Below are 72,089 nucleotides of genomic sequence, written 5' to 3' on the forward strand. Positions count from 1 at the left end.
ACCAGGCTTGGTACCAGCACATGAAGCTGAAGATTGGTAAGTAACTGTGTGGTAGAGAGAATAGTTTGAATGGGTTACATAAGTTATGAGTTAGTAAGGAAATAAACTAAAGCTTATAGCCTAGGAATTTATTAATAAATGATTAGTTTCAGAGTCGTCATTGTGGGAACAGGGACTGGGAGGAAAAATTGAATTTTTTTATCATTTCTGTATTATTGTTAAATTTCAAAACTGTTGGAGGAGCTGACAAGATGGTTCAGCTGGTAAATTAGGCACTTGTCACCAAGTCTGATGACCTGAATTTAATCCTGGCAGGGTTAAAGTAATCTAAATTTTTCTAACCTCCCCCAGAGAATAGATTGCATTGGATTTGAGGTATGCAGTCTCAGAATTGATCGGTGTTTATACCCTCATGGCTTTGGGCCCATCTCTATCACCCAAACCATTAAGAAGCCCCTTTTGTCTAACTAGTAGTTTAGCCTGCTTAGGACTAAGAAGCAAAGACGAGGGCCTCCTCTCTGCCTGTACCTGGCCAATCCCCACTCCTGGGCTAAATGCTCTCTTGAGGCCAGTGAAACCAAGAATTGGGGCACAGGAGTGGGGGGGAGTAACTTCAGAGAGTTCTCTATGCCAGAGTTAAAGTGGCTCTTGCAGTTTAGCACCACCTTAGACTCTTCTCTGATCCTCCTCTGACTCCATGATAATGATTGAGAAACCAAGTGGACTCAGGACAGGGCCCTGAGAACCATTATTGACTTCAGCTACCTCAATTCCTGAAAGATCACCCTGTGACAACTTTGCCTTGGGTACTGATCTCAGGGTCCAGGGACTTTGACCTCAGCCAAAAAGTGAAAGGGAGCTAAGAACAACCCGGGGGAGACCTGGGAACTTTCCTACCTCAGACAGGAAGGGCAGGAAGAAGAGCCTGGTGCACATGCTGAAACCTGCAAGGACCGGTCCTACCCAGTCTTTGTGCCCTGCTGCTTTCCAGCCTGGAGGTGGGGTTGCCAATGTCAATGTGACCTAGCCAGGTAGCTCTTAGGGCCTTTCTCTCCTCAGATTTACCCTTGGTCTGTGCCATCTCTGGGAGGTCCCAGCTCAGTTGTAGCTACTCTGGACTCTTCTACACATATTGAGATTAGTGTTCATTCCTTGTTAAGATGATATTTTTTTCTTTTTTCTTTGGGGGGGTTGTTTGTGTTTATGTGTGAGGAACTGTTGACTGGCTGTGCACGTGAATGGAAAGCTGGTGCCCATAGACTGCAGCCTGCTCCATCTTCCCTAGCTGTGCCTAAGGAAGCTTGCTGGGGATCCTGGCATCTGAGAGAAGCTTCCCCTCTGGCTTCCCCTCCCTTCGCTCTACACTTGTTCCTGTTCTTTGACATAATTTTAGTGAAGCTGAAAGCACAGTTCAGTAATAGATTCCTACCTAATTGTGTAGGAGTCTGCAGAGTTAGGACTTGTTTATTCTTGGCAGGAAGGCTACTCCTGTGGGCTGGGAAAAGAATACAATGAAACATTCTTTTGGTAGTCTTTCAAGGCCTGCTTAAGCACTGCAAAAGCATCCTAGAAAAACTACTGAGAATGTTTAAGTGTAAAATGGACCCAAAACATAATGAAATTTGCCTTAATTTTACCAGAGTTTGGGGTCAAAGGACAAAATAAAACTTAGGGAGAATCCACTTGAGTTCTGGGAGCTCTGTAGCAGCATTGGAGAGAGGGACCAGAGCAGGTGGGGTGGCTTGGGGTTCAGGTACAGGTGTGAGTACACATGGTTTCCCCATTGCTCACCCCTCATTGCTCACCCCAGTAAACTCACTGCTCTCCTCCCACAGACTTAAAAAGAAGAGCACTCCCACTTGTCCTGGAGCCTTTCAGGATGGGTAGCATGCCCACATTTGGTGCTTCAGGATACCACCACCAGCCACCAGCTTCACGGGAGTCCTTGCCTGCATGCTAACTCCCTGTATAGTGGTTGTGGCCAGAGCTGCCGCCAAACCTCCTAACATAGAACTGTGAATTGTGAGTAGGATGGTAAGTGAGGGCTGACTCAAGGAACCTGCCAGTGGGTTTGGGTGCGTGAGGCGATGGTGGCAGCCAACAGAACTTTGGGAACAGCAAATCCCATGGGTGAGGATGTCTATTAGGTTGAGCAGCACCGCTGATTTCCCCCTCTAATCCACAGATTGTTATGTGGCAGTTTATGAGGTGTTGGGAGCCTCAGAGCCACTACTCAAGTGGTTCACCGTGACAGTAGTCCCCAGGGCTCCTCAGCTGAAGGTTTCTATAAATTTTTTGATTATTCAATTCCCAGATAAGAGACATAAAATTTTCATATTAATAAAAAGGCTTAGTGAGCACTAGAGCTGGGAAGATATCTACCCTCTCTGCTGTTATGTCAATTTCCCTGCCAATAATCCCACAATATGATTTGTCATATTCATCTAGGCTACTCTTACTCCAACTGGTCAGCCCTCATGGCCATGTTTTCAAGATTCCTATCCTATGATCTCTTCTCTCTATCTTCTTCTCTTTCCCCTTATAGTATTGCCTCAGACCACAAAGATAACAGTATTGTTGTTCTTGCCTGAAGACAGACTCACTTATGGGGCATTGTGAATGAATGTATCTATACTATCACAGCTGTTTTCTAAATGTTCTTGAATTTTAGCAGAATGGTTATTGGCCAAGGTAACTTAATTCCACAGTGCATGTTTCATTTCCCTGTTGGTTGATAAAGTCAACATTTTCAGATGCCTCTATTGAAATATGAATTTCGGATTGAGTTACCCAGCTTCTAGTGTAGTGTTTTGTCACTTAGAGGGTAATTAGGTAGCTCAGGACAATTTTTTTTATTGACATCCTTCTGCATCTTTCTCATATGTAGTCCCCTTTACATATGAGAATTATGTATGCCTCTTAACAAAACCCTTTACAACTTGTGAATTTTCGCACATGTTTCAAATCAAGTGTGGAGAATTCCTAGAATTCGAAACATAAAGCAAAAAGAAAAGGGTAAAGATGACCTTTTAAAACCTCAACAGTGATCATAACTTTTTTAAAAAAAAGTCCCTTGCTTTTTTTTTTGTATGTATAGGAGGCATCACATCTCTCCTGAAACTGTCAGAAAGGGGTGCTAATCATATCCTTTAAGCCAAGACATTTTCCTCTACTACCAGATAGATATCTCACATACACTCATGTATTTTCATGTTTGGGATCATCCACTTCCAGAGTTCCTAGTTAAGAAACACTTAAGGAGTTAATAGCTGACACTTAAATGGGCTATATTAGTTTGCTAATTTTAGCCAAAGAGTTACTATAAGCAGAAGGGTTTAAAAGAGCACCCCTGTATCATCTTATGGTTTTGTGGGTCAGAAGTCCATGCAGATGAGTGGGTTCTCCACTTAAGATCTGAAACACAGCGCCAGTATGAGAGGGCTGGGGAGAAGGGCACTTCTAAATTGTTTCTGTTTGTAGATAGTGAGTGAACATTTTCATGCAGCTATAGGCCAGAAGCCTTGTTAACTGTTGATCAGAGGTCACACTCAGCATGAAAAGCCTTCTCTCAAGCCCTTCTTTGCAATTCATCATCTTCAAAGTCAGCTAGGGCACTCTAATTCAGTCCCATGCTTCAAATTTCTCTGACCTCTCTCCATCTCTCACCAGCCATAAAGAACGCTCTGCTTTTAGAGGAATGTAATGAGACTGAGCCCAATTGCATGGCCTCTCTTTTGATTATCTCATCGTCAAGTCATTATTATTTTTAATCACATCTTCAAAAAGTCCTTTGACAAGATGCTAAAGCAGACATGTGAGAGAATGTTTAGCTGAAGCTGGCACATGAGAGGATGTTTTGGTGAGGTAGATACTTGAGAGGAGGCATGTGTTTACAAAGAGTATAAGTAGTACCCAACAGACAGTGAATGACACTCTGTCATTGGTTCCCCTTGCAATGTTTTGCTGGTCTTTGCTGATCATTGCTTGCTGTGACTTCATAGAGAAAAATGCACCAGAGAACTTCTCATAGTATTCTAGATGCTTCTTGCTGTTTCTGTAGACTCATGCCTTGGGATTCCTTATGGATCAAGCTGCTGCTACTGATTTGAGTTTTGTGTTTCCTGATTGGCTGAACGACCATTATTGATTTGTATTTGATATTTTGCCTTGTATTGCTGATATCCTGACAAGAAAGATTGGAATCTCCCCCTCAAAGAACTGCTTCTAAACAGGTCCATGACTCTGCTTTCCTATAAACTTTTCATTTCCCCTACCTTCTGGTCAGTGTGCTAGAAGGAAGATTGAAGAGTTTAAGAACCCTTATTAAAGTAGATTTTGAAAAATCTAAACCTATACCCTGGTTCATGGCCTGCTGTGTTTCTAGGAGATGATTCAGGAGGCCTGAGGGGAAGCCAGGAGTGACTCAGGATGGCAATGTGTCTATATTTCCATGCTCAGGTAGACACACAGCTCTAAGAGGGACAGAGGATTCCCCACAGGGTTGAATGAAGTAAAGACTATTGAGCCATGATCTGAGTGATGGAATTTGTTCCTCTATTTGCTCCTCTTCTTAAGCTCCTGGGGAAAGTGCACAGCAGGACAGTCCTTCATCACCGAGGCTCAGTGTCTTCTTCTTTGTCCTTGCTTCTGACTATAGGTCAAGCTGGATAGCATAATATTATGAAATAAAGAACTACATTCTCCTACCCACACACACACAAAATTCCTTTGACAATAACATAATATGATCATGGATTGAAAATATGATAAAAATCCAAGACCTAAGTAAATGTGACTCTCATCAGATAAAAATTTGGGGCACTTCTAGCAGGCAAAGCCGGCTAACAGGCATAGCCCGAGGCTAACATAGTGGGGCTCTAGGCCCCAATAGGCCCTGGACTGACCCCAAGAACTGGGCTGCTCGGTGGGCCATCTGTGTGTCAACGCGGCCAGGAGGCTGGTAGCCCAGCAGACTCTCCCGGCACTTTCAGGGAGTGTGCACATGCCCACCATCCTGGCCACCTGACAGACCCAATTAACAGTCATAGCCCGAGGGGAACTTTGCTAGGATCTTGGCCTCCCAGGCTTTTGCCTAGACTCAGGGCCTGAGCAGCTAGGCTAGCCTTGTGTGCACCAACCCAGATGGGAGATGGGCTGCCCAGCAGAGTGATCAGCACATGGAAAAGCTCCCGGCAGGATACACCCTTCAGCACTCCCTGAAGGAGCAAACGGGCACCATCTGGTTCACAGACACAATCTGGGGCAAAGCACACTAGGGCTGCAAGGGCACCCAAGAGGAGGACAGCACATCAGCAATCTGCTACAGGGGAAACCCAGCCGTCCAGTGTTGCAGAAATAGCCCCAGAGCCCCTCAGGAGGCTCAAACACCAGCCAGAGACAAGACCAACTAACTCCAGAGAACAAGATGGCAAAGGGCAAATGCAGGAACACTACTAACAGAAATCTAGGCAATATGGCAGCATCTGAACCAAACTCTCCAACATCAGCAAGTCCTGGTTATGCCAACACACCAGAGAAACAAGATTTGGATTTAAAAATCACTGGTCATGATGCTGCTAGAAGAACACAAAAAGGACATAAATGAATCTCTTAAAGAAATACAGGGGAACATGAATAAGCTAGAAACCCGCATAATAGAAACACAAAAATCATTTAAAGAAATGCGGGAGAATAAGGCTCAAGAGATAGAAGCCAATAAAGAAGAAACGCAAAAAATAAATAAATAAATAAATAAATAAATAAAATAAAATAAAAAAAATAAAAACCTTAAAGAAATGCAAGAGAACTTGAGTCAAGGGGCAGAAGCCATGAAAGAGGAAACACAAAAATCTCTTAAAGAATTAAAGGAAAACACAAACAAGCAAATGATGGAACTGAGCAAAACCATCCTGGACCTAAAAACAGAAGTAGAAACAACTAAGAAATCACAAAGGGAGACAACTTTGGAGATAGAAAACCTTGAGAAGAAATCAGGGGCCATAGATGCAAATATCAACAACAGAATACAAGAGATGGAAGAAAGAATCTCAGATGCTGAAGATACCATAGAAACCATTGACTCAACAATCAAAGAAAATGCAAAATGCAAAAAGCTTGTATCCCGGAACATTCAGGAAATCCAGGATACAATGAGAAGACCAAACCTAAGGATTATAGGTATAGATGAGAGTGAAGATTTACAACTGAAAGGGCCAGCAAATATCTTCAACAAAATTATGGAAAAAAAACTGTCCCAATCTAAAGAGAAAGATGCCTATGAATATACAAGAAGCCTACAGAACTCCAAACAGACTGGACCTGAGCAGAAATACCTCTCGTCACATAACAATTAAAACCCCAAATGCACTGAAGAAAGAAAGAATATTAAAGGCAGTAAGAGAAAAAGGCCAAGTAACATATAAAGGAAGACCTATCAGAATCACACCAGACTTCTCACCAGAAACCATGAAAGCTAGAAGATCCTGGGCAGATCTCATGCAGACTCTAAGAGAACACAAATGTCAGCCAAGACTACTATACCCAGAAAAACTCTCAATCACCATAGATGGAGAAACTAAGACATTCCATGACAAAACCAAATTTACACAGTATCGTTCCACAAACCCAGCTCTGCAAAGAATAATAGGAGGAAAACTCCAATACAAGGAGGGAAACTTCACCCTGGAAAAAGCAAGATTGTAACCTTCCTTCATCAAATCCAAAAGAAGATAACCACTCAAATATAAAAATAACATCAAAAATGACAGGAAGTAATAATCACTATTGCTTGATTTCTCTTAACATCAATGGACTCAATTCCCTAATAAAAAGACATAGACTAACAGACTGGATAAGGAAACAGGACCCTACATTTTGCTGCATACAGGAAATACACCTAAATGTCAAAGACAAAAACTACCTTAGAGTAAAAGGCTGGAAGACAATTTTACAAGCCAATGGTCTCAGGAAACGAGCCGGAGTAGCCATTCTAATATCAGATAAAATTGACTTTCAACCTAAAGTCATCTAAAGAGACACTGAGGGACACTTCTTGCTGGTCAAAGGAAAAATCCACCAAGAAGAACTTTCAATTCTGAACATCTATGCTCCAAATGCAAGGGCACCCTCATTCGTAAAAGAATCTTTACTAAAGCTCAAAGCACACATTTCACCTAACACAATAATTGTGGGGTACTTCAACACTCCACTCTCCTCAATGGACCAATCAGGAAAACAGAAACTAAACAGGGACACAGTAAAACTAATTGAAGCTTTGGACCAATTGGATTTGACTGATATTTATAGAACATTTCACCCTAAAGCAAAAGAATATACCTTTTTCTCAGCACCTCATGGTACCTTCTCCAAAATCGACCATATAATTGGTCACAAGACAGACCTCAACAAATACAAGAAGATCGAACTAATCCCATGCCTCCTATCAGATCACTATGGTGTAAGAGTGGTTTTCAATAGCAACAAAAACAACGGAAAGCCCACATATTCATGGAGGCTGAACAATACTCTCCTCAATGACACCTTGGCTAAAGAAGAAATAAAGAAAGAAATCAGAGACTTTTTAGAATTTAATGAAAATGAAGGCACGACATACCCAGATCTTTGGGACACAATGAAAGCAGTGCTAAGAGGAAAACTCATAGCCCTGAGTGCCTCCAAAAAGAAAATGGAGAGAGCATACACTAGCAGCTTAACGACACACCTGAAAGCCCTGGAACAAAAAGAAGCCAATTCCCCGAGGAGGAGTAGAAGACAGGAAATCATCAAACTCAGGGCTGAAATCAATCAAGTGGAAACAAAGAGAACCATACAAAGAATCAACGAATCCAGGAGCTGGTTCTTTGAGAAAATCAACAAGATAAATAAACCCTTAGCCAGACTGACCAAAGGGCACAGAGAAAGTATCCAAATTAACAAAATTAGAAATGAAAAGGGGGATATAACAACAGAAACTGAGGAAATCCAAAAAATCATCAGATCCTACTATAAAAGCTTATACTCAACACAACTGGAGAATCTGGAGGAAATGGACAATTTCCTTGACAGATACCAAATACCAAATTAAATCAGAACCAAATAGATCATCTTAAACAGTCCCATAACCCCTAAAGAAATAGAAGGGGTCATAGAAAGTCTTCCAACCAAAAAAAGCACAGGACCAGATGGTTTCAGTGCAGAATTCTATCAGACCTTCAAAGAAGACCTAACACCAATACTCTTCAAACTATTCCACAAAATAGAAACAGAAGGAACACTACCCAATTCCTTCTACAAAGCCACAATTATGCTGATACCAAAACCACACAAAGACCCAACAAAGAAAGAGAACTTCAGACCAATTTCCCTTATGAACATCGATGCAAAAATACTCAATAAAATTCTTGCCAACCAAATCCAAGAACACATAAAAATGATCATCCACCATGATCAAGTAGGCTTTATTCCAGGGATGCAGGCATAGTTCAATATACGGAAATCCATCAATGCAATCCACTACATAAACAAACTCAAAGAAAAAAACCACATGGTCATTTCATTGGATGCTGAAAAAGCATTTGACAAAATTCAGCATCCTTTCATGCTTAAAGTCTTGGAAAGAACAGGAATTCAAGGCCCATACCTAAATATAGTAAAAGCAATATACAGCAAACCGGTAGCCAGCATCAAACTAAATGGAGAGAAACTTGAAGCAATCCCACTAAAATCAGGGACTAGACAGGGCTGCCCCCTTTCTCCTTATCTTTTCAATATTGTACTTGAGGTACTAGCTCGGGCAATTAGACAACATAAGGAGGTCAAAGGGATACAAATTGGAAAGGAAGAAGTCAAACTATCATTATTTGCAGATGACATGATAGTCTACCTAAGTGACCCAAAAAACTCCACTAGAAAACTCCTACAGCTGATAAACAACTTCAGCAAAGTGGCAGGTTATAAAATCAACTCAAGCAAATCAGTAGCCTTCGTATACTCAAAGGATAAGCAGGCTGAGAAAGAAATTAGGGAAATGACCCCCTTCACAATAGCCACAAACAGTATAAAGTACCTTGGGGTGACTCTTACCAAACATGTGAAAGATCTGTATGACAAGAACTTCAAGACTATGAAGAAGGAAATGGAAGAAGACCTCAAAAAATGGAAAACCCTCCCATGCTCATGGATTGGCAGGATTAAAATAGTTAAAATGGCCATTTTGCCAAAAGCAATATACAGATTCAACGCAATACCCATCAAATTCTTCACAGAGTTAGAAAGAGCAGTCCTCAAATTCATCTGGAATAACAAAAAACCCAGGATAGCTAAAACTATTCTCAACAATAAAAGAAATTCTGGGGGTATCAGTATCCCTGACCTTAAGCAATACTACAGAGCAATAGTGTTAAAAACTGCATGGTGTTGGTACAGTGACAGGCAGGAGGATCAGTGGAACAGTATTGAAGATCCAGAAATGAACCCACACACCTATGGCCACTTGATCCTCAACAAAGGGGCTGAAAACATCCAATGGAAAAAAGATAGCCTTTTCAACAAATGGTGCTGGTTCAACTGGAGGTCAGCATGCAGAAGAATGGGAATCGATCCATCTTTGTCTCCTTGTACTAAGCTCAACTCCAAATGGACCAAGGACCTCCACATAAAGCCAGACACTCTGAAGCTAATAGAAAAGAAACTGGGGAAGACCCTTGAGGACGTCGGTACAGGGGGAAAGTGCCTGAACAGAACACCAATAGCTTATGCTCTAAGATCAAGAATTGACTAATGGGACCTCATAAAATTACAAAGTTTCTGTAAGGCAAAGGACACCATCAAAAGGGCAAATCGGCAACCAACAAATTGGAAAAAGATCTTCACCAACCCTACATCAGATAGAGGGCTAATATCCAATATATATAAAGAACTCAAGAAGTTAGACTCCAGAAAACCAAATAACCCTATTAAAAAAAAATGGAGTACAGGGTTAAACAAAGAATTTTTACCCGAAGAACTTCGGATGGCGGAGAAGCATCTTAAAAAATGCTCAATTTCATTAGGGAAATGCAAACCAAAATAACCCTGAGATTTCACCTTACACCAGTCAGAATGGCTAAGATTAAAATTTCAGGAGACAGCAGATGTTGGCGAGGATGTGGAGAAAGAGGGACACTCCTCCACTGCTGGTAGGGTTGCAAATTGGTACAACCAGTCTGGAAATCAGTCTGGCGGTTCCTCTGAAACTGGGCACCTCACTTCCAGAAGATCCTGCTATACCACTCCTGGGCATATACCTAGAAGATTCCCCTGCATGTAATAAGGATACATGTTCCACTATGTTCATAGCAGCCCTATTTATAATTGCCAGAAGCTGGAAAGAACCCAGGTATCCCTCAACAGAAAAGTGGATGCAAAAAATGTGGTATATATACACAATGGAAACAATGAATTCATGAAATTCTTAGGCAAATGGATGGAGCTGGATAACATCATACTAAGTGAGGTAACCCAGACTCAAACGATGAATCATGGTATGCACTCACTAATAAGTGGATATTAACCTAGAAAAGTGGAATACCAAAAACATAATCCACACATCAAATGAGGTACAAGAAGAATGGAGGAGTGGCCCCTTGTTCTGGAAAGACTCAGTGAAGCAGTATAGGGCAAAAACAGAACAGGGAAGTGGGAAGGGTTGAGTGGGAAAACAGGGGGAGGGAAGGGGGCTTATGGGACTTTTGGGGAGTGGGGGTCTAGAAAAGGGGAAATCATTTGAAATGTAAATAAAAATATATCAAATATAAAAAAGAAAGAAAAAGAAGATCTAAGTTATAGTTAAAGTAAAAAAAAATTGGGGGCACTGATTACCAGCTGGACATGCACAAAACACAAACTAGAAGAGAGACAACTCAAGGAGCAGGACATTTCAGCCTCAGCACTTTTGGCATATGTGGCCAAATGCTCAGCTGGGTTCCTGACCCAGAGGATTCCTAACATTTGCTTATGGGCTCCATTATCATTATTTTGAAATTCTTTTTTAAAAATAATATTTATTTATTTATTTATTTATTTATTTATTTATCTAATGTGAGTACACTGTAGCTATCTTCAGACACACCAGAAGAGGGATCAGATTTCATTATAGATGTTTGTGAGCCACCATGTGGTTGTTGGGAATTGAACTCAGGACCTCTGGAAGAGCAGTCAGTGCTCTTAACCACTGAGTCATCTCTCCAGCCCCTATTTTGAAAATCTTTTTTAAAAAAAGATTTATTTATTTTATGTATGTGAGTACATACATAATTACAGATGGTTGTGAGTCACCATGTGGTTACTGGGAACTGAACTCAGGACCTTTGGAAGAGCAGTCAGTGCTCTTAACCACTGAGCCATCTCTCCAGCCCCATATTTTGAAATCAGGGTTAAATTTGTAAGTGAAATACAGGAGGACAAAAGAGTTATGGCTGTGAGCAGGACACATATGTGATAGTCATGGCCATGGTCCTCGCTGCCCTGTTTGAAAACTGGTGAGTGCTTCAGTTCTTATGAACACTATGAGAATTTACTAGAATTCTAGAGGACCCATGGGACATGAAAGTTCAGTGACAATCAGAGCAAGCAGAAAAGCAATGTGTTACACTTGTGACTGAGAAATACAATAATTCTCAACTTTTCTAATGCTTCAACATTTTAATATAGCTCCTCCTGTAATGATGACTCCCAACCATAAGATTATTTTCATTGCTACTTCATAAATGTGCATATGGTACAGTTATGAATTGTAAGGTAAATATCTGCATTTTTCGATAGTCTTAGACAACCCTGTTGAAAGAGTCATTCAACCACAAAGGGGTCTTGACCGACAAGTTAAGAGCTGCTCAACTTACTCAGTAAGGAGAGCCCTTTTTTTTTCCTGTTTTTTTTTTAATTCGATATACTTTATTTACATTTCAAATGATTTCCCCTTTTTTGCCTCCCCACTCCCCGAAAGTCCCATAAGACCTCTTCCCTCCCTCTATTCCCCCATCTACCCCTTCCCACTTCCCTGTTCTGGTATTCCCCTATACTGCTGCACTGAGTCTTTCCAGAACCAGGGGCCACTCTTCCATTCTTCTAGGACATCATTTAATATGTGGATTATGTCTTGGGTATTCAAAGTTTCTAGGCTAATATCCACTTATCAGTGAGTGCATACCATGATTGATCTTTTGAGACTGGGTTACTTCACTTTGTATGATGTTCTCCAGCTCCATCCATTTGTCTAAGAATTTCATGAATTCATTGTTTCTAATGGCTGAATAGTTCTCCATTGTGTAAATATACCACATTTTTTGTATCCATTCCTCCGTTGAGGGACACCTGGGTTCTTTCCAGCTTCTGGCTACTACAAATAGGGCTGCTATGAACATAGTGGAGCATGTGTCCTTATCGCATGCTGAAGAATCCTCTAGGTATATGCCCAGGAGTGGTATAGCAGGGCCCAAGGAGAACCCTTTATAGCTGTTGAGGTTTGGTCTTGCTGTGTATTGTAATGCTAAGTGTGGGTCTCCAAGACCTGGAGTCTGTACATAGACCCAAGTGGCGCTATGTGACCTTGTTCCCAAGTTATTTCTGATTGGTAAATAAAATGTCAACAACAAATTAATGCCAGTCCCTTGTAGAAACAATGCTTGTCAGTAATGTGGTGTCTTCACTGCTGAGAGCAGTGACCAAGCCTTGCTCGGAACTCCAAGCTGGGTTTCACCCTTTCTCTGGCGGTTACTGCTTACTTCTACTTGCTACACACTGTACTTTCCAAAACACCACTATGCACCTACTATGCTCCTAGCTGTGGTAGTTTGTTACTATGTAGGAACTCATTAGTGACTGACCACCACCAGTAGACCTCCCCCTCCCCTATCCTCTCTCCTGACACTCATAATGTAAATGGTTTTGGAGACAGAGGTTTGTCAAAGGGATCACAACTCCCAGGTTGAGAGCCACTACTACAGATAGATCCAGCATGTTATTTGTTTGTTTATGTATTTATAAAGATATCTAGCTGTTCCTCTTGTTGGAGTGTGAAACATGCCTCTTAGGCTTATGTGTTTGAACACTTGTTCCTAGCTGGTAGCACTGTTTGAAAAAGTCACCTTTAGGTGATGCCATACTGGAGAAAATTGGTCTTGAGGTTTCATACCTGTCTTAATTAGGATTCCTATTTCTATGATGAAAAATGATAGCCAAAAGTGTTTATTTCCCTCACAATTTCATATTAGAGTTCATCATCAGAAGCTGTGACAGCAGGAACTCACACAGGGTAGGAACCTTGAGGCCAGAGCTGCTGCAGATGCCATGAAGAGACTACTTACTGGCTTGCTCCTCATGGCTTACTCAGCTGCCTTCTTAAAGAACTCAGGGCCATCAGCCTAGGGGAGGCACTACCTACAATGGGCACTACCTACAGGACATCTGTGTCAATCCCAAATTAAGAAAAGGCCCTATAGCTGGATCTTATGGATACACTTTTTTTTTTATTTAGTTTTTTTCGAGACAAGGTTTCTCTGTATAGCCCTGGCTGTCCTGGAACTCACTCTGTAGACCAGGCTGACCTTGAACTCAGAAATCCTCCTGCCTCTGCCTCCCAGAGTGCTGGGCTTACAGGCGTGTGCCACCACTGCCCGGCCATGGATACTTTCTTAATAAAGGCTCCCTCCTCTCAGATGACTTCAGCTTGTATCAAGTTGATATAAAGCTATTCAGCATGGTACTCCTGCTTTACTTCCTGTCCATTTTCTGTTTCCTTACTGTGGATGCCATGTGCCCAGCTGCCCTTTCTCTTCTGGACAAAAATAAACCTGTCCTCTCTTATATTGCTTCTAGGGAAGGCAAAATTGTGAGAAAACTAAATAATACACTGTTTGCGTGCATTTTGGAGACCAGGCAAGAAGCTGATTTTATTTTATTTTTATTTTAGTGCTATAGTTTGGATGTGGTTTTCCTCAAGCTTCACATTCTAGTAAAGGCAGTAGATCTTCAAGAGAACAGCCCCAGTACTGGGTGAGTAGGTCCTGGAAATCTACCTGCAAACTAATCATTGCCTTCTACTGGAAGTGGCTCAGGTCTTGTGAGATGGGATTGATTCCTGTAGAATTTATTTATTTCTTAAGAAGTGAGATTGTCTGTCTGCCAGCTCTCTGATTTCCTTCTTGCCATATGATCTCTATGCCATGTGCCACACAACTCTCCCACTATGCACTCCGACCATGTTGCCTTCCTCTGGTTATGACACAGACTCACACTCTCTTTGGAGGCCACTTTACTCATGACCACCCAAACTTGTGAACTAAATCTCTACACTGTGAGCTAAGTAAACATCTTCTATTCATGGGTTACCCAGCTTCAGGCATTTTTTACAGCAACAGAAAATGAACTAAAATATTTACCATTATTATGATGGCATAATGGAAGACATTCATTTTCTGCTTGAGTAGATTCCAGTTATCATGGAAGCTCACATCTGGATGTGTCTATGAAAGTACTTTCAGAAAGATTTAAGAGGCTAGAAAACCCACCTTGAATTTGGGCACTCTCTTTCCATGTGATAGAATTCTCGGTTGAAAACAAAACAGAAAGTACATGGAACAGAATTTGTATCTCTTCCAGACAGAAAGAACCAGCTCTACACGGTGGCTGTCCTTTGGCCTCCACATGCACATTGTGGGATACATGTTCCCAAAAATTCATGCACATTTCCCTCACAATCCCCTTACCAATTAATTCACTTAAAAAGTAGATATATAACTTCTACATGATTCTACAATTGCACTCTATTTCATTCTTCTAGCTAAGTGAAAACAAGTCTACACGAGAATCTATGTATTATTGTTTATATCCGTTTATTATGATAACTAATAACTGGAAAGTACATAAATTAATACATGAATAATTAAACAAGAAAAGATATATACATATTAAGCTTTACCTTTATTGTTGCCTATGTGTTAAAAGTGCTTGAGACAAGAACATCTGAGCTTGGTGCTTTACTTAGCTGACTGCCTTCTGTCTGTTAGTAATTATTTCTCAGGCACTCTCCTTTAACTTTGCATCCTAATGTCAGCTGTTCTTCCCCACACCAGACTCTCACTTTACAAAGCCCACTTCCTTGGCAATGAAAATGTTTTCTCAAAACCTTCCTGTCCTTATGGCTTTTGTATTGGAACCCTTTTTTCCTCCTTTGATGTCTTGTGTATACGGTTAAAAAGCTCTTGATTATGGATGCTGCCTCCAACATTGAGTCTCTTGACTTTGCAATCTTCCCCTTCTTAAATTTATATAGCAAAGAATCCTTCATCACATGTGCTTTCACTTGCTTATGATAGCAGAACATCCTTTTACCTGTGTCTGGTTCAGCTTGACATTCCTTCCCGTGCTTGCTCCAGCAAAACACCATCCAGTGTAAACTTGAATAAGGACGAATTGAGCAATTGAAAGTAATCAATTGCCAATCAAAAAATGAATGTAGAAATGAATGAATGGAAGGATGTATGTACTCACATATGTACATATGTATATATGTATGTATGCATGTATGTGTATATGTACATACATATATATCTATTTATGTATGCATGTATCTAGTTGTGGTTTGGTTCCTTTGGGTGGGACAAAATTCCTGAAAAGAAATAAGTAAAAAGAAGAGAATTTCCTTTGGTGCCCTGAAGAGGGCTTAATATAATTACCTGGGTTTACTTCTTTGTTTTTGCTTTCTGTTGTTTCAATCCAGAATTTGCCCTACTTCTTTACATGACCTATCCATTTAGTTCCCTCTGTATTGTCAAGTGATTTGGTCACTTCCGGTCCTTACTTTGAGTTAATTGTAGCACATGACTCTCTTGGCCTTTCATCCTTGAAACATTACCTCCTTTTGTAGAACTGTGTTTCTTTTCCTGTTTTCTACTTCTCTAACAGTTCATCCTTCTAAGTCTACTTAGCTGGTCCTTCATCATCTTGACAGCATCTGAACAGAGTGCTTCAAATTTCAGTCATCAGGTCTATTATCTTTTTGACTATTAACTTCTACTAACCTCTACATGACTGTCTTAGTAAAGGCTTTTATTCCTGCATAAAACATCATGACCAAGAAGCAAGTTGGGGAGAAAAGGGTTTATTCAGCTTACACTTCCACACTGCTGTTCATCACTAAAGGAAGTCAGGACTGGAACTCAAGCAGCTCAGAAAGCAGGAGTTGATGCAGAGGCCATGGAGGGATGTTACTTTCTGGCTTGCTTCCCCTGGCATGCTCAGCTTGCTTTCTTATAGAACCCAAGACTATCAGCCCAGGGATGGTCCCACCCACATGGGCCCTCTCCCACCCTTCATCACTAATTGAGAAAATGCCTTACAGCTGGATCTCATGGATGTATTTCCTCAACTGAAGCTCTGTGGCAACTCCAGCCTGTGTCAAGTTGACACACAAAACCAGCCATCACAATGACTTTAAGAATAATGTGCTGTCTCTAGCCAGAACTCAGCTATACATAGCTTATAAATCTTGTTGGCTACAGATTCCTCAAAATTCATCTCTGCCATCCTTTGATATGGCATGACTGAAGATGTATTACCATTTAGTTATTGATCAAGCCAACTCATAAAAAAGACAGTTGTCTTTTACCTGCTCAAACAGGAAGCAAAATTAATCCTTAACTGATCTGTGTACCTTGCATATTCCATGCAAATATCTCTATAGAACTAAATATTGTTTGTCAGGTTTATATATTACAGAATGACATACCAAGAGGGCAGCTCTGATAAGTTCACCATAATGGATCCTGAATTGACCTGCTGTTATAGCTCCTTGCCTGATCTTGACTCAAACTGATGATGTTTCCAGAGATTTGCTTTGAGAACAACTTCAGGAAGGACTGCTAAAACAATTATCACCTGCTACTTTTATTAACCATTTTTCCAATTTCCTTCTTGGCCCCCCAAAAGAAATTCTTTACCCAAATCATCAGGAAGCAATCATAAGAAGACTGTTGTCCTAATTCTTTAAGTTTTAGACATTTAATGAATTATAGATATGTTGTCATTTTAAGGAATGATTTACAAATAATTATAGTTTTGGACAAGGATGAAACTAAATAGCATTTCTTTCCTTTTTTCTTCCTTCTTTATTAGGTAAAGGGAAGGGGGTTGAAAAGATAAAAGGGAGACAGTGTAATATTATAAGAAATTAAATATATTGTATGGATTACTAGATTTACATTTATATAAGGCATTTTATAGCTATAATCTGACACTGGTAGAAATCTTTATATTTTGATGCAGAATTGTTTTATATTTTCTTACATTGGTACAGAATTTATATATTGGTACAGGCTTAAGGTTTTCATTGGTATAAATCTTTGTATATTGATACAAACTTAAATTTTTTGTTACTCTTAGATAGGCAAGGTTTAATTCCAATCATTTTAATAACTGCTGTTACATACTGTTTAGGATAATTAAGCAATGCAAGCTAATAGATTGTTAAACTGATGATTATATTAAATTCTCATTTAGTTAATTACAATAACATGTTTTCAAGGTTATTCAAATAGTAAATAGTTAAAAATAATCAATGTTTAACAATTTGAAAGAGTTAACTCAGAAACTTAAAAAGGGTCAGGGGCTGGGTTGCATTGCTCAGACCACAAGGAGGAGGGAGAGACCGACCTACGGGTGAGGATGCATTCCAAAGGACTGACCTTACTGACCATTGGTCATTTACCTCATCCCCTAGTAGACCAATCTGTTTAAAGATATTACTGTTCTACCAATCACATTGTGCCTAATGGAGTCTGTCCTGGGGTCTGTATGAAAAGTCCTTGGCGTGGACGGTGGGGGTCACTCACTCTTCATATACAGAGTGACCCTAGCATGCTAGTATTTTTAATAAAGTTTCTCATGCGTTTTGCAGCGATTCCATCTCTGTGTGGTTCACTCAGGGGTCCCAGGTAAGTTAAGACTGTTCAGTTTTAACAAATTCAGCATGCTATATGTAGATAGATGGTTTTCAAAAGTGTCAGAGATCCACCAAATATGGCATTTAAAGTTATTTCATTATTAAAAGATCTCATGACTACGAGACCCGTCTGCTCCTGACAGTGCCTGTTGGGTGTTTCATAAAATAGAAAGAGAGAACCAGGAAGATGTTTGGTAAAAGGGGTGCCTCTGTGGGCCCGTGCCTCTGTGGGCCCGTGCTGAGACACCCCTTTCACCGAGGTACCAGTCATATGAAGGATATAGTATGGAGTAGAGTTTATTTAGTGTATGTGGAGGGGAGTTGAAAGCAGAGAAAGGCTGCAGAAAGGCAGAGAGAGAGAGAGAGAGAGAGAGAGAGAGAGAGAGAGAGAGAGAGAATGAGAATGAGAAACAGCGAAGAGAGAAAGAGAAGAGTAGAGTGGTAGAGGCTGGTCATGAATACATGGAGAGAGTAGGGGGAGTCGAATGTGGAGAGAGGGGACAGAGAGGGAAGTGGGTAAGGGAGTAATAGAGTGGAGGGGGGCAAAGGGCTCTTTTCATATCAGGCATACCTTGCTCTTGCCAGGTAACTTGAGTTGTGGAGCTTAGAAAGAATGTGAACAGTACCTACATTCCACTTCAGAGACGGGGATGAACATCACTGGCTACATGTGGAGTTGCTTTGATTCTGGTAAACTAACCACTGGAAATGCCATAATTTTATCTGCAGGTAGAATTGTGTCAAAAAAGAACAAGCAGAATTTGGGCTAGGATTTGTTTGGCTCTATGAGCATTCCAACAATGAAGACTATCCTAATAACAATGCAGTCTCAGATTAGATTTTAGAGGCCTCCTTTACCTGCCAGCAATGTGCCACCAAGGCGCTGTCCCCCACCCCCAACTCCAGAGGAAGACGACCCTCCCAGGTCCCCAGCAGGCCTTGTAGAACAGGGGCGGGGCGCGCTGGGGGGCGTGGCGGAGGCGAGGAGCGGGGCGGAGCCATCATGAAAGCACGAGGCTGGTACCCCGACCGAGGGAGCAAGGGGTGCGGCGTGGTGCCCCCGGAGGCCTGCTGACTAGCTACCTTCTTCGGCCTTCCTCCCGGCCTCGGCGAGGGCGCCGAGTGGCTGCAGTGCTGGCACAGGTGCGGCGCCAAAGGCGAGCGACCCCCGAGCCGGCGGGTTGGGGAATGGCACTGACCCTGGAGACCTCGGTCCGCCCCGCCGCACTTGCAGCTCAGGCTGCAGAATTGTATAACCTGTGACCTCCGGTTCCCCCTCTGTCGTGGCTGCACGGCCACCCTGGCCCTGCCACCCGCGCTGCGTGGTTCTCGGATCTGTGCGCCCACGGATCTGCCTCTGAGTCCCGCCGCCCGCGTCGTAAATCCTTCCTTCAGCGCTGGTGGGTCCTGGCCATTCATTTCCTTTCGAGTTGGAGCGTCTGCTCCTCCGGCTTTTATAGATCAAGGCAGGGACACCTGGGGCTCACACCAAGGTTCTTCAGTTTCCTCCCGCCGCTCATCCCCTAGTGCACCAGCTTCTCTCTCTATTTTGCTCTCAATATCAGGACACAATGTCTCCCATACTCCTTTTTTCTTGCTACTTATTTGTCCCCTTCATATGCAATGCACCTGTCCCTGTGTGTGACTCTACAGGTGCGCTGTTCACACTTGTGTCTGCTGTTAAAACAGCAGTTCGTGTAGAACGAGAAGGGGGCACTTGTCCCAGTTTGGAAGCACTTTGTCTTGTGGCTGGTTCAGAAAGCCCAGGCCATCAAGTAGGAAGTTCCTTAACTGTTTACAAAACAGTACAGGTGATATAAATCTAGGATTTCACTGTTTTTCTTGGGCCAGGTATAACGTAGAATTATGATTCTATGAGTCTGCTTTCTCACACTCACAGGGTTTTGCCCAGGGAAATGCTGCTAGAATTTGCCCCTTCTGCCCTTCCAGTGCTGCCTGTGCCGGATACAGCTTACCTGAAGCTCTCCACCCAGGAATTCAGTCTACTAGAGTGCACTCAGCTTACTGCTTAGTTTGCCATTTTCCTGAATTACTATGTTTTCTTATTTGTGTCTTTAGGTCACTATGTATTACTTTGTGTATATTGTCCTGAAAAATTTTACTCCTTTGTATGTTAACTAATGCATATTTGTTCATTTTTTAAAGGGTGGGGTTCACTTTGAAGATTAATTTCTATATTGTCTCAGGAAGAAAAATACAAATTTTCAGAGTTACTGTCTTTAAATATGTAACTCCATTCCTTTAACACCAATTGAAAACTAATAAACTACATAGGAAAAAAAATCTCTTCTCAACAACCAATCTAGTTTCAATGATTACTTATACCTATAAAGTCGAACATACAGTCTGCAATGGCTTTTGAAGTTGAAAGATCAAAACTTTAGATATGGGTTTGACTCTGACTGTATGACTTTGGCCAAGCTTTTCATTCATAGTTTGAATGGAAAATTTTCCATTAGTTCTTAAAAGGAAGGTATTGATGAAGACTGAATCTACAGGTACTAGGTAAGTGTTTTCTGTATAATACTCTAGTAGCTGTGTACTAAATAAGGACAGACATGCTGGAGAGGAGAAGACCATGAGAAGAGACTAGTCACAGGAGACCTTAGGACCTGCTGTCTACAAGTGAACAGATCCTGAAGGCTGGTATGGTCCTTAGTGTTTTATTAGAATGTAAGGGTTTGTAAATCATAGTATAAACTGGCCTTGGTTAATCTCAGCACTAGGTAGGTAAAGGTGGGGGGGGGGATCTCTGGTAGTTTGAAAACAACCTGATCTACATAGTGAGGTGTAGACCAGTTAGGGCTTGCATAGGTAGACCCTATCATAAATAAAGACCAAAATACATCAAAGGGTAAGTTAAACAGAATATTGAAACATAAACAACCAAAAATATTTTTTACTTCTATTCTAGTAACAATAATGCCAACTGAAACATTATTAATGTGAATATTAATAGATATTTAAAAATGTAATTTTCTCTGAACAGAATTTGAGGGTATGAGACACATAATAATTCAAATACAAGTTGTGGTTTCTTTTAGTATCTCAACTCCTTGTGAACCATGTGCAGATGCAAGGCTTAAGTTCTAGTGTTGTCTTCCTTAGATTGCTGGGTCAGTGCCCTCGCTGGTGTCCTTATTGGGCTTGCTGTTCCTCACATAACACTAAGAATGATGTTTTGAAAATGAACTTACATACAGAATAGAATCAAAGTTCCTTCTCCCTACCACCAAGGCAGCTTCCAACTTAACCTCAGCCTTACCCCATGACTCTCTCTATTGGACCTCAGGATGCTACCCAGACAGATAAACTGGACACCTCTTCTGGCTGGTGGCAGTTGTTCTTGTCTTCTATTGCTGTTCTTTACTTGAGAGAACTCCTGGTTTCTAAAAGAGAAGCAAGTCTCTTCCTGTTGTTTGACTCTTTTGTTTGGTATTAAATTAAATATTTTTTTCTTGTTCTTATTTATTATCAGATACACTTTTCACTTGTTAACTATGCCCATTACACTTGTTGGCTTTCTCTTCCTAACTACAGGGTAGAGATTACATTAATTCATAATTTTATCCCTACTTAGAATTTTGATTGGTACCTAATAGGCTCTTGGTAGAAATTGTTGACTAAATGAAGGCTGTAGTTGATTTGAACATTTGACATCTTCATTCCAGATCCTGTCTGCTCCCACTTACTGATTGCATGACCCTGGACCGATTAATGACTTCTGGGGCTTCATTTTATTCATTTTCTAAGGATCTGAGCTTAGATCCTCATGCTTGCAGAGCAGGGACTTTACTTATTGAGCATCTCCTAACCCTTAAAAGCAAACAGACAAACAAACAAACCAAACTCCTCCTCCTCTCTTCTTCCTCTCCTCCTCACCTCCTCCTCTCCTTTTCTCCTCTTCTTCTTCTCCCCTCCCCTCCTCCTCCTTCCCTTCTCTCTTCCTCCCTCCATCCTCCCCTCCTCCTTTTCTCCTCCTCTCCTCCTCCCCTCCTCTCCTGCTCCCCCTTCCTCCTCTTCCTCCTCTCCTCCTCCTCCTCCTCTTCTTCTCCTCCTTCTCCCCTTCTCCTCCTCCACTTCCTCCTCCTTCTCCTTCTTCTCCCTCTTCTCCTTCTTCTTTTAGAGGCAGGGCTTCTCTGTGTAGCCTTGGTTTTCCTGGAATAGTCTGTATATTAGGCTAGCCTCAAACACAAGAGATCTATCCACCTGTCTCCAGAGTGCTGGGATCACCATTGCCTGTCTTCTGACAACATTTTTTATTATAGTCATAAGATAAAACAGAATTAGCTTTTATTGTTTTTATTGTTTTAGAATTTATTTATTTATTTTAGGTATATGAGTATAGTATAGCTGTCTTCAGATACATGGGAAGAAGGTGTTGAATCCTATTACAGATGGCTGTGAGCTACCATGTGGTTTCTGGGAATTGAACTCAGAACCTCTGGAAGAGAATTCAGTGCTCTTAACCACTGAACCATCTATCCAGCCCAGAATTAGTTTTTGTATTTAGGTTTTTGAATGAAATTTTGTGGTCACCAGAATTTACTTGACTTCCTGTATAGTTTCTCATAAGCAAAGACTTTCCCTTATAGATGAGGGCGGAGGCACCAGTGAACTCACTTTGGTGTCACATCTCTCTGTCAGCTTCTTCCTTGAAATCCTCATTAGTCTGAGATCTTATTTCATGGACAATGATTGCATTTGAGAATTCTCATTCTTATAATGTAAAATATTTGTCATGTTTTCATTTTCATTTCAAGTTGTTCAACATGAAAATTGTACATGTGGTAAGCATCAATCTTTTATTAGGAACAAATATATTTGAAAGTCCCATATTTTGTCCTGCTTCATTTCAAATGAATTACTAAATAATTGCTGGAAACATGTTATGAATTTCCAACATCCCTACAAGCACTATTCTCAGTGTAGGGAAGTTTATGTCACATGGAAATAAGTTTATCATTTTAGGTAAAAGATTTTACTACAATAAACTTATAATACTTACATGTAACAGTAGCCACAGCTGCTATAATCATACCTCTGAAAATTAAGAATGACTTCAGTAAGGTTTTATGAAGTCCACAAGGATACAGAATAAACCAGTGACAATTGGATAGATTGCAGTTGCTGTAGGATTGTGACTCTGACAGCATCTTTCTACACTGAGAGCTATAAACACTTAAGAGTATAAAGAAATGAAAGAGTGAGTCAACAGATGTGTCATCAATAAAACCTTGAGAATACATATATAAGCTGCATTTTAAAAAGTGCAGACATACAGGAAGGCTGAATGGGGTCTTATGCAGTCAGTTAAATGAGAAGAAACTAAAGAGAACAGAATGACAGACTGTGGAAGGGTTTACCTATGAAAGAACAGCAAAACTGAAAGCAAAATTTCCAGGGGCTTAGAGGCAGAGAAGTCTGATTTAAGGTAGTCAGCTCATTGAAGATAAACCTGTGATCCAAACACATTTTTCTGTTTCCAGCGTGAAAATTTAGAGTTCTTTGAGGAGAAAATACTTGAGTTTTAACCCATTAGTAATAGCCTCAGAATCCCAAAACTGTGTTGGTGTTACATTAGGGAAAGCAATCAAATTATTTCTCCTTAAGGTAGTTTAAGCAAGAGCATATCCAGAATTGCATGTTCTACCTTGCTCTCTGTGTCTTCTGTCTATGTACTGTCTGTCTGTCTGTCTGTCTGTCTGTGGTATGTGTCTGAATATGTACCTGTTGAGTTCTCTCTTGCTTGTCTCTCCCTGTGGCTGAGATCCTAATAAAGAGCTTTGATATTTATTGAGCAGATCAGAAATCATCATGTTTGGAAAGAACAGGCGATACTTCACAGAAATCTTTAAGTTTTATAAAGGATGAATCTTACTGACTCTAAGTAGCCTCATTTGTTGGGAGCCATAATGGGACAAGTTTATATACTAGCAGGTGATCATCCTGAAATGGCCTACTTTGGATTATTATATAATCTGCGACAGGTGAGCCCTCATTCAACAATGCTGTGTGGGACTAATTTTAGGAAAGATTCCTGCTATTTTAATATGCTTTTGCTGTTATTATTAAACATATATAATAATCAATAAGTAATAGCACACCCTTTGGAGCAGACCTCTGCAGATCCATGAAGATGTACTGTCTTATAATGATGCTATGTAGACAAATGATGACTTAAGTTTTATTGATGATCCTATAAGAATTCCTAAAATTACATCTGTGATTATTAATCTCTTTAATAGTGGAACGTCTATTAGGTCCTTTTCTGATAGTCAAAACTGCAATGAAAACTCTGCCAGTCTCCCAAGTGTCACAAGTTAATTGCTCTTAGATGACAACCAGACTTTCTCTTACTCAGAGCACATTCCAAGAGGTTGTAAAACAGTTAACCAAAGGTCATAAAAAGGGAACTAGGATTTATTATAGTTGTTAGGACAGAAGATAAAATATTGACTGGGTTTATCTATACAAAATTTCACTTATAACTTATTTATGGTTTTAAACTTTCTATGAACCTGTAGAGAAGACAAAAGATAGATGTCTAGCTAGATAATTACTCCTAATGGATATGCTTGTAAACATTCTCTGTTGTAAACTTCTATTTCAATTTATGACTTGGTATTTTGTGTGAACTTGTGATGAACTTTGTAACATGTGATCATATATTCTGAAAGATGTTTCAGGGCTTAGGACAAAGAGAAGAGTCAGACCAGAAGAATTTAGGTAAGGGGAACAGAGCTGAGAGAAGAATTGAACTGAGAAGTTTTTACTCAGAAGAGAACAAGATTAGAAGGAGAATGCAGAGTGGAATGACTTAGAAACTATAGGTAACATAAAATAACTAAGAGAGCAATGTGCAGGATGCAGAGGGAAAGAGGAAAAAAGATGTTGCAGAGAGCACAAGGAGGAGGCAGGCTTCTCCTTACCATGGGACAGAACGGTCCCATGTTAAGGACAAGACAGGCTTAGTTTTATTAAAAGAAACAAAACTGTTTTTCTTACAAACATGGATTTAATTCATTTAGCATTAAAAGGGTGGAAGCTTTTTCTTTCTCTATGCAATAAATATTGGAGTCCATTTTTCATCCAGAATGAGTGAGTTCTTTCTGTACCAGTGCTTGGTCTTTTGCTCCATATGCATATGTAAGTATGGACGTGTGTGTAAGTATGTAATTGTGAGAATGTATGCATGTGTGTGTGTAAGTATGAAATTGTGAGAATGCATACAAGCTGGGACCAGGTCTGTATGTGGGTATGAATTTGTGTGAAAATGTGTAAATGAAATCTTTGTTATGTTTGAAGCTGTGTATGAATTTATGTGAGATTATACATATTCACTTATGTAAAAGTTTTTCTTTCTGCAAGTGCTATTCTCTTCTCCTGGTTCAACAGAAGTTTATTGCTCCTAACTTCCCCCTAGACTAACAAGCAAGAGGCATCTGGACATTGGGGAAAAGGCTCTAGCAACTAATCCTTTTCTTAATATCTTGCTGTTTTAGGATGAGGTGCTAAGTGCCTGAGACTGCAGAGACTTCAGAGAACACAGAAGGCAGGTCAGCTATATTAGCATAGTAACTTAGACTTAGATAAGCAAACCTTTTATTGTACAGCAATCCTAAATTTTCGTAAGACAAAATCTTACCCCAGAATTTCGTTAAGACAAAGTCTTACCCCCTGCCGCCCCCCAACCGCCGACACTCTTCCCCCTGCTGCTGCCTCAAGAACCAAGAAGAAACACCTCTGCTGGCTCCTGAGAGAAGACTTATCCACTGTGGTGGTTTGAATAAGAATAGCCATCATAGACTCATGGGTTTGAATGCTTGTCCCATAGGGAGTGGCACTATTAGGAGGTGTGATGTTATTGGAGTATGTGTGGCCATGTTGGATGAAGTGTGTCACTATGAAAGTGGACTTTGAGGTCTTAATTTATGTTCAAGCTACACCCCGTGTGGACACAGTCTCCTGCTGCTGCTGCTTACAGATCAAGATATAAAACTCTCAGCAACTTCTCTAGCCCCATGTCTGCCTGGATGCTGCCATGCTTTCCACCATGATAATAATGAACTATACCTCTGAAATTGTAAGTCAGCCCAATGCAATGTTTTCCTTATAAAAGTTTCCTTGGTCATGGTGACTATTTACAACAATAAAACTCTAAGATACCTACTCACCCACTTGTTTGCTCAGTGAGACTGTTCCATCAGTTTCTGTCCACCACCCAGATATTTATTTATTTATTTTTCTTTTCCTTTTTTTGATTCCAAATAACCTCTTTTTGAACTTTCATTTACCCAATCTAAATTTTTTCCTTTCTGATCATTTTAGCACTTGTCTTTGTTTATTGGGTACTACTCCCCAATTTTTTCTTAATTTTGAGTCTTCTTATGGTCACCTTTGTGTATGTTTGCCCCACAGCTAATTGTTCTCAGTATATATGTCAGTATTACTTTTCTTTTCTTTTAACCTGTGCAGCTGGCCGATACACATTTAGCATTTAAGATCTCTGTTCATACATCACTGCTCAGTTGCTCCATTGTCTTCATACTGGTTTAGATGTTTTCACATTGTTTCTCTGTGGCTGTGACTCTTAATGTGCTTATTAGCACTCTTTAGTCCTTAGTGTAGTTCCTTGTTACATAGACAAAAACTAGAGCTACATGTTCATTACTATAGTATTGTACTGTTGTCTCTGTGATGACTGAAACTATTAGGGACAGGTTTGTTGAGTTAAAACTATGTATTAATCAATCAAAATGTTTGCTTTGCTTAATGAGGGTAGATCATATTGTTTATAATTATAAGTTTTGCTGGTAAAGTGTTACTTCAGAGTCTATCCTGGTACAGTTCTTAGAGTTAGTCTCTAGAAAATGCAAAATTTTCTTCAATGCACCTTGGCAAATTTAATTTCTTAGACTTCAGTCACATATACTCTGAGAAGCAAATTAATCATGTGTGTGTATGTGTGTGTGTGTGTGTGTGTGTGTGTGTGTGTGTGTGTAAGAGAGAAATAATATTTAGTGTTGTTCATATGGGTGGGTGTTTAAGGATGAGCAGTTGAAACAGAATAACCTACTAGTTGGTTCATTGCTGGGAAAGATTGATTCTCACTCTGAGCAGCCATTGACGGTGTTTAGCTCTTCATCTAAGCATAGGATCTTGTGAAATTTACTCCATCTACATTGGCAGTTTAACTGGTGTGCCCACTTTTTTATTCTTTATTTGCTAATTGCATTGTTGTGATTTTATATGTGAAGCGTTCCTATCGTACTGAATACAGGATCTCTTAGAAAAGTTTCTGGTTCTCTGTCTTTACAAGTTTTCTTCTTTCTCTTTCAGGAAGTTGCTCTGGCAGAGGCCCATTCCTTTCTCAGTCAGGCCTTTGTTTGACTATGTGGAATGATGGTTACTACCACAGAGAGACCTTGCTGCTGCCAATCTAGGCTGGGCTGACCCCAGCCTACTCCATCCCAGTGTGCTCTGAGGCCAGAGGCAGCTGCTGTCTCTCCTGCTCATCATTCTGTGCTGTCCATGCCTCTGCATCACACTGACAACTGGCTGGAGCTGGGGTTAAGTTCTGTCTGGTTTTGCTTCAGTTTTGGGACACTGAAAAAGCACTCTATCTGTGGTTAGAGACCGGGTTCAGCAGAGAGCAGTGCACATTCATGTCCACCTGGGTACCAGGCAGGAATTAGGACCACACAGGGCATTTGAAGACAGGAGATAGCTTCAGGGTTAATTTACAAGCCCCAGCTACATCCAAGGGTCCTAGGACACTGTAAGGACTGTGTGCTCCAGGTCATGCTGTTTATTTCTCATACATCCTGTTTTTGATGCCAGCATCACGGTTTCATTTATTGACAGTTTGTTCAGTAAAGGGACTAAGGAGAGGACTCAGTCACCTTACTTACACTGTTTACAGCACCTAGGCTTTCCACAGTATCAGGGGCTCTGTAATTCCCTGCTGATGGTGAGCTGACAGTATTCATGGGCCTCAGGACCCTGTGAGATTGGAGGCTGCACATGAAGGCAATCCAGCCTCTTCTTGTCTCCTAACCCCACTTGCTCACTGACCTGGAACCAACAGGCTGTTGTGGTTGGATTTTCTAAGACAGGAAGTAGCATCACTCTTTGGCAGAGGTCCCTTGCGAGGGAGGTATCTTGGAGAGCTAGACCCTTTAAAACAAAGCAAGTTACAGTTAACCATGTTGCCTTTTGCCACTCTAATTGACCAGGCAACTAAGTCAAAGTAACAGGGAGGCCCCTTCTGGGTTGGTCAGAATGAAGAGAAGGAGCCAGACCAAAGTACCAAGATCTGACGGGCTCCAGCCTTGCTCTCAGAAGTAGTCCAAGGGTCTTTGTACTTGGTATGAAGCTAGGGTGATCCTGTCTTCATCAGCACCCTCACCAGTGATTCCAAGTCTCACCTCAGTTCCATATTCCACACAGTTTTCTTTCTCTACCATCTTATGGCCCTGCTAGATGTAAAGTGAAGCTGGTGTGTGTGGAATCAATGTGGCACCCCATGGACTGCAGTGCGCTTAACCAGCTCACCTCTCTTAGCCCAAGCTTGTCCCTTGCACAGCTTTGCAAAGCCGCATTGCCTTGTGGGGCCCATTGTACTTAAATAAAGTTGTTTCGATAGATTAAAAAAAAAGGACTCAAATGAACTGGAGTCTTGGAGACAGGAGCTGATGCAGAGGTCATGTAGGATTGCTGTTTACTGCCTTGGTCTGCATTGTTTTGCTCTGTCCTAGATCATGGTACCACCTATATTGGCTGGGCCCTCTGTCATCAGTCACTGTGTGGTGCAGAGGAATCACTAAATGTGGGAAGTCCTGAGTGAATGTGCATTTTGACAAGGTCATGACCATGCTAGGAATTTCAAAAACTTGGGCAAATAGAATACTTAGCAAGACTGTCTCCTTATATGGACCAGGCCCAAGAAATGGCATAGCTTTCCTTGGGAGTCTGAGTCTGGGTGTTTATAAAAGATTGATCAGGGTGTGCAAGATAGCAACTGCAGCTTCCTCCTCCAGGATGTTTACAGCTTGAAAGTAGTCACCTTAGAAACACCCCCAACCCCCAGAGAGACTAATCCCCTCCTCTGAGCCATAGCTAATAAAGTTCTTAGTTGGGGGAGGGGGCATTAGAACATTTCCTAATTTTACTGAATGCCTGTCTCTGTTTCAGTCGTCCCTTCGTTCCTCAGAGCCCCTGCTGAGATTTGAGGACCCAAGCTATGTAAGTCACAGAAAATCACTATTAAGAAATTGAACTACAGATTTGCCTTCAGACCAGTCTTATGAAGGTATTTTGTCAATTGAGAATCTTTCTTCCCAAACGACTCTAGCTTGTGTGAAGTTCACATAACACTAACCACCAGAGGCTTATTTCTGAATGCAAACAAACACAATTTGTTAGTTGAAAGGTTTCTGGACAGATCACACCAGGCCAGCACAATCCCATGGGAGGGTTTTTAGTTTTTATTTTATTTATTTTTATTAGATGGGGGGAAGAATCGAAGAAAAGAAGAAAAAGAGGACGAGAGGACAGGGTCTTTGCCTTTTATTCCAGTTGTGAAGTAGATGCCAGATACTGAATGATGTGCATTACTGTGATAATGTGTGGCAATTGCCATGGCAACAGATGCAAGAGGGTCCTTGTCACCTAAGGATGATGTCATTGCTGGATTCAGAGGCTAGTTGTAAACCAAGCCTGGTGCTAACATACCTCCCTTTTTCTTATCATAACGAGAGAACAAAGGGGGGCATGGAGAGGGGGAAACCAATGGTGGAAAGGGAACAGGGGCATCAGAACTCTTAAACTGCTTCCTGATGTCTAGGGGCATTATCAATTTTGGGGTATAGCTGACATCGGGATCCACTTGATAGTCATTTGTATCAGGCTCCTCTGTGGACAACAGCTGGTAATCCTGTAAAAGGAACTGATTAATTGTTTGATTGGTAATTTTGAATTTGTCAAAGGAATGTGGAAACAAGATTAATGAGGCAGGGAGGTGACAATATACCTGAGTGCCACAGAGAATTGATGGGTTTTGGACTGCAGGGCACTGTGGCAGAGATGAGGTTGTGGTTCTATTGCAGTCTAAGGAGCTTAGTGTTCCTGCAGAAAGTATCCTGGGTGTCTTAAAACAGTTTGCCATGCCAAAAGAAGGCTAGAAAAGAAGTATGGGGTCATGGCAACATGGGAGTCAGGGCAGCTGATAAAAGATGAGGTAAGGTTATTTGGTAGTATCCCTGGAGAGGCTGTAAATGGGAATTATGAGTTAGTTCCAGGGGATACATTTAGCCAGGTTGCTAGACATGCTAAATTCCTGTATAAATACTAAGCTTCCTGAAATAAGCTTGGGAATTTAGAGATCTCCAGAGTTGAATACAATTTTAAATCACAAACAGGTCACTCTGTTATGATAATTTTTATATTTGTAAAAATCCATAAAGAGGTTGTTCTATTTCTGAAAGCCACAAATGAACTAGATTATACTGCTAGAGAGTAGGACTGTTATACAACAGTCTCAGAGTTTCTATTCCACAGAAACATTTAAAAAACATATCTTGAACCATATATGAAATACATAAATCATTCTCTTTAAAATGTTTTATTTGAAATTTCTTTTATGTATCAAATATCTTAATTATATTAAGCATTTTAAGAATTAAATAATGCATCAAGATATTTCATTCATCTTCTCTATTTATATCCTTTAGTACCCAAAAAGTGTTATTAACACATTTTAAATAATATTCACAACTCAGGATCCCACTTCTAATGATTGAGTACTAAATTATGTTTCATAACATACAAAATAATCTTTAGAAATTAAATGTAGTAAAAGAACATAAAATATTAAAGAGAGAATCATTAAGAAATATATTCAAAAGTCATTGAATGATACCACATGACATAAAGTGAGAGTATTCAAAATGCATCATATGTCTGTATAAATTGTCTAATAATCAGTTTACTTAAAGAGATTACCCATCTTTCTATGAGAGAATTTATTTAATCGTTAAGAAAATTTTACAAAAATCAAAGTAGGAGAAACTTTTTGAAACATTAATAAAATGCTAATTTTGTTATTATTGACTGACAGCTTTAGCACTAAGAGCATACATGGTCTGGTCTATGACCTCTGGCATATATGTAACATGGGACTATATTTTCTGGTCTCAGTGTAGCGAGGATGCACCTAATCCTGTTGAAACTTGGTGTCCCAGGAAAGAAGGATACTGGGGGCCTAGGAGATGGGAGGTTTGGGGGGATCTGGAGTGGTGGGGTTGAAGTGATGGTGAGGCAGTACAGGTGTGGGGGTGGGAGTACCACACTTTTAGAGGGTAAAAGGAAAGGGAATGGGTTGAAGAACTCTGGAAGGAGGGACTAGGAGGGGAGTAACATTTGGAATGTAAATAATAAGATAATTAATTTTTAAAATGCTAATTATATACCAAATGAGAAATTATTAATAATGGTAGTTCTATAATATTTGTAAAATGTTCTAATATTTTAAAGTGTTAATATTTATCAAACACAATAATAATTTTAAGATATATCTCATTTAAATTTATATATCCATTTGAAATATATAAAATATTATATCACATAACCAGGTTATGATATTTTGGTCTCATTTACACATCAATTTGATGGTACCTTTTAGTGTGAATATTACTATGTCAATTTACTAAAAGAGTTATCAGAGTTCCCTTAACACCTCAGTCTTCCTAATTCTTTGTTTTTCATTAAATGATGTCTGAGCACGGAGATCTTTTCTCTGTGTGGAATGTGTTCATGTGTCCAAGCAAAATCTCCCAGTACATCTGTTACTATTTGGTATGTGGATTGGAGCACAATGTACTAAACCCAAACTAAACAGTGACACATTTGAAAGTCTTCAAATATTGACTGATGTGTTATATAATTTTTATAGGTTCCTTGTGTTACCTGGGAAGAACAGGAGAGAATCCCACAGACTGTGTAAATGGCTACATAGTTCTACTTCATGACATTGTAGCAGGAAATAAAGCTAATGACTTACCTAAAATTGATAGCATAATTATAAAAATTTTCTTCTATAGGTCGCTCAATTGTGAAAAGATTAAAACCACAGTCATTTTGCAAATCTCCATCATTATCTTCACTATTTTTTATCCTCCAAAAGCAAATGGGTTCAGTCAAACTGCACAAGATGAGAGAAAACTTCAGGAGCAAGAAGGAAATAGTGAAAGCACACAACTTCTTCATGTCTGCTTGGATCTATGATAGAGGAATTGTGAAATCAGTTTCTTATGCAGACAAATATCACACACACTCATTTACACCTATGTGTCTGTTTTAAGGCTACTGCTCTCTGGAGGTCCACTTAAATATTCTACAGTTCCTTTCAACTCATCCTGTGTCATAATCCCTGGATATATCTGGAAAATTGTGGCTTCAAGCTCTGCATCTGAGGTCTGAAAACTTTTGATCAAGACATTTCTGAAAACCTGTTGTCAAGATCATTTTCTCCATCCTTAGGTGCCATGATGTCATTCATATCCATGGTATACACTATAGGGACAATTGTCTCCTGAGCAGCTTGGGCCAGACCATGTGTCAACAACCATATGTATGAACACAATTGGCAATCATGGTAATCGATTTCATCAGAACTTCCATAAGTAAGATAAGAGTTGAAAAGATCATAAATGTCCCATGTCATTTGGACTTTGAGTTGAATCATGGGAAATTATATCTTCCATTTTCTAGTGTAGTCAAGGATAGTCTCATATGCAACATTGAACCAGGAGTTGAGCATGTTCTCTGTTGTTCATATGCTATTAAATGCTAGTCATATTTGCAAAACCTCCTCACACTTCCTGTATTTGAGACACAAATTATGTTACTTGAACTTTCTTTCTCTTTTTGCCTTAAACTCATGTTACTGACTTGACATGGTGAAAAGAATACAGACCACATACCACCATGTCCTTTCTGATTTAAAAGGAAACGCTTTGGGCTTTTTCCCCCCTGCAGAATATTCTGTTGGCTGGCAATCCGAAGATACTCACTGCAATACTGGATGAATATTTAAAATAAAATTGTGCTTCTATGTTTAACAAATATTATACCATAGTTCCCTCTGGTTTGATGTCTCTTTATTTCTTGCTGATATCAGATATCTGATACTATTTTAGGCTTTATGGAACATATGATAATCTCTACTTCATATTTATTTCATAAAATATTGTTAGCAGTTTTCTGGTAGAATGTTTAGGTTTCTTTTTTTAAATATTTTTATTTTCTATATTCTTTGTTTACATTCCAAATGATTTCCCCTTTCCCAGATCCCCCCTCCCCATATGTCCCATAAACCTTCTTCTCTCCATCCATTCTCCAATCACCTCCCTCCTTTTTTTCTCTGTCCTTATATTCTCCTCCAAAGCTAGATCAATCCTTTCCAGGATCAGAAGCCTCTCCATACTTCATGGGAGTCATTTGTTATGCGATTTGTGCCTTGGGTATTCAGGGCTTCTGGGCAAATTAATATCCACTTATCAGAGATTGCATTACATGTGTATTCTTTTGTGACTGGGTTACCTCACTTAGGATGATATTTTCCAGATCAAACCATTTGCCTAAAAATTTTGTGAATTCATTGTTTCTAATTGCTGAGTAGTATTCCATTGTGTAAATATACCACATTTTCTGTATCCATTCCTCCTTTGAGGGACATCTGGGTTCTTTCCAGCTTCTGGCTATTATTTTTTTTTATTCGATATAATTTATTTACATTTCAAATGATTTCCCCTTTTCTAGCCCCCCCACTCCCCGAAGGTCCCGCAAACCCCCTTCTCTTCCCCTGTCCTCCCACCCACCCCTTCCCACTTCCCCGTTCTGGTTTTGCTGAATACTGTTTCACTGAGTCTTTCCAGAACCAGGGGCCACTCCTCCTTTCTTCTTGTACCTCATTTGATGTGTGGATTATGTTTTGGGTATTCCAGTTTTCTAGGTTAATATCCACTTATTAGTGAGTGCATACCATGATTCACCTTTTGAGTCTGGGTTACCTCACTTAGTATGATATTCTCTAGCTCCATCCATTTGCCTAAGAATTTCATAAATTCATTGTTTCTAATGGCTGAATAGTACTCCATTGTGTAGATATACCACATTTTTTGCATCCACTCTTCTGTTGAGGGATACCTGGGTTCTTTCCAGCATCTGGCAATTATAAATAGGGCTGCTATGAACATAGTAGAACATGTATCCTTATTACATGGTGGGGAGTCTTCTGGGTATATGCCCAGGAGTGGTATAGCAGGATCTTCTGGAAGTAAGGTACCCAGTTTTCGGAGGAACCGCCAGACTGACTTCCAGAGTGGTTGTACCAATTTGCAACCCCACCAGCAGTGGAGGCGTGTTCCTCTTTCTCCACACCCTCTCCAACACCTGCTGTCTCCTGAATTTTTAATCTTAGCCATTCTGACTGGTGTAAGATGAAATCTTAGGGTTGTTTTGATTTGCATTTCCCTAATGACTAATGAAGTTGAGCATTTTTTAAGATGTTTCTCCGCCATCCGAAGTTCTTCAGGTGAGAATTCTTTGTTTAACTCTGAACCCCATTTTTTAATAGGGTTGTTTGGTTTTCTGGAGTCTAACTTCTTGAGTTCTTTTTTTTTTAATTCGATATAGTTTATTTACATTTCAAATGATTTCCCCTTTTCTAGCCCCCCCACTCCCCGAAAGTCCCGCAAACCCCCTTCTCTTTCCCTGTCCTCCCACCCACCCCTTCCCACTTCCCCATTCTGGTTTTGCTGAATACTGTTTCACTGAGTCTTTCCAGAACCAGGGGCCACTCCTCCTTTCTTCTTGTACCTCATTTGATGTGTGGATTATGTTTTGGGTATTCCAGTTTTCTAGGTTAATAACCACTTATTAGTGAGTGCATACCATGATTCACCTTTTGAGTCTGGGTTATCTCACTTAGTATGATATTCTCTACCTCCATCCATTTGCCTAAGAATTTCATAAATTCATTGTTTCTAATGGCTGAATAGTACTCCATTGTGTAGATATACCACATTTTTTGCATCCACTCTTCTGTTGAGGGATACCTGGGTTCTTTCCAGCATCTGGCAATTACAAATAGGGCTGCTATGAACATAGTAGAACATGTATCCTTATTACATGGTGGGGAGTCTTCTGGGTATATGCCCAGGAGTGGTATAGCAGGATCTTCTGGAAGTAAGGTACCCAGTTTTCAGAGGAACCGCCAGACTGATTTCCAGAGTGGTTGTACCAATTTGCAACCCCACCAGCAGCGGAGGAGTGTTCCTCTTTCTCCACACCCTCTCCAACACCTGCTGTCTCCTGAATTTTTAATCTTAGCCATTCTGACTGGTGTAAGATGAAATCTTAGGGTTGTTTTGATTTGCATTTCCCTAATGACTAATGAAGTTGAGCATTTTTTAAGATGTTTCTCCGCCATCCGAAGTTCTTCAGGTGAGAATTCTTTGTTTAACTCTGTACCCCATTTTTTAATAGGGTTGTTCGGTTTTCTGGAGTCTAACTTCTTGAGTTCTTTATATATATTGGATATTAGCCCTCTATCTGATGTAGGATTGGTGAAGATCTTTTCCCAATTTGTTGGTTGCCGATTTGTCCTCTTGATGGTGTCCTTTAGCTTACAGAAACTTTGTAATTTTATGAGGTCCCATTTGTCAATTCTTGCCCTTAGAGCATACGCTATTAGTGTTCTGTTCAGAAACTTTCTCCCTGTACCGATGTCCTCAAGGGTCTTCCCCAATTTCTTTTCTATTAGCTTCAGAGTGTCTGGCTTTATGTGGAGGTCCTTGATCCATTTGGATTTGAGCTTAGTACAAGGAGACAAGGATGGATCAATTCGCATTCTTCTGCATGCTGACCTCCAGTTGAACCAGCACCATTTGTTGAAAAGGCTATCTTTTTTCCATTGGATGTTTTCAGCCTCTTTGTCGAGGATCAAGTGGCCATAGGTGTGTGGGTTCATTTCTGGATCTTCAATCCTGTTCCATTGATCCTCCTGCCTGTCACTGTACCAATTCCATGCAGTTTTTAACACTATTGCTCTGTAGTATTGCTTGAGGTCAGGGATACTGATTCCCCCAGATTTTCTTTTGTTGCTGAGAATAGTTTTAGCTATCCTGGGTTTTTTGTTGTTCCAGATGAATTTGATAATTGCTCTTTCTAACTCTGTGAAGAATTGAGTTGGGATTTTGATGGGTATTGCATTGAATCTGTATAGTGCTTTAGGCAAAATGGCCATTTTAACTATATTGATTCTACCGATCCATGAGCATGGGAGGTTTTCCCATTTTTTGAGGTCTTCTTCCATTTCCTTCTTCAGAGTCTTGAAGTTCTTGTCATACAGATCTTTCACATGTTTGGTAAGAGTCACCCCAAGATACTTTATACTGTTTGTGGCTATTGTGAAGGGGGTCATTTCCCTAATTTCTTTCTCAGCCTGCTTATCCTTTGAGTATAGGAAGGCCACTGATTTGCTTGAGTTGATTTTATAACCTGCCACTTTGCTGAAGTTGTTTATCAGCTGTAGGAGCTCTCTAGTGGAGTTCTTTGGGTCACTTAGGTAGACGATCATGTCGTCTGCAAATAATGATAGTTTGACTTCTTCCTTTCCAATTTGTATCCCTTTGACCTCCTTATGTTGTCGAATTGCCCGAGCTAGTACCTCAAGTACAATATTGAAAAGATAAGGAGAAAGGGGGCAGCCTTGTCTGGTCCCTGATTTCAGTGGGATTGCTTCAAGTTTCTCTCCATTTAGTTTGATGCTGGCTACCGGTTTGCTGTATATTGCTTTTACTATGTTTAGGTATGGGCCTTGAATTCCTGTTCTCTCCAAGACTTTAAGCATGAAGGGATGCTGAATTTTGTCAAATGCTTTTTCAGCATCCAATGAAATGACCATGTGGTTTTGTTCTTTGAGTTTGTTTATGTAGTGGATTGTATTGATGGATTTCCGTATATTGAACCAACCCTGCATTCCCGGGATAAAGCCTACTTGATCATGGTGGATGATCGTTTTGATGTGTTCTTGGATTCGGTTGGCAAGAATTTTATTGAGTATTTTTGCATCGATGTTCATAAGGGAAATTGGTCTGAAGTTCTCTTTCTTTGTTGGATCTTTGTGTGGCTTTGGTATCAGCGTAATTGTGGCTTCGTAGAAGGAATTGGGTAGTGTTTCTTCTGTTTCTATTTTGTGGAATAGTTTGAAGAGTATTGGTGTTAACTCTTCTTTGAAGGTCTGGTAGAATTCTGCACTGAAGCCATCTGGTCCTGTGCTTTTTTTGGTTGGAAGACTTTCTATGACTCCTTCTATTTCTTTAGGCATTATGGGACTGTTTAGATGGTCTAGTTGGTCCTGATTTAATTTTGGTATTTGGTATCTGTCAAGGAAATTGTCCATTTCCTCCAGATTCTCCAGTTGTGTTGAGTATAGGCTCTTGTAGTAGGATCTGATGATTTTTTGGATTTCCTCAGTTTCCGTTGTTATATCTCCCTTTTCATTTCTAAGTTTGTTAATTTGGATACTTTCTCTGTGCCCTTTGGTCATTCTGGCTAAGGGTTTATCTATCTTGTTGATTTTCTCAAAGAACCAGCTCTTGGTATTGTTGATTTTTTGTATGGTTCTCTTTGTTTCTACTTGATTGATTTCGGCCCTGAGTTTGATGATTTCCTGCCTTCTACTCCTCCTGGGCGAAATAGCTTCTTTTTGTTCTAAGGCTTTCATGTGTGTCATTAAGCTGGTAATGTATGCTCTCTCCATTTTCTTTTTGGAGGCACTCAGGGCTATGAGTTTTCCTCTTAGCACTGCTTTCATTGTGTCCCATAGATTTGGGTATGTTGTGTTTTCATTTTCATTGTGTTCTAAAAAGTCTTTAATTTCTTTCTTTATTTCTTCCTTGACCAAGGTATCATTGAGTAGAGTATTGTTCAGTTTCCACGTGTATGTGGGCTTTCTGTTGTTTCTGTTGCTATTGAAGACCACTTTTACTCCATAGTGATCAGATAGGAGGCATGGGATTAGTTCGATCTTCTTATATTTGTTGAGGTCTGTCTTGTGACCAATTATATGGTCGATTTTGGAGAAGGTACCATGAGGTGCTGAGAAAAAGGTATATTCTTTTGTTTTAGGATAGAATGTTCTATATATATCTGTTAAATCTAATTGGTCCAAAGCTTCAATTAGTTTCATTGTGTCCCTGTTTAGTTTCTGTTTTCCTGATCGGTCCATTGAGGAAAGTGCAGTGTTGAAGTCACCCACAATTATTGTGTTAGGTGCAATGTGTGCTTTTAGTTTTAATAAAGTTTCTTTTACGAAAGAGGGTGCCCTTGCATTTGGTGCATAGATGTTCAGGATTGACAGTTCTTCTTTTTGTATTTTTCCTTTGACCAGCAAGAAGTGTCCCTCAGGGTCTCTTTTGATGACTTTGGGTTGAAAGTCAATTTTATCTGATATTAAAATGGCTACTCCAGCTTGTTTCCTGAGACCATTTGCTTGTAAAATTGTCTTCCAGCCTTTTACTCTAAGGTAGTGTTTGTCTTTGACCCTGAGGTGTGTTTCCTGTAAGCAGCAAAATGTAGGGTCCTGTTTACGTATCCATTCAGTTAGTCTGTGTCTTTTTATTGGGGCATTAAGTCCATTGATGTTAAGAGATATTAAGGAATAGTGATTGTTACTTCCTATCATTTTTGACGTTATTTTTTAAATTTTAATGCTTAACTTCTTTTGGGTTTGATGTAAGGTTACTATCTTGCTTTTTCCAGGGTGAAGTTTCCCTCCTTGTATTGGTGTTGTCCTCCTATTATCCTTTTTAGGGCCGGGTTTGTGGATAGATATTGGGTAAACTTGGTTTTTTCATGAAATATCTTAGTTTCTCCATCTATGGTGATTGAGAGTTTTGCTGGATATAGTAGTTTTGGTTGGCATTTGTGTTCTCTTAGAGTCTGCATGAGATCTGCCCAGGACCTTCTAGCCTTCATAGTCTCAGGTGAAAAGTCTGCTGTGATTCTGATAGGTCTTCCTTTATATGTTACTTGGCCTTTTTCTCTTACTGCCTTTAGTATTCTTTCTTTGTTTAGAACATTTGGTGTTTTGATTATTATGTGACGGGAAGTATTTCTGTTCTGGTCCAGTCTGTTTGGAGTTCTGTAGGCTTCTTGTATATTCATGGGCATCTCTCTCTTTAGGTTAGGGAAGTTTTCTTCCATAATTTTATTGAAGATGTTTGCTGACCCTTTAAGTTGTAAATCTTCACTCTCATCTATGCCTATAATCCTTAGGTTTGGTCTTCTCATTGTGTCCTGGATTTCCTGGATATTTTGGGTTACAAGCTTTTTGCATTTTGCATTTTCTTTAACTGTTGAGTCCATGGTTTCTATGGAATCTTCAGCATCTGAGATTCTTTCTTCTATCTCTTGTATTCTGTTGTTGATATTTGCATCTCTGTCCCCTGATTTCTTCCCAAGGCTTTCTATCTCCAAAGTTGTCTCCCTTTGAGTTTTCTTAGTTGTTTCTACTTCTGATTTTAGATCCTGGATGGTTTTGCTTAGCTCCTTCACTTGCATGTTTGTGTTTTCCTGTAATTCTTTAAGAGATTTTTGTGTTTCCTCTTTCATGAGCTCAGCCTGTTGACCAAAGTTCTCCTGTATTTCTTTAAGAGATTTTTGTGTTTCGTCTTTCATGACCTCAGCCTGTTGACCAAAGTTCTCCTGTATTTCTTTAAGTGTTTTTTGCATTTCCTCCTTGTTGACTTTTGTATTCTCCTGGATTTCTTTCAATGATTTTTGTGTTTCCCTTGCAAGGGCTTCTAACTTTTGATCCATTTTCTCCTGAATTTCTTTATGTATGACCTTCATGTGTTCCTGTACCAGCATCATGACCAGCGATTTTAAATCCAAATCTTGTTTTACTGGTGTGCTGGGGTATCCAGGACATGTTGGTAGAGGAGAATTGGGTTCAGATGTTGCCATATTGCCTTGATTTCTGTTAGTGACGTTCCTGCGTTTGCCTTTTGCCATCTAGTTCTCACTGGTGTTAGTTTATCTTCTCAGTGCTGGACTCACCAGTGCAAGCTGCCCCTTCCCAGTTGGCCTCTGGTGCACAGCTTACCTCCTGCACTGCTTGTAGACAGTGTGCTGCTGCCCAGGCTGTTCTGATCCCAAAGTAGGCACCCGAAGGCTCCTGCTGGGGCCCGCTGGATTCACTGGAGCACACTGACTTCTCCCAGCTGGCCGCCCGGAAGCCCAGCTAGCCACTTGCAGGACTTGGAGATGTAATGCTGCCGCCCACACTGATCTGGATCCGGAAGCGGAGAGAGTAGAGCTAAGGGCTTCTGCCTGAGGCCTTGCCCCAGATTGTATCTGTGGAGCAGATGGAGCCCGTGTGCACTCCCAGGGAGTGCCGACGGTGTATGCTACTGTGACCTCCCCTGTGTTCCGCTCACTCCGCTGGGCAGCCGATCCGCCAACCGGGCTGTCGCACACAAGGTTAGCCTGGCCGCCCAGTCCCTGAGTCCAGGCAAAAGCCTGGGAGGCCAAGGTCCGAGCAAAGTTCCCCTAGGGCTATGACTGTTAATTGGGTCTGCCAGGTGACTAGGATGGCGGGCGTGCGCGCCCGCGCTCCCTGAAAGCACCGGGAGAGTCTGCTTTGCTAACAATCACCTGGGCGGGTTGACTCACAGATGGCCCACCAAGCCGCCCAGTTCTTGGGGTCAGTCCTGTGCCTTTTGGGGCCTGGACCCCCGCTTTGTTAGCCTTAGGCTATGCCTGTTACAGGTCTGCCCGCCTGAGCTCTCTGTCGTCCTGCAGGCAAAATGGCGGCGGCACGCTCGCAGGCCTGGGCAAAAAAAACTCCTGCCTGGGTTGGCACCCCGATGGCCCCCCGACCCGCCCAGGGCCTGGGTGCAGGCCAACACCCGTCGGGCTCAGACCACCGCGGTGTTGGCCTCGGATTATGTTTGTGTACCTCAGTCCGATCCCTGGAGTACGGAACCAAGATGGATGCACCTCTCCTGACTGGTGGGAGGCCGAGTTCTGAAGTGGCCTCCGTGCAGGAAAGGCGCCGCACAACTGCAGCTGCTTGCTGCCCGGCTGGTCAGCGAAGGTCAGTGGTCGTGGGTGCAGGGCCTAACTGGTCCCTGTGACGCCTTGGTTCCACTGCTGATGGCCCTTCAGCTGGAGCAGCCACTGTTGCCGCTGCCGCTGCTGCCGCCGCTGCCGCCACCGAAAAAGCCGCTTCTGGCTATTATAAATAAGGCTGCTATGAACATAATGGAGCATGTGTCTTTATTGCATGCTGGGGAATCCTTTGGGTATATGCCCAGGAGAGGTATAGCAGGGTCCTCTGGAAGTGTCATGTCCAGTTTTCTGAGGAACCGCCAGACTGATTTCCAAAGTGGTTGTACCATCTTACAGCCCCACCAGCAGTGGAGGAGTGTTCCTCTTTCTCCACATCCTCGCCAATACCTGCTGTCTCCTGAGTTTTTGACCTTAGCCATTCTGACTGGTGTAAGGTGAAATCTCAGGGTTGTTTTGATTTGCATTTCCCTAATGACTAATGATGTTGAGCACTTCTTAAGGTGCCTCTCGGCCATCTGAATTTCTTCAGGTGAAAATTCTTTGTGTAGATCTGTACCCCATTTTTTAATAGGGTTATTTGGTTCCCTGGAGTCTAACTTCTTGAGTTCTTTGTATATATTGAATATTTAGATTTCTTATATATACTATCATATCATCTATGAATTGAGATATTTTGATTTCTTCCTTTCCAAATTGTATCCCCTTAATCTCCTATAGTTTTCATATTACTCTAACTAAGACTACAAGTACTATATTGAAATAAAAAAAGAGAGAGAGAGGGTGGCAGCCTAAATATCACTCTTTAATTTGAGATGATGATTATATAAATGATTTTTAATTCCATGTTAAATTTGAGAAAGTTTCAGATGTTGCCCAATTGTTATATTAAAATTTTTCATAATTTTTGTTGTTGTGATGGAGACTTAAGCTGTACATTCAGATTGTTACATACTGGTCTATTTCTTGAGTTTTCAGTGTATCATGGCTATCAACTATTTTATCTGTGTCTTCTAACAGTTTGCTAAAGTTGCTGTCACTTGTAAGTATATATTTTTGTGGAAGATTAATTATTTTACAATTTGTAAGTGCTGTAGATAACATAAAATGTGTAGTAGAGAAACTAACAAATACAGCTTCTGGGCCCTTTGGGCCAACCAAAGCTGTCCTGAGCAGATTGCTATCCCAGGTGGACCTCCAGTCTTCCACCACCTCTTATTAAACTTTGTCAGACTCCTGAACCATACAGAACTGCAGGTTCAGAAACATACTGTCTAAGGATGCCAATCAGAAGCTTGCCACACCAGGACAATTGAGGTTCACCCTCTTCCCAATACCTGCAACAACAACAACAATATCTAAGGACTAAAACCATCCAGATGGTTAAAGGCCCTCAAAAGAACAAAGTCAACAAGACCCTTGGCAATATTATACTTACAGAGCAAAACTACACCACTACAGCAAGCGCTGGAAATCCTAACAAAATTGAAACACAAGAAAATTACCTTAAATACACTCTTACAATAATGATAGAGGCCTTATATTAGGAAATTAATAAATATCTGAAAGAAATTATGGAAATACAATCAAACAGATAAAGAGGAAATGAATCACTTAAAGACATATAGGAAAATACAATTAAATAAATGAAGGAAACTATATAAGACCTGGAAGTAGAAATAGAAGCAATAAAGAAAACCTAGAGAAGAAAAGAACAACAGATGTAACGAGCATGAACAGAATAAAGGATATAGAAGAGAGAAACTCAGGCATAAATATACAACAAAAGAAATTAATATATCAGTCAAAATGTTAAATCTAAAATATTCCTGGCACAAAACATCCAGGAAATCTGGGACACTATCAAAGGCCTAGCCTAAGAACAATAGGAATAGAAGACTATGAAGACTCTGTGATGGTTTGGATATGCTGGGCCCAGAGTGTGGCAGTATTAGAAGGTGTGGCCCACTTGGAGTAGGTGTGTCTGTGTGGGTGTGGGCGTTAAGATCCTTATTCTGGCTGCCTGGAAGCCAGTCTTCTGCTGGCATCCTTCAGATGAAGATGTAGATCTCTCAGCTCATCCTGCACCATGCCTGCCTGGATGCTGCATGTTCCTGCCTTGATGATAATGGACTGAACCTCAGAAACTGTAAGCCAACCCCAATTAAATGTTGTCCTTATAAGAACTTTTTTGGTTATGGTATTTTTTCACAGCAGTAAAACCCTAACTAAGAAAAGACTCCCAGATCCAAGGCCCAGAAAATATTCTAAAAAAAAAATCATAGAAGAAAAGTACCCAAGCTAAAGAAAGAGATGCCTAGAAACATATGAGAAGCTTAAAGAACACCAATTAGACTGGACCAAATAAGAAAATCCTCCTAGCGCATAATTATCAAAACACAATTCTACAGAACAAAGAAAGAATATTAAAAGTAGCAAGGGTAAAAGGCCAAGTAACATACACAGACAAACATATTAGAATTACATCTTACTTGTCAACACAGACTGTCAAAGCTAGAATGGCCTGGACAGATATCCTATAACCTGTAATAAGACCACAGGTGCCTATGTAGACTACTATGCCTAGAAAAATTTGCAGTCACCATACATGGCAAAAAGAAGATATTTCAATAAAATTCCAAAATCAAACAATATCTGCTCATAAATTCTACTCTATAGAAAATACTAGTAGGAAAACTCCAAGAAACCTAACTACATCCAAGAAAACATAGGAAATAAGTAGTCTCATACCAGCAAAAGCAAAGAAAGCACTGATAAATACATACACAGAGACAAACACATAGACAGACACAGAAACACACTCACACACAGAGACACACACTCACACACACTAAAACCATCAACATCAAAATAATGGCAAATAATAATCACTGGTTATCAATATCTCGCAACAACAATGGACTAAATTCTCAATAAAAAGACATAGGCTAAGATAATGAATGGGAAAAGAGGATGCATTGTTCTGTTGTATACAAAAACACACCTCAGGAAAAAAGATAGACATTTCCTCAGAGTAAATTGCTAGAAACAAAAGTTTTCTGAGCAAATTGACACAAGAAGAAAGCTGGGGTAGCCATTCTTATACTAAAGCAAAACAAAAACAAAAACAACCCAAAACAAAACAAAAACTTTCAAGCAAAATTAATCAAAAGAGAAATGAAAAGACACTTCATACTCATCAATGGAAAAAATCTACCAAGATGATATGTGAATTATGGATATCTAAGCAGAAGAAAGATCCAAAATGGCTGCTGATGTGTACCTGTATGGCATTTTCCAGCCACAAAAAGCTAATATTTCACGAGGATAGAAATATTGGGATAAAACTTTCATCATTATCAAATGATGGCTCTGAAATTCTTGTATTGGCATCTTGTAAACTGCGATTTTATCAACAAATAAATCTGATTGATTACTTAAGCTTTAATAGCCGTGATTCTACCAGGTTATACGGTAATGTGTTATACAACTGCAAGATTGGTGGTTCCATTTAGTCACTAGAATGTGGGATCACCAACTACATGGGTTTATGGCGGAAAAAGAACTAGCAGCTCCAGGGACAAGCTAATGAGAGTTGGAAATGCAGTGATTAGGCACAGCAGGGGCCAGCTGGGGAGGGTAGCTCAGCAGGAACACACCAGTGCTGGCAGGACTGTGGGAGTGTAGTCCAGCACCATGGAGAGATGGCGGGTTCGATTATTTAATAATTACCACAACAAATAAGTCATTGAAACAGGAGCTAAACAGTGACACTTTGAAATTAACAGAAATTATGAATCAAATGGATTTAACAGATATCTACAGAACATTTCATCCTAAAACAAAAGAAACACCTTCTTTTCAACACCACATCAAATCTTTTCCAAAACTGATCATATATTCAGACACAAAACAAGCCTCAACAGATGCAAGAAAACTGAAATATTCCCTTGCATTCTAAGAGATCACTGCAGACTAAGGCTAGATTTTAATAACAAAAGTAATAGGATGTCCACATGCTCATGGAAACTGAACAACTCTCTACTCAATGATAACTTGGTCAGGGAAGAAATAAAGCACAAAAAATCAAAGATTTTATGGAATGCAATGAAAATGAAGACACAGCATGCTTAAAAGTATGGTACAGAATTCAAGCAATGTTAAGAGGAAAATTAATACATACTTGTATAAGGAAATTAGAGACATCTCATACTAGCAACTTAACAGTATACCTGAAAGCTCTACAACAGAAAGAAGCAAACAAACCCAACAGGAGTAGATGGCAGGAAACAGTCAAACTCAGGGCTGAAAAAAAATCTATTAGAAGCAAAGAGAATGAATGGTGCATAGCCCACCAGGAGAGAGTGATCTCCCAGAAGTGCTTTCACTTCTGAGCAAAGAGGTGAAATCTCCACCTTCTATCCGGAGGGCACCAGCTAGGAGCACACAGGGCCTAAGATCAGTGGAGCAGCTGGGACAGAAGTCTTCCTGCCTCCATTTGTACCAGGGAGCCAGGAGACTCCACTGCCTTCTGTGCATAGCCCACCAGGAGAGAGTGATCTCCAAGCAGTGCTTTGACTTCCGAGCACAGAGATGAGATCTCCACCTTCTCTCTGGAGGGGACCTGCTAGGATAACACAGGGTCTAAGATCAGTGGAGTAGCTGGGGCAGAAGTCTTCCCACCACCATTTGCACCAGGGAGCTGGGAAATGCCATAGCCTTCTGTGCATAGCCTGCTAAGAGAGAGTGATCTCCCAGCAGTGTTTTCACTTTTGAACTCAGAGGAATAAGGACACAGGCTTACAGGCCCACAGGAGGAACAAACTCCAGCCAGAGACAATACCAACTAGCACCAGAGATAACTGGATGGTGAAAAGCAAGCACGAGAACCCTACCAACAGAAATCAAGGCCACATCACAACATCAGAACCCAGTTCTCCCACCACAACAAGTCCCAGATAACCCAACACACCAGAAAAGCAAGAGTTGGATTTAAAATCATATCTCATGATACTGATATAGGGCTTCAAGGAAGACTTAAATAACTCCCTTAAAGAAATACAGGAGATCATAGGTCAACAGGCAGAAGCCCTTAAAGAAGAAACACAAAAATCCCTTAAAGAATTACAGGAAAATACAAACAATCAAGTGAAGGAACTGAACAAAACCATCCAGGATCTAAAAGTGGAAGTAGAAACAACAAAGAAATCACAAAGTGAGACATCTCTGGAAATAGAAAACTTTGGGGAAAAAATGGAAAAATCTGCCATGCTCGTGGATTGGCAGGATTAATATAGTTAAAATGGCCATCTTGCCAAAAGCAATCTACAGATTCAACGCAATCTCCATCAAAATCCCAACTCAGTTCTTCATAGAGTTAGAAAAAGCAATTCTCAAATTCATCTGGAATAACAAAAAACCCAGGATAGCTAAAACTATTCTCAACAACAAAAGAAATTCTGGGGGAATCAGTATCCCTGACTTCAAGCAATACTACAGAGCAATAGTGTTAAAAACTGCATGGTATTGGCACAGTGACAGACAAGTGGACCAATGGAATAGAATTGAAGACCCAGAAATGAATCCACACACCTATGGTCACTTGATCTTGGACAAAGGAGCCTAAAACATCCAGTGGAAAAAAGATAGCCTTTTCAACAAATGGTGCTGGTTCAATTGGAGGTCAGCATGCAGAACAATGGGAATTGATCCATTCTTATCTCCATGTAATAAACTTCACTCCAAGTGGATCAAGGACCTCCATGTAAAACCAGACACAGTGAAAATAATAGAAAAGAAACTGGGGAAGACCCTTGAGGACATGGGCACAGGGGAAAAGTTCCTGAACAGATCACTAATAGCTTATGCTCTAAGATCAAGAATTGACAAATGGGACCTCATAAAATTACAAAGTTTCTGTAAGGCAAAGGACACTGCTAAAAGGACAAAACAGCAACCATTAAATTGGGAAAGGATATTCACCAACCCTACATCTGATAGAGGGCTAATATCTAACATATACAAAGAACTCAAGAAGTTAGACCCCAGGGAACCAAATAGCCCTATTAAAAATGGGGTACAGATCTAAACAAAGAATTTTCACCTGAAGAAATTCAGATGGCCGAGAGGCACCTTAAAAAGTGCTCAACATCATTAGTCATTAGGGAAATGCAAATCAAAACAACCCTGAGATTTCATCTTACACCAGTCAGAATGGCTAAGGTCAAAAACTCAGGAGACAGCAGGTGTTGGCGAGGATGTGGAGAAAGAGGAACACTCCTCCACTGCTGGTGGGGCTGTAAGATGGTACAACCACTTTGGAAATCAGTCTGGTGGTTCCTCAGAAAACTGGACATGACACTTCCAGAGGACCCTGCTATACCTCTCCTGGGCATATACCCAAAGGATTCCCCAGCATGCAATAAAGACACATGCTCCATTATGTTCATAGCAGCCTTATTTATAATAGCCAGAAGCTGGAAAGAACCCAGATGTCCCTCAAAGGAGGAATGGATACAGAAAATGTGGTATATTTACACAATGGAATACTACTCAGCAATTAGAAACAATGAATCTACAAAATTTTTAGGCAAATGGTTTGATCTGGAAAATATCATCCTAAGTGAGGTAACCTAATCACAAAAGAATACACATGGAATGCAATCTCTGATAAGTGGATATTAATTAGCCCAGAAGCTCTGAATACTGAACGCACAAAACGTATAACAAATAACTCCCATGAAGAAGTATGTAGAGGGTCCTGATCCTGGAAAGGATTGATCTAGCTTTGTAGGGAAATATAAGGACAGAGAAAAAGGAGGGAGGTGATTGGAGAATGGGTAGAGAGAAGAAGGTTTATGGGATATATGGGGATGGGGGATCTGGGAATGGGGAAATCATTTGGAAGGTAAACAAAAAATATAGAAAATAAAAATATAAAAAAAGAGAAAACTTTGGGAAGAATTCAGGAGTCATAGATGCAAGCATCAACAACAGAATACAAGAGTTGGAAGAAAGAACCTCAGCTGCTGAAGATACCATAAAAAACATTGACTCAACAGTCAAAGAAAATGCAAAATGCATAAAGCTGGTAACCCAAAACATCCAGGAACTCCACGACACAATGAGAAGACCAAACCTAAGAATTATAAGTATAGATGTGAGTGAGGATTTACATCTTAAGGGCCCAGTAGATATCTTCAACAAAATTATAGAAGAAAACTTCCCTAACCTAGAGAAAGAGATGCCCATGAACATACAAGAAGCCTTCAGAACTCCAAACAGACTGGACCAGAACAGAAAGTCCTCCTGTCACATAATAATCAAAACATCAAATTCACTAAACAAAGAAAGACTATTAAAAGCAGTATGGGAAAAAGGGCAAGTAACTTACAAAGGCAGACCTATCAGAATCACACCAGACTTCTCACCAGAGACGATGAAAGCTAGAAGAAGATCCTGGGTAGACCCCATACAGACCCTAAGAGAACACAAATGCCAGCCCAGGCTACTAGATCTAGCAAAACTCTCAATCATCATAGACGGAGAAAACAAGATGGTCCATGATAAAACCAAATTTACACAATATCTGTCCACAAATCCAGACCTACAAAGGATAATTGATGGAAAATGCCAACACAAGGAGGAAAACTACACCCTAGAAAAAGCAAGAAAGTAATCTTCTTCCAACAAACCCAAAAGAATATACCCACACAAACATAAAAATAACATCAAAAATAACAGGAACAATCACTATTCCCTAATATCTCTTAATAACAATGGACTCAACTCCCCAATAAGAAGACATAGACTAACGAAATATTTCTTATGTAAATCTTCAATTTTATCAGAAAGTGTTTATAATTCCCCTTTTAGTTAATTTAGTAATGTTTTAATGTCTACCATTTTATCTGCATTATGTTTCATGATAACCTTCAATTATAATGTCTTTCTATATGCTTCCTCTATTTTATCAGAAATGTTTTCAATGTAAATCTTTGATTTTATCACAAATGTTACTAATTCCATCTTCAATTAATATAGAAAGTTTTTAGATCTACCATTTTATATGTAAATTTTTCCATAAAATAGTCAATTTTTTATTCGATATATTTTTTATTTACATTTCAAATGATTTCCCCTTTTCTAGACCCCCACTCCCCAAAAGTCCCATGAGCCCCCTTCTCTCCCCCTGTCCTCCCACCCACCCCTTACCACTTCCCCGTTCTGGTTTTGCCCTATACTCCTTCACTGAGTCTTTCCAGAGCAAGGGGCCACTCCTCCGTTCTTCTTGTACCTCATTTGATGTGTGGATTATGTTTTGGATATTCCAGTTCCTAGGTTAGTATCCACTTATTAGTGAGTGCATACCATGATTCATCTTTTGAGTCTGGGTTACCTCACTTAGTATGATGTTCTCCAGCTCCATCCATTTGCCTAAGAATTTCATGAATTCATTGTTTCTAATGGCTGAATAGTACTCCATTGTGTAGATATACCACATTTTTTTGCATCCACTCTTCTGTTGAGGGATACCTGGGTTCTTTCCAGCTTCTGACAATTATAAATAGGGCTGCTATGAACATGGTGGAACATGTATCCTTACTTACATGCTGGGGAATCTTCTGGGTATATGCCCAGGGGTGGTATAGCAGGATCTTCTGGGAATGAGGTGCCCAGTTTTCGGAGGAACTGCCAGACTGATTTCCAGAGTGGTTGTACCAATTTGCAACCCCACCAGCAGTGGAGGAGTGTTCCTCTTTCTCCACATCCTCGTCAACACCTGCTATCTCCTGAAGTTTTAATCTTAGCCATTCTGACTGGTGTAAGGTGAAATCTCAGGGTTGTTTTGATTGCATTTCCCTAATGACTAATGAAGTTGAGCATTTTTTAAGATGCTTCTCCGCCATCCGAAGTTCTTCAGGTGAGAATTTTTTGTTTAACTCTGTACCCCATTTTTAATAGGGTTGTTTGGTTTTCTGGAGTCTAACTTCTTGAGTTCTTTATATATATTGGATATTAGCCCTCTATCTGATGTAGGATTGGTGAAGATCTTTTCCCAATTTGTTGGTTGCCGATTTGTCCTTTTGATGGTGTCTTTTGCCTTACAGAAACTTTGTAATTTTATGAGGTCCCATTTGTCAATTCTTGCTCTTAGAGCATATGCTATTGGTGTTCTGTTCAGAAACTTTCTCCCTGTACCGATGTCCTCAAGGGTCTTCCCCAGTTTCTTTTCTATTAGCTTCAGAGTGTCTGGCTTTATGTGGTGGTCCTTGATCCATTTGGATTTGAGCTTAGTACAAGGAGACAAGGATGGATCAATTCCCATTCTTCCGCATGCTGACCTCCAGTTGAACCAGCACCATTTGTTGAAAAGGCTATGTTTTTTCCATTGGATGTTTTCAGCCCCTTTGTCGAGGATCACGTGGCCATAGTTGTGTGGGTTCATTTCTGGATGTTCAATCCTGTTCCATTGATCTGCCTACCTGTCACTGTACCAATACCATGCAGTTTTTAATACTATTGCTCTGTAGTATTGCTTGAGGTCAGGGATACTGATTCCCCCCAGAATTTCTTTTGTTGCTGAGAATAGTTTTAGCTATTCTGGGTTTTTTGTTATTCCAGATGAATTTGAGAATTGCTCTTTCTAACTCTGTGAAGAATTGAGTTGGGATTTTGATGGGTATTGCATTGAATCTGTATATTGCTTTTGGCAAAATGGCCATTTTAACTATATTGATCCTGCCGATCCATGAGCATGGGAAGTTTTCCCATTTTTTGAGGTCTTCTTCCATTTCCTTCTTCAGAGTCTTGAAGTTCTTGTCATACAGATCTTTCACATGTTTGGTAAAAGTCACCCCAAGGTACTTTGTACTGTTTGTGGCTATCGTGAAGGGTGTCATTTCCCTAATTTCTTTCTCAGCCTGCTTATCCTTTGAGTATAGGAAGGCTACTGATTTGCTTGAGTTGATTTTATAACCTGCCACTTTGCTGAAGTTGTTTATCAGCTGTAGGAGTTCTCTAATGGAGTTTTTTGGGTCACTTAGGTAGATTATCATGTCATCTGCAAATAATGATAGTTTGACTTCTTCCTTTCCAATTTGTATCCCTTTGATTTTATGTTGTACAATATTGAAAAGATAAGGAGAAAGGGGGCAGCAGTGTCTAGTCCCTGATTTTAGTGGGATTGCTTCAAGTTTCTCTCCATTTAGTTTGATGCTGGCTACCGGTTTGCTGCATATTGCTTTGACTATGTTTAGGTATGGGCCTTGAATTCCTGTTCTCTCCAAGACTTTAAGCATGAAAGGATGCTGAATTTTGTCAAATGCTTTTTCAGCATCCAATGAAATGTCCATGTGGTTTTTTTTCTTTGAGTTTGTTTATGTAGTGGATTGCATTGATGGATTTCCTTATATTTAACCAACCCTGCATCCCTGGGATAAAGCCTACTTGATCATGGTGGATGATCATTTTGATGTGTTCTTGGATTTGGTTGGCAAGAATTTATTGAGTATTTTTGCATCGATGTTCATAAGGGAAATTGGTCTGAAGTTCTCTTTCTTAGTTGGATCTTTGTGTGGCTTTGGTATCAGCGTAATTGTGGCTTCGTAGAAGGAATTGGGTAGTGTTACTTCTGTTTCTATTTTGTGGAATAGTTTGAAGAGTATTGGTGTTAGGTCTTCTTTGAAGATCTGATAGAATTCTGCACTGAAACCATCTGGTCCTGTGCTTTTTTTGGTTGGAGGACTTTCTATGACTCCTTCTATTTCTTTAGGGGTTATGGGACTGTTTAGATGATCTATTTGGTCCTGATTAATTTTGGTATTTGGTATCTGTCAAGGAAATTATCCATTTCCTCCAGATTCTCCAGTTGTGTTGAGTATAGGCTCTTGTAGTAGGATCTGATCATTTTTTGGATTTCCTCAGTTTCTGTTGTTATATCCCCCCTTTCATTTCTAATTTTGTTAATTTGGATACTTTCTCTGTGCCCTTTGGTCAGTCTGGCTAAGGGTTTATCTCTCTTGTTGATTTTCTCAAAGAACCAGCTCCTGGATTCGTTGATTCTTTGTATGGTTCTCTTTGTTTCTACTTGATTGATTTCAGTACTGAGTTTGATGATTTCCTGTCTTCTACTCCTCTTGGGGGAATTGGCTTCTTTTTGTTCCAGGACTTTCAGGTGTGTGGTTAAGCTGCTAGTGTATGCTCTCTCCATTTTCTTTTTGGAGGCACTCAGGGCTATGAGTTTTCCTCTTAGCACTGCTTTCATTGTGTCCCAAAGATTTGGGTATGTTGTGCCTTCATTTTCATTAAATTATATAAGGTCTCTGATTTCTTTCTTTATTTCTTCTTTGGCCAAGGTGTCATTGAGTAGAGTATTATTCAACCTCTATTTGTATGTGGGCTTTCTGTTGTTTTTTTGTTGCTATTGGAAACCACTCTTACACCATAGTGATCTGATAGGAGGCATAGGATTAGTTCGATTGTCTTATATTTGTTGAGATCTGTCTTGTGTCCAATTATATCGTCGATTTTGGAGAAGGTACCATGAGGTGCTGAGAAAAAAGGTATATTCTTTTGCTTTAGGGTGAAATGTTCTATAAATATGAGTCAAATCTAATTGGTCCAAAGCTTCAATTAGTTTTACTGTGTCCCTGTTTAGTTTCTGCTTTCCTGATCGGTCCATTGAGGAGAGTGGAGTGTTGAAGTCCCCCACAATTATTGTGTTAGGTGCAATGTGTGCTTTGAGGTTTAGTAAAGTTTCTTTTATGAATGAGGGTGCCCTTGCATTTGGCGCATAGATATTCAGAATTGAAAGTTCTTCTTGGTGGATTTTTCCTTTGACCAGCAAGAAGTGTCCTTCTGTGTCTCTTTAGATGACTTTAGGTTGAAAGTCAATTTTATCTGATATTAGAATGGCTACTCCTGGTCGTTTCCTGTGACCATTGGCTTGTAAGATTTTCTTCCAGCCTTTTATTCTAAGGTAGTTTTTATCTTTGACACTGAGGTTTGTCTTCTGCATGCAGCAAATTGTAGGGTCCTGTTTCCTTATCCAGTCTGTTAGTCTATGTCTTTTTATTGGGGAATTGAGACCATTGATGTTAAGAGATATTAAGGAATAGTGATTATTACTTCCTGTCATTTTTGATGTTCTTTTATATTTGAGTGGTTATCTTCTTTTGGGTTTGATGAAGGAAGGTAACTATCTTGCTTTTTCCACGGTGTAGTTTCCCTCCTTGTATTGGAGTTTTCCTCCTATTATTCTTTGCAGAGCTGGGTTTGTGGAAAGATACTGTTTAAATTTGGTTTTGTCATGGAATATCTTGGTTTCTCCATCTATGGTGAATGAGAGTTTTGCTGTGTATAGTAGTCTTGGATGACATTTGTGTTCTCTTAGAGTCTGCATGAGATCTGCCCAGGATCTTCTAGCTTTCATGGTCTCTGGTGAGAAGTCTGGTGTGATTCTGATAGGTCTTCCTTTATATGTTACTTGGCCTTTTTCTCTTACTGCCTTTAATATTATTTCTTTGTTTAGTGCATTTGGGGTTTTGATTATTATGTGACGAGAGGTATTTCTGCTCAGGTTCAGTCTGTTTGGAGTTCTGTATGCTTCTTTTATATTCATAGGCATCTCTCTCTTTAAGTTGGGAAAGTTTTCCTCCATAATTTTGTTGAAGATATTTGCTGGCCATTTCAGTTGTAAATCTTCACTCTCATCTATACCTATAATCCTTAGGTTTGGTCTTCTCATTGTATCCTGGATTTCCTGGATGTTCCGGGATACAAGCTTTTTGCATTTTGCATTTTCTTTGATTGTTGAGTCAATGGTTTCTATGGTATCTTCAGCATCTGAGATTCTTTCTTCCATCTCTTGTATTCTGTTGTTGATATTTGCATCTATGGCCCCTGATTTCTTCTCAAGGTTTTCTATCTCCAAAGTTGTCTCCCTTTGTGATTTCTTAGTTGTTTCTATTGTTTTTAGATCCAGGATGGTTTTGCTCAGTTCCATCATTTGTTTGTTTATGTTTTCCTGTAATTCTTTAAGAGATTTTTGTGTTTCCTCTTTCATGACTTCTGCCTGTTGACTCAAGTTCTCCTGCATTTCTTAAGTTTTTTTTTGTTTTTGTTTTTGTTTTGTTTGTTTGTTTGTTTTTTGCCTTTCTTCTTTATTGGCTTCTATCTCTTGGGCCTTATTCTCCTGCATTTCTTTTTTTTTTTTTAATTTTTTTTATTCGGTATATTTTTTATTTACATTTCAAATGATTTCCCCTTTCCTAGCCCCCCCACTCCCAAAAAGTCCCGTAAGGCCCCTTCTCTCCCTCTGTCCTTCCACCCACCCCTTCCCACTTCCCCGTTCTGGTTTTGCTGAATACTGCTTCATTGAGTCTTTCCAGAACAAGGGGCCATTCTTCCTTTCTTCTTGTACCTCATTTGATGTGTAGATTATGTTTTGGGTAATCCAGGTTTCTAGGTTAATATCCACTTATTAGTGAGTGCATACCATGATTCACCTTTTGAGTCTGGGTTACCTCATTTAGTATGATGTTCTCTAGGTCCATCCATTTGCCTAAGAATTTCATGAATTCATTGTTTCTAATGGCTGAATAGTACTCCATTGTGTAGATATACCACATTTTTTGCATCCACTCTTCTGTTGAGGGATACCTGGGTTCCTTCCAGCACCTGGCAATTATAAATAGGGCTGCTATGAACATAGTAGAGCATGTATACTTATTACATGGTGGAGAATCCTCTGGGTATATGCCCAGGAGTGGTATAGCAGGATCTTCTGGAAGTGAGGTGCCTAGTTTTCGGAGGAACCGCCAGACTGATTTCCAGAGTGGTTGTACCAATTTGCAACCCCACCAGCAGTGGAGGAGTGTTCCTCTTTCTCCGCACCCTCTCCAACACCTGCTATCTCCGGAATTTTTAATCTTAGCCATTCTGACTGATGTAAGGTGAAATCTCAGGGTTGTTTTGATTTGCATTTCCCTAATGACCAATGAAGTTGAGCATTTTTTAAGATGCTTCTCCGCCATCCGATGTTCTTCAGGTGAGAATTCTTTGTTTAACTCTGTACCCCATTTTTTAATAGGGTTGTTTGGTTTTCTGGAGTCTAACTTCTTGAGTTCTTTATATATATTGGATATTAGCCCTCTATCTGATGTAGGATTGGTGAAGATCTTCTCCCAATTTGTTGGTTGCCGATCTGTCCTCTTGATGGTGTCCTTTGCCTTACAGAAACTTTGTAATTTTATGAGGTCCCATTTGTCAATTCTTGCTCTTAGAGCATACGCTATTGGTGTTCTATTCAGAAACTTTCTCCCTGTACCGATGTCCTCAAGGGTCTTCCCCAGTTTCTTTTCTATTATTTTCACTGTTTCTTCTTTATTGGCTTCTATCTCTTGAGCTTTATTCTCCTGCATTTCTTTAAGTGATTTTTGTGTTTCCATTATATGGGTTTCTAGCTTATTCATGTTCCCCTGTATTTCTTTAAGAGATTCATTTATGTCCTTTTTGTGTTTTTCTAGCAGCATCATGTACAGTGATTTTAAATCCAAATCTTGTTTCTCTGGTGTGTTGGCATAACCAGGACTTGCTGATGTTGGAGAGTTTGGTTCAGATGCTGCCATACTGCCTAGATTTCTGTTAGTAGTGTTCCTGCATTTGCCCTTTGCCATCTTATTCTCTGGAGCTAGTTGGTCTTGTCTCTGGCTGGTGTTTCAGCCTCCTGAAAGGCTCTAGGGCTATTTCTGCAACACTGGATGACAGGGTTTCCCCTGTTTCAGATCGCTGATGTGCTGTCCTCCTCTTGGTTGCCCTTGCAGCCCTAGTGTGCTTTGCCCCAGATTGTGTCTGTGAACCAGATGATGCCCGTTTGCTCCTTCAGGGAGTGCTGAGGGTGTATGCTGCAGGGACCTTTTCTGCGTGCTGATCACTTGGCTGGCCAGCGGAACTCCCAACCGGGTTGGTGCACACAAGGCTACCCTCGCTGCTCAGGCCTTGATTCTAGGCAAAAGCCTGGCAGGCCAATGTCCAAGCAAAGTTCCCCTCAGCTGTGAGTGTTAATTGGGTCTGTCAGGTGGCCAGGATGGCGGTGTGTGCGCGCTCCCTGAGAGTGCTGTGAGAGTCTGCTGGGCTAACAACCTCCTGGCTGGGTCAGCACACAGATGGCCCACCGAGCAGCCCAGGGCCTGGGGGCAGTCCAGGGCCTGACAGTCTTAGACCCCAGCTATGTCAGCCTCAGGCTAGCCTGTTAGCCGGTTTTGCCTGCTAGGACTCTCTGGCTTCCCATAGGCAAAATGGCGACAGCACCAGTGCTCACGTGCGGCGGCCCAGGCAAACAACCTCCTGGCTGGGTTTGCACACCGGTGCACCCCACCCGGAGCAGCCCATGGCCTGGGTGCAGGCCAACACCCGTCAGGCTTAGACCCCCTCGATGTTGGTCTCAGGTTGTATTTGTGTACCTCAGTCTGTCTGATCTCTCTGGCGTCCGAGAACCAAGATGGAGGCCAGTCTCTCGTAACTGACTGGCAGGAGGCAGAGTTCTGATGTGGCTTCTGCATGGTGAAAGGCGCTGTAATTGCGCCGCTGCTTGCAGCCTGGCTGGCTAGTGATGGCCAGTGGTCTTGGGCTCAGGGTCTGTCTGGACCCTGTCAGCTTGGTTCCACTGCTGATGGCCCTTCCTCTGGACCAGCCGCTGCTGCTGTTAAATAGTCAATTTTAACGTGTTTGTCTATATATTTCTTGAATTTTACCAGAAATATTTTCCGTATAAATCTTCAATTTTCTCTGACAATTTTATAATTCCACCTTCAATAAACTTAGAATTATCTTTATGCCTATCATTTTATCTGTATAATTTCCATGATAATCTTTAATTTATCATGTTTTTTATATATTTCTTCAATTTTATCAGAAATATTTTCCATGTAAATCTTCAAGTTTATCAGAAAATGTTTATAATTCCACTTTCAGTCAACTTAGGAATACTTTAATACCTACCATTATTAATCTATATAAAAATTATCCATGATAATTTTCAATTCTAACATGTTTTTCAACATTTTTCTACAATTTTATCAGAACTATTTTCCACATAAATCTTCAATACTATCATAAAATGTTTCTATCCCATATTTCAATTAATTTAGCAATGTTTTATGTGTCTACCACTTTACTCTTTAATTTCCATGAAAATTGTCAATTTTAATGCCGAAGTTGTTTATCAGCTTGTAGAAGTTCTCTGGTGGAGTTTTTTGGGTCACTTAAGTATATATCATATCATCTACAAATAGTGATAGTTTGACTTCTTCCTTTCCCATTTGTATACCTTTGACCTCCTTTTGTTGTCTAATTGCTCTGGCTAGAACTTCAAGTACTATATTGAATAAATATGGAGAGAGAGAGAGGGCAACCTTGTCTAGTCCCTGATTTTAGTGGAACTGCTTCAAGCTTCTCTCCATTTAGTTTGATGTTGGCTACTGATTTGCTATATATTGCTTTTACTATTTAGGCATGGGCCTTGAATTCCTGTTCTTTCCAAGACCTTTAACGTGAAAGGATGCTAAATTTTATCAAATGCTTTTTCAGCATCTAATGAAATGACCATGTGGTTTTTTTCTTTGAGTTTGTTTATGTAGTGGATTGCATTGATGGATTTCCATATATTAACCCATCCCTGCATTCCTGGGATGAAGCCTACTTGATCATGGTGAACGATTGTTTTGATGTGTTCTTGGATTTGGTTGGCAAGAATTTTATTGAGTATTTTTGCATCAATATTCATAAGGGAAATTGGTCTAAAATTCTCATTTTTTGTTGGATCTTTGTGTGGTTTTGGTATCAGAGAAATTGTGGTTTCATAGAATGAGTTGGGTAATATTCCTGCTGTTTCTATTCTGTGAAATAGTTTGAAGAATAATGGCATTAGGTCTCCTTTGAATGTCTGATAGAATTCTGCATTAAAGCCATCTGGTCCTGTGCTTTCTTTGGTTGGGAGACTATCAATGGCCACTTCTATTTCTTTAGGGGTTATGGGACCATTTAGATGGTCTATCTGATCCTGATTAAATTTTTGTAGTTGGTATCTGTCTAGGAAATTGTCCATTTCATCCAGATTTTCCAGTTTTGTTGAGTATAGGCTTTTGTAGTAGGATATGATAATATTTTGGATTTCCTCAGTTTCTGTGGTTATTTTACCCTTTTCATTTCTGATTTTGTTAATTTGGGTACTGTCTCTGTGCCCTCTGGTTAGTCTGGCCAAAGGTTTCTCTGTCTTGTTGATTTTCTCAAAGAATCAACCCCTACTTTTGTTGATTCTTTGTGTAGTTCTTTTTGTTTCAACTAGGTTGATTTCAGCCCTGAGTTTCATGATTCCCTGCCTTCTACTCCTCTTGGGTGAATTAGCTTCTTTTTGTTCTAAAGCTTTCAGGTGTTCTGTTAAATTCTAGTGTATGCTCTCTCCAGCTACTTTTTGTAGGCACTCATAGCTATGAGTTTTCCTCTTAGCACTGCTTTCATTTGGGTCCCATAAATTTGGGTATGTTGTGCCTTCATTTTCATTAAATTCTAAAAAGTCTTATTTCTTTCCTTATTTCTTCCTTGACCAAAGTATCATTGAGTAGAGAATTGTTTAGCTTCCATGTGTATGTGAGCTTTCTGTTGTTTTTGTTGCTATTGAAGACCACCTTTATTCCATAGTGATCTGATAGGAGGCATGGGATTAGTTCGATCGTCTTATATCTGTTGAGGTCTGTTTTGTGACCAATTATATGGTCAATTTTGGAAAAGGTACCATGAGGTGCTGAGAAGAAGGTATATTCTTTTGATTTAGGACAAAATGTTCTATAGATATCTATTAAGTCTATTTGGTCCAAAACTTCTGTTAGTTTCAATGTGACTCCATTTATTTTGTGTTTCCCTGATCTGTCCATTGAAGAAAGTGGGGTATTAAGTACCCCACAATTATTGTGTGGGGTGTGATGTGTGCTTTAAGCTTTAGTAAGGTTTCCTTTACGAATGCAGGTGCCCTTGTATTTGGGGGCATAGATGTTCAAAATTGAGAGTTCTTCCTGGTAGATTTTTCCTTTGATGAGTATAAAGTGGCCTTTTGTATCTCTTTTGATGACTTTTGGTTGAAAGTCTATTTTATCTGATATTGCAATGGCCACTCCAGCTTGTTTCCTGGGACCATTTGCTTGGAGAACTGTTTTCTAGCCTTTTACTCTTAGGTAGTGTTTGTCTTTGACACTGAGATGCGTTTCCTGTATGCAGCAAAATGTTGGGTCTTGTTTACAAATCCAGTCTGTTAGTCTATGTCTTTTTATTGGGAAATTGAGTCCATTGGTGTTAAGAGATATTAAGGAATAGTGACTGTTGCTTCCTGCTGTTTTTGATGTAATTTTTATGTTTGAATGGATACCTTCTTTTGGGTTTGTTGAAAGGAGATTACTTTCTTGCTTTTTCTTGTGTATAGTTTCCCTCCCTTTGTTGATGTTTTCCATTCATTATCCTTTGAAGGGTGGAAAGATACTGTGTAAATTTGTTTTTGTCATGAAAAACCTTGGTTTCTCCATTTATGGTAATTGAGAGATTTGCTGGATATAGTAGTTTGGGTTGGCATTTGTGTTCCCTTAGTGTTGAGTCCAGCTCACACATCTTAATCGTGGGTTCTCTGGAAGGAAAGATGGGTAAGGAACAGACTGCAAGAGAAATTACATGGAGAGACACAAAACACATGGCTTTTGGTTCAAGTCTCCATCTTTAATAATTCCTCTCTCCCAAGAAACAAAGGCAGACCAAGCCCCTCCCCTATAGGCTAGAAACTGGTTCTTCTTGTTCTTCAGGAGGTGGGTGTTCAGGTTGCTGGCTGCTATCCTGGAGAGCAGTGGGCAGGGGGAAGTCACAATTCCTCCCTTCTATTCTTGAGAGCAGTAGGCAGGGGGAGGTCACAATTCCTCCTTTTTTTTTTTTATTTTAAGGAAAACCAGTGGATAACTATATTCGTCAAAAGATGATGGGCGTTGACCAGTGAGGGAAAACAGAGGCCTCGACCCCCTTAAATATTAATTGACATCTTTTTCAGGGGAGGGGAAATAGACTGCCTTAATGATTTAAGGACAGTCTCTCAATGTCAACCCCTATGCAGCTGGACGTGCTTTTCAGGGAAACTTGGAAGCAGGATATTTCCTTTTCCCTTGCAGTGCCTCGCCTCGCACCTCAAACTGATGCCCATGTTCGTTATATTAACAAACATGCATAGATCCGAATTCTATTCAGCCTCATTTCCGAGGATCCACTGGTAAAGTAAATGCCCTGTGAATATGAGTTGGTTGGCTTTCATAGCCGCCCATCTTCGAGTCCTGGAAGCCATTGCTGTAGCAGCCCACCTTCGAGTGCTGTATCTAAAAGATATCTGCTTGAAACACAAAATAAGAGATTAAAGGGAAAGACTGCTTGGACTGTTTTTCTGGAGGGCCCATGGTATTTAATTTGGTTGTAAATTAGTAGCTCAGGAATAAAACCTGGCTTGCAAATTAATGGCTAGAGGAAAATCAGCCTACCTTCCCAATATGGGAGAAGTAGCTTTAAGAACATTATTGAATTAGTCATACTTACCAGCTGATTTAGGGTCTCTATTTACCTGCCATATCAATCTTTCTGGCAGCCATCGGGCTCCACCTTCTTTTTGAGAGAAAATATAAATAGAACATCTTTTCTACAATAAAACAGGGTCTGGACCGTTCCTTATATTGGTTAACGAGTCCTGCCATTTAACCATGGCAATCCCTTGGTATAAAAACTTGTGAACAATAATTGACTACATTTAGAGGCTTCTCTCTAATGTAGAGAAGTGAAAAGAAATCTTGAGCAAGTATCAATGCAAACATGTATAAATTTTAATTTTCCAATTTTGCATAGCGAGTTACATCCATTTGTCAAAAATGATAGGGCATAAGGTCACATAGATAAACCCCTAAATGGAGAGCTGGAGATAAGGAAAAGCGTTAGGACATTGTCTTACAATAGTGAAAACAAAGATCTTGATGGCATATTAAAATTAAACATGCCATAGGTTTCCAATAAAGGACAAATTTTGCAACATATAAGCTAATTGTAAAAGGATTAAAAGTATTATTTATAGGTTGAAAAACATTTAATATCATTGCCAGCTCTGCTAACTGAGCTGAGCCCAGGTGTTTCTATAACCACCTGTTGATTATAAATAAGATATCTAGCTCTTCCTTCAGAAGAGCCATCTATGAAAATCAAGAGTACTTTTATGCAGAGGCTATAAAGATCATATTAGGAAATAAAACCTCATGCATATCTAAGAAACATTATTAGTCTATCCTGAGGACAACAGCAATGTCAATAAGTGAATTCTTCCATCTTATCTAGGCACCAGCATGCCTAGTGATAGGAAGCCATATACATTTAGCAAGGATTTCCTTGGCATCTAATTTTTAAAATTTTCTTTAAAATATATATGCCTTAAATATATGAATATGCCTTATATATATGAATAATTTAAATGATACGCATGGTGATACCATTTCCCCTCTGTTTTTCTTTTTTAAGAATATATTGTTTTATAAAAAAATGTTTTATATTACCTTATCTTTGAGGATACTAAAGAATCAAATTGTCAAAGATATCTCAAATGAATGGGTTAGCATATAAATATCTAAAGGATAGTAATTTAGAGAACATATCCTTTGAAATTTGAATTATATTTGTATAAACAATTATAAAAATTAAGAATTAGCAGTATTAAAAATAGAACAATTTTAAACAATTGTAAACCATGAGCTTTATATATTTTTACTATTATTAAAAGATTGATTTTTAACATCTTAAAAATAGCTGCTATAGCACCCAAGTGCTGAAGCAGGGAAAACTTAAAGGAATAGACATTATATAAACTTTAGTCCCATAGCTGATGTATAACTTGACCCTTTTCCCTTACTGCTTTTAATATTCTTTCTTTGTTTAGTACATTTGGTGTTTTAATTATTATGTGACAGGATGAATTTCTTTTCTGGTCATATCTATTTGGAGTTCTGTAGGCTTCTTGCATGTTCATGGGCATCTCTTTCTTTATGTTAGGGAAGTTTTCTTCTATAATTTTGTTGAAGACATTTACTGGCCCTTTAAGTTGTAAATATTCACTCTCTTCTATGCCTATAATCCTTAGGTTTGGTCTTCTCATTTTGTCCTGGATTTCCTGGATATTTTGGGTCAGGAGCTTTTTGCATTTTTCATTTTCTTTGACTATTGTATCAATGCTTTCTATGGTATCTTCTGCATCTGAGATTCTCTCTTCTATCTCTTGTATTCTGTTGTTGATGCTTGTATCCATGATTCCTGACTTCTTTCTTAGGTTTTCTATGTCCTAAGTTGTCTCCCTTTGTGATTTCATTATTGTTTCTAGCCCCTTCTTTAGATTCTGGATGGCTTTGTTTAATTCCTTCACCTGTTTTGTTTTGTTTTGTTTTGTTTTCCCTTAGTTCTTCAAGGGCTTCTCACTGTTTACTTGTGTTCTCTTGTATTTCTTTAAGGGAGTTATTTATGTCCTTCTTGAAGCCCTCTATGGTGCCCTCCATCAGCATCATGACCTGTGATTTTAAATCCAAATCTTGCTTTCCTGGTGTGTTGGTGTATCCAGGACTTGCTGTTGTGGGAGAATTGGGTTCAGATGGTGCCATATTGCCTTGATTTCTGTTAGCAACATTCCCACATTTGCCTTTTGCCATCAGGTTTTCTCTGGTGTTAGTTGGGCCTGCTGTCATTGGCTGGAGCTTGCCCCTCCTGTGTGTGTGCCTACAGGCCTATCTCAGCAACCCTGGGTGAGCTGCTTTCTCCTGGCACAAGTTGCTGTGGTGGTGCAGAGTTCCTGGGTGCAGGTGGAGTCCTGGTGCAGTGTGTCCCAAGTGATCCTCTACCTACCAATCTGTTGCACAGTCACAGAAGCAAAGATGGCAGCCGTGATCCACTCTCTTGTAGTTGTATTTGGGTATGTACCTCTGTGGTCCCAATCATCTCTGGATGAAGGTTGTGCTGGCTGTCTCCTCTTCACTGGCTGCTGGGTATATAGCTGGCTTCCTGCAATGCTTGGAGATGGTGCACTGTGGCCAAGGGTGTTCCCAATCAGGAGGCAGAAACCGAAAGGCTCTTGCCAGAGGCCTCCAGACTAGATCCTCCATTCTTCAGGGCCAGACTCACCTATGCAGGCTGACTCTTCCTCACTGGCTGCTGGGTCTATAGCTGGCTTCCTGCACTGCTTGGAGATGGCACATTGTGGCTGAGGGTGTTCCTGATCCAGAGGCGGAAACTGGAAGGCTCTTGCCAGAGGCCTCTGGACTGGATCCTCCAATCTGCAGGGCCAGACCCACCTGTGCAGGCTGCTCTTCCTTGCTGGCTGCTGGGTGTATCGAACATAGACTGTTTAATACTCTATATTCTAATTATCTTTCTCCTTATCCATCACTTTCCAAATTTTCCTAGATTCTCACTCATTCAAACCCACACCTGCGATGATTTGTATATCTTTCGCCCATGGAGTGGCACTATTAGAGTAGTAATGTATGTATGTAGCAATGTTGGAGTAAGTGTGGCCTTGTTAGAGGAGGTGTGTCACTGGGGATGTGGGCTTTAAGATCCTCATCCTAGCTTCCTTGAAGATGGAATTCTGCTAGCAGCCTTCAGATAGAGATGTAGAATTCTCAGTTCCTCCTTTGCCATGCCTGCCTGATCACTGCCATGTTACCCATTGTTGATAATGGATTGAATCTCTGAACCTGTAAGCCAGCCTAAATTAAATGTTGTCCTTATAAGAGTTGCCTTGCTCATGGTATCTGTTCACAACAGTAAAACTCAAACTAAGACAGAATTTGGTACCAGGAGTGGGGTATTGCTGTGATAGGCCTGACCATGCTTTTGTTTGGAAGAATGTGAATTGGGGACTTTGGATTTTGGAAGTTGATGAATCTTTTAAGTGGAGCTTAATGGGCTATCCTAGCAGAAATATGAAAATCTTTGTTGCTAAGACTGATGTGAACTATGCAGACCTGACCCAAAAGGTTTTAGTGGAGAACTTCTGTATATGGTATAGAGACTGTCTTTGTGACAATTTGGTGAAGAATAAGGCTGCCTTTTGCCATTGTCTGAACAGTTTGCCTGAGGCTAAGGTACAGATTAATTGCTTTAAAAAAGGTAGTCTCAAAACAGCTTAGTATAAATTCTGTTGTGTGGTTTCTAAAGTTCACTCTTATAAAGAACATTTTAATGAAAAGGAGCAAGCTGAGAAAGGACAAATACAAAATATATGGTCCAAGTGTTAAAGAGGCACAAAGAAGTAGATTAGAGCTGAATCCTATGTTCTAGGACTTAACAGGATATGGGAGTGGTATACAGGGGCAAGACTGGACCCAGTTAAATTTAGGACAAGGCTTGGTAGCACATATTGTTAATCCCAGGCTGCAAACTCAAGCAGATCTCTGAGATCAAGGCCAGCCTAGAGCATAGCAAGTTCTAGGTGAAGAAAACTTAAATCTAGGCTTGGTGGACCACATATTTAATCCCAGTGTTTAGGAGACAAGCATGTAGATCTTTGAGTTCAAAGTGAGTCTACAGAGCAAGTTCCAGGACAACCAAGGTTAGCCATTGAAGGAGTTGTAAAACAGAAAGCTGGTGATAATATAATAGAACAAGGGAGCAAGTTCCATTTCCTGCAAGCAACAAAACTCAGCACATGTCATGTGACTCTGGCTTATGAGTGAAAAATGGAAGGGACTATTGGGATAATTGATGATGGTTAGCTATAGCTAAGAAATTAGTAATGATCTAGAAGAGACCAGCATCACCAACATGAAATCTTCTGGGAAGCGCTTTCTGGAAGCACAAAGAAGTTCCAGAGATAGCCAAGGTTGTACATTGTGCTGCAGCTACACATGTTACAAGAAATCACCCATGTGGGTTCTTCTTCTGCAACTAGCCTTCACCAATAGCCTCTCATAGGCTTTCTTCATGGTGCCAGTACCATGGAATGATCACCAAGAACAAGAGAAGCAGTGGAGTCAATCAACTTGAGCTTAGAGTGCTACAGAGGGCAGAGCTAGGAAAATTATACTAGACCCTTGTAGGAGCCCAGAAGATCATGGGTGGAGCCCAGACATTGAAACAAGAAGCTGTAAAGTTGAAGTTGCCTTGAAGGCACCACGATGTTTGAGATGTAAGAGCCACGGACAATCTTCTGAGAGAAACTCCTAACAGGGAATGAAAACAGCCCAGGAGAAGGTCCACAAAGATGTAAAAGGACTTGGGGATCTTAAAACCACGCTGACATCAAACATAGAGATGTAGAGTTTAAAGTTTGCCCAGTTGGTTTCCTGTATTGCTTTGGGAATTACATTTAAGTGATTGGATGCGTCTCAGAAGAGACTTTAAACTTTGTACTTTTAACACTGTTGAGACTGCTATAGAATATGGAGACTTTAGAAGTTTGACCTTATGTATTTCACATTATGCTATGTTTAGGTATGGACCCCAGAGACTCATAAATCTGAACAAGACTATAGGAAGAGGAAGTGGAATGTGATGGTTTATATATGCTGGGCCCACAGAGTGTCACTATTAGAGGGTGTGGCCCTGTTGGAGTAGGTGTGTCATAGTGGATGTGGGTCTTAAGACCCTAATCCTAGCCCCCTGTAAGTTAGTATTCTGTTATCAGCCTTCAGATGAAGATGTAGAACTCTCAGTTCCTCCTGCACCATGCTTGCCTGGATGTTGCCATGTTCCCACCTTGATGATAATGGACTGAACCTCTGATCCTGTAAGCCAGCCTTAATTCAATGCTGTCCTTATAAGGGTTGACTTGGTCATGGTGTCTGTTCACAGAAGTAAAACTCAACTAGGACAACACCCTCTTCTTAATTTTCTTGTTATACAACAAACATCATCATCATCATAATAATAATAATAAAAGAAAAAACAAATAAACTGGAATAGGACGAAATGAAAAATGAACAGATGAAAGAAGGTAAAGAAAAAGTTCAGGAAATCTATACATAAATACAGACTCACATTCACAAAAAGAATTCCCATACTAACACAAAACTATAAACCATATTTAAAAAGAAACTTTGAGGTCAAAAACAAAAAGCAAAGCAAACCAAAACAAATGAACACAAAAACCAACAAATAAAAAGTCCTGACAAAAAATTCTGAGAAAAATAACTACCAACAATGTCTTAGAGTATTGATAGGCATGAGGCTTGCCCTTAAGAGTAGTTTTTATACCCAGCGAATGTCTAAAACAATTAATTTTGTGTTTTGTAAAGAACTATCAACTGAATTGGAATGAAGATTTATTCACATTACCTTCTCAATATTGAGATCCCATTTTGTGCAGATCCATCCAAGCACCATGCATGCTGCCACAGTCTCTGTAATTTCATAGTCTTGCTTGTTTTAGAAGTCCCGTTTTCCTCGATAGACGTTCTCAATCCCCCTTGCAATGATATTTCTACCTACACTTCCACAATGTTTCTTGAGCCCTGAAGTGCTGGAAGCCAGCCCCAGCTAATCAAAACCCTAACCCTAAAAGGAATCACTGCTAGGGTTTCTTTTTCTTTTCCATAACCCTAACCCTAATAGGAATCACGGCTTTCATTTTTTTCTTTTCCCTATAACCCTAACCATAACCCTGATAAGAATCACTGCTGAAATTTCTTTTCCCCATAACCCTAACTCCCTGAACCATACCTCTCTAATTTAACCCTAACCCTATAACTTTAACCCTAACCCTTCTAATCCTAACCCCAATGCCCCCTAACCCCTAACCCTCATATAACCCTAATCCCCCAACCCTAACCCCCTACCTCATAACCTAACCCCTAACCTCTCTAAGCCTAACACATCACCCAACCCTAACTCTAAAAAGCTCTGTAGCATTCTGGCCAAGTGTTGCAGTTCCATTCCTGAGTCTATTCTGAAGCCCTGATAGATTAGTAGCTCTAACCCCCTAACCCCAATGGCTTGTTTACAATAAAATGCTTTTCATTTGTATTTATCTGGTGTATTGAGGTATATTGGATCCAAGTAGACCTCATAACACAAAGGCTTTACCACACTTCATAAGGTTTCTCTCCAGAGTGTGCTCTTTTCTACATTTGGAGATAACAATGAAGGGCAAAGGCTTTACAATGTTTTTACTCATAGGACTTTTCTCCAGTGTGATTTCTTTCATGATTTTTGTCTGAATTATGGTTTTATTTCTGTGAAAAGATACCATGACCAAGGCAACGTTTATAAAAGACAACATTTAATTGAGATACCTTATAGATTCAAAGGTTCAGCCCATTATCATCATGAAAGGAAGCATGGCAGTGTCTAGTGCTGGAAGAGCCAAAAGCCCACCCCGACAATGACACAATTCCTCAAACAAGGCCACATCTTCTAATAGTGCCACTTTCCCATGGGCCAAGCATATTCAAACCACCATCTTTGCAGATCACTGTGACTTGCAAAGGCTTTTCCACATTGTTTACATACATACAGTTTCTCTCCATATGTGTTCTTTTATGTATTCAGAGATTATTTGGTTGTGAAAAGGCTTTTCCTCAATGATGACACTCATAGGGTTTCTCTCCAGTACATATTTGTCTATGAATTCAGAGACTACTGAGATCTGAAGTATGGCTTTACCATATTGATTACATTCATAGGGTTTTCCTCCAGTATGTGTTCTTTTATGTCTTTGCAGATAATCATGAAACACAAAGGCCTTACTCTGATTACACTTGTAAGGTTACTCTTCAGTATGAGTTATTTCCTGCTTTTGAAGTTGAACATAAAAGGAAAAGGATTTACCACATTGCTTACATTTGTAAGGTTTTTTTCCAGTATGTGGTTTGTTTTGTTTTTTAATGTATTTGGAAATTATGGTATTGTAAAAAGGCTTTATCACATTCATTACATTTCTAAGGTTTCTCTCCAGTATGCTTCCTTTTATGTATTTGGAGATTATTTGGTTGTAAAAAGGTGTATTAGTTTGGGTTCTCTAGAGTCACAGAATGTGTGGATAGTCTTTATATAGTTAGGGAATTTGTCAATGACTTACAGTCTATAGTCCAACTCCCCAACAATGATCAGCAGCAGCTGTGGATGGAAGTCCAAGGATCTAGCAGTTTCTCAGTCCCACAAAGCAAGCAGGCAAGGAAGAGTGAAAGAGCATCTTCCTTCTTCCAGTGTCCTTATATATCTCCAGCAGAGGGTGTAGTCCAGATTAAAGGCTGTAGGTCTCCAACAGAGGGTGTGGCCCAGATTATTGGCATGTGGGTCTCCAGCAGAGGGTGTGGCCCAGATTAAAGGCATGTGCATCCATGCCTTTAATCCCAAATGATCTGGAACTCGGAGATCTCCTTGTCTTAGCCACTATGCTTCAAGGTCTCCATGCCAAGATCCAGGTCAGAAACTTATATCTCTGAGCCTCCAAATTAGGATCATAGGTGAGCCTTCCAATTCTAGACTGTAGTTCATTCCAGATATAGTCAAGTTGACAACCAGGAATAGCCACTACAATCCACCCTTGTCAACTTGACACAAATAATATCTCATGTCTACAGGAAACAATAAGATTGTGAATATGCCTAACATGATATAACTATTCCTCGTACAATCGCAAACGCATTTGTGATTTACAATGGGGAAATGTCCCTTGGGAACATTCTTTTAGTGTTTCAATACCAATTGATGTTAAAGGGATTGGAAGAAAGACAAATGTATCTTCAACAAAATTAGATAGAAGCATTCATATTACTTATAATCCTCGTTTCTGCAACTGGTTACGTGGCCTTACCTGGTATTTATAACTACCTTCCTCTGCTACCCATTCTGTATTTCCTTCACCTTCGGCAAGCACCTCAGCAGGTCTTGGCTCTTTTCCTGGAGGATTGACCCATACTTTCATTCCTGATGGGTCTGTGTCCTTTGTTATCCTGCTTGGATTAGGCTATTGTAGTTTCCCATTGACTTTAATCACCAGACATGGTAGTACTAAGAGACACCCTAGGGAATCTCCTGCACTCCAGACATAATCCTGCTTACCTCCATTGTGGAGAGGCAATCCAATTTTCCCATGGTAATCTGGATCTATTACCCCTCCTAATACTGTTATTCCTTTCTTAGCCTGTTGGTTTAAGGGCATTAGAAGCCCAAAATGGCCAGGGGGAAGTCTGAGCTTCCAGTTCAATGGAATATTTCTTGTGGCTCCTGGTAGGAGCACTCCCCCCTCTGGAACCAAAACTTCTAGGCCAGCAGAACCTAAATTTGTGGGGACAGGAAGCAAAAATTTTCCTAGAGGGTCACTAGGAGTGATAGTGGGTGGAACTATTCCCTTTTCCACCCCTTGATTCCTGGACCCATGGATCCTGGCTATGGGAGAAACTGTACCATATATTGAACGCTGATTCAAAGCATATACTGCCTTCTGAAGAAATCTGCCCCAGCCCTCCATGCTGTTGCCCCCTAATTGGCGCCGTAATTTGTGTCTTCAAAAGGCCATTCCATCTTTCTATCAGACCAGCTGCTTCAGGATGATGGGGAACATGGTAAGACCAGTGAATTCCATAATCGTGGGCCCACTGTCGCACTTCTCTGGCTGTGAAATAAGTTCCTTGGTCAGAAGCAATACTGTGTGGAAAACCATGACGATAGATAAGGCATTCTGTGAGTCCACGGATGGTGGTTTTGGCAGAAGCATTACGTGCAGGAAAGGCAAATCCATAACCAGAATAAGTATCTACTCCAGTAAGAACAAAACGCTGTCCTTTCCACGAGGGAAGTGGTTTAATATAGTCAACCTGCCACCAGGTTGCTGGCTGGTCACCTTGAGGAATGGTGCCATATCTGGGGTTCAGTGTTGGTTTCTGCTGTTGGCAGATCTGGCATTCAGCAGCTGTAGCCAGGTCAGCCTTAGTGAGTGGAAATCCGTGTTGCTGAGCCCAAGCATAACATCCGTCTTGGCCACCATGGCCACTTTGTTCATGTGCCCACTGGGCAATAACTAGGATGGCTGGGGAAAGAGGCTGACTGTCCACAAAACGGGTCATCTTATCCACTTGATTATTGAACTCCTCCTCAGCTGAAGTCACCTTTTGTTGAGCATTTACATGGGACACAAATATCTTCTCATCCTTTGCCCATTTGGAGAGATCTATCCACATACTTCTCCCCAGATGTCTTTCTCACCAATTTTCTAATTGTGATCTTTCCATGTCCCTGACCATCCTGCCAATCCATTGGCTACAGCCCATGAGTCAGTGAACAATCGTACATCTGGCCATTTCTTCTTCCAAACAAACTGTAATACCATGTGTACTGCCCGAAGTTCTGCCCACTGTGAAGATTTTCCTTCACCTGTATCTTTCAGGCTTGTCCCAGAAAGGGGTTATAATGCTGCAGCTGTCCACTTCTGGGTGGTGCCTGCATAACGTGCAGAGCCATCAGTAAACCAGGTCCTAGTCTTCTCTTCTTCAGTCAACTGGTCGTAGGGAACACCCCATGAGGCTATAGGCGCATGCTTGGCAGCAGATGGCATTGTAACAAGAGTAGAAACCATAGGCATCTGAGCAACTTCTTCATGTAACTTGCTTGTGCCTTGAGGACCTGCTCTGGCCTGATCACGTATATACCACTTCCATTTGATAATAGACTGCTATTGTGCACGCCCTACTTTATGACTTGGAGGGTCTGATAACACCCAGCTCATGATGGGCAGTTCAGGTCGCATAGTAACTTGGTGTCCTATTGTCAAACGTTCAGTTTCCACTAAGGCCCAATAGCAGGCCAAGAGCTGTTTTTCAAAGGGAGAGTAGTTGTCTGCAGATGACGGTAGAGCTTTGCTCCAAAGTCCCAAAGGTCTTTTCTGTGATTCACCTACAGGGGCCTGCCAGAGGCTCCAGACAGCATCTCTATCTGCCACTGACATCTCAAGTACCATTGGGTCTGCTGGATCATATGGTCCAAGTGGTAGTGCAGCCTGCACAGCAGTCTGGACCTGTTGAAGAGCCTCCTCCTGTTCTGGGCCCCACACAAAGCTAGCAGCTTTCTGAGTCACTCGGTAAATAGGCCTGAGTAATACACCTAAGTGAGGAATGTGCTGTCTCCAGAATCCAAATAGACCCACTAAACGTTGTGCTTCTTTCTTGGTGGTGGGAGGGGCCAGGTACAATAACTTATCTTTCACCTTAGAAGGAATATCTCTGCATGCCCCACACCATTGTACTCCTAAGAATTTCACTGAAGTAGATGGTCCTTGAATCTTGGTTGGATTTATTTCCCATCCTCTGATACACATATGTGTTGCCAATGAATCCAAAGTGGTTTCTACTTCCTGCTCACTTGGTCCAATCAGCATAATATCATCAATATAGTGCACCAATGTGATATTTTGTGGAAGAGACAAACGATCAAGGTCCCTTCTAACTAAGTTATGACACAGGGCAGGAGAGTTAATATATCCTTGAGGCAAAACTGTAAAGATATACTGCTGGCCTTGCCAACTGAAAGTAAATTGCTTCTGGTGGTTCTTATGTACAGGTACTGAGAAGAAGGCATTTGCCAGGTCAATAGCTGCATACCAGGTTCCAGAAGATGTGTTAATTTGCTCAAGTAACGAAACTACATCTGGTACAGCAGCTGCAATTGGAGTTACTACCTGATTTAATTTTCGATAGTCAACTGTCATCCTCCATGATCCATCTGTCTTCTGCACTGGCCAGATGGGAGAGTTAAAGGGAGATGTGGTGGGAGCCACCACCCCTGCATCTTTCAAGTCCTTGATTGTGGCAGTAATTTCTGCAATTCCTCCAGGAATACGATATTGTTTTTGATTCACTATTTTCTTTGGCAGAGGCAACTCTAAAGGCTTCCATTTTTCCTTTCCAACCATAAT

This window comes from Apodemus sylvaticus, chromosome 11 (genome assembly GCF_947179515.1).
Source record: "Apodemus sylvaticus chromosome 11, mApoSyl1.1, whole genome shotgun sequence".
In the NCBI taxonomy this organism is placed as follows: domain Eukaryota; kingdom Metazoa; phylum Chordata; class Mammalia; order Rodentia; family Muridae; genus Apodemus; species Apodemus sylvaticus.